Consider the following 72,089-nt stretch of genomic DNA (forward strand, 5'->3'; position numbering starts at 1 on the left):
GTGCCCCGGGAGCTGTCCCTTTCTCTGGAGATTGACACAAGTAGTTATATGCTGTACTTACCAAAGAAAACCTTCAGTCTTCTCCCTGCTCCTGTTAGGGTGCTTTGGCACCGTCACGTCATCGTACTATTAAATGTGTGATGCTAACAGGAGTCGGAGACATCTGCTGTGTGCTGATTCTGCAGAGAAGACATTAAAGTGAATTCTCCACCGGGTGTTATGGGAAGCCGTGGCGATACGCCTCTGTACAGAAACAGTATGTGGGGCAGCGGCGCTCTCTGGGATCAAATGGGAGAGGTCTCAACCAGAACGCAGCCCCCCTCCGACTGGCACCCACAGCAGGTCAGGGCCCAAGGCACATTCCCCACTCACCCATGCTACTGAATTTATGTGGATGGCATATTGGATTGGAAAACGAGCCTGGGAGATTTCTGGAAACAGCCTTATTGGGAGTGGGGTCTGTTGAGGGGGCGGAGACTGGTGAGGGGTGCGGCATACTCCCTCCACAGAAGCAAGAGATTTTTTAGATGGTACAGTGTAAATATGGATTCCCCCATGTATTTTGCATCAGTGGAGCAAACTGTAATCTTTACCGTTAGCTATTCTACTTTTTTTTTTAATAAATATCATTCCCACTAGGTTGTTCGATTTACACATGTTAATACGTGTCCTGCCTGTTTTCTGCGGGCCGGTTTGTGCCCTGCGCCTGCAGTACACTTTGCCGGAGCCATGTGACACGCAGAGATGGGAGGAGGTGCAGTGAAGGGCTGGGTGCCCTCACAGGCTGTCAGACTGAACGCAGGAAAAGACAGGGGGGCTGGGCTCCACAGACTGATGTGCGGACTAAGAGCAGATGGAGGAGGTCCCCAAGGGACAAGAAGGGAGGTTACATTGTAACAACCTAATATCTCACTGTTACCTTCTGGCACTGTGTTTTTGGGACCTTCTCATCACAAACAGCAGCTAACTAGTGTGAGTGTGAGACTTATCTGCCTAGGTGTATGCGGTACGCTATGGCTGAAGTCTTTAGTCCAGAAACGCTGGGTTTCATAAGTTAACCATCAGTAACTCTAGTTCCAGAAGATTGCCTCATTATGTCGAACACTGAACTCTCTGCTGGCTGTAACTGTTTATTTATTGGCACCAGTATAAGTTCTTAATTTTTTATATGCAGCACTTTGCATTTATTTTTTGGGTTATGTGTTAAGTTTTATTGAATTTGAACAATTGCTGGGGCATTATTGGGGCATGGGGTGGTCAAATGCTGGCCACGCCTTTAGAGTGGGCACACCCATCCACACTAGACCATGTCCTCCTAGACCATTCCCTGTTTGGCGTGTGCATACAGGTAAAGTGTATCCTTAAAAAAATAAAAGTGCCCTCCTTTGAAAAAAAGTGCCCTCCTTTGGTGATCAGCACACGCTCCTAAATAAATACAGGACAGAACACTATATAAATATTGCCCAGATGTGGACATCTGATAAAATAATTTATTTGTACAGTATGCAGGTTAAACATAATGTATATGTACAGTGTACATACCAATGGGAAATTTCTGAAAACACACTGTGCATAGTAAATAAAAAAACAAACATTTGAAAACTTCAAAACAGCCATAATATACAAACAAAACACTGCAGAAAAATGAAATCAGTGTGCATAGTAATAAAAATACCTTTTAAACTTCAAAATAGGGATATAACAAAAAAGTGCAGAGAATGGATTTAAACAGTTTATTGGTGGGATTGCATGCCTAAGATTTACTAAAGCTCAAACCGACTGAAAACTGCAGAGTCTCCGGACAATTGAATACAACTGAACAGCGACTCACCATCAATATTTCAATTTTAATTTACTAAGTGGCGGTTTTAAAATCTGATGAAAAACTGGAAACAAATCTATAAACCCCCTGGTCTCAATTAGCTTAATCCAATATTAGTTAGTTATTTTAGGAACAATAGCGAAACTGTCAGAAGACTGGCACGCTCTGTAGGTACCCCAGTAAGTATTTTAATCCAACCCTAAACCCACCTCTTTGGAAGCCTAACCCTAACCACCCACCCTCCTGCACAGTCTAACCCTAACCTCCCCCAATACAGACAACAGAATCCCAATGGATCCGGACGGTTAGTATGTAGTGTTGGGGTTAGGAACTAGGGGGAGGATTAGTCTGCGATGGTGGGGAAGGTTAGGGTTAGGTAGAAGGAGGGGATAGTTAGGGTCAGGCTGCAGGAGGGGTGGGTTAAGGGAAAGGTGAGAGGTAGGGTTTAAATACTTACTGGAATCCATCTGAGTTTTGACTGTCTGGATGCAGCTGTTGGCATCCTGACCGTCGAGATTTCGTACCCAACCCCTAGTAAGTTAACATGATGTAAAACAGAATCATCCAAAGTATACACACCTTCTGCAGTCTTACCTTGGCAGCTCAAACCTCGTTTACCTATACGCTTTATAACATTACTCACTCCTTCCACAACTTATCTGTTACCTATGACCTTTTGTCTATGTATTATTTGTGTGCAGTGTACACCAGCTGTTCAACATCTTTATGCTTTACATTATAGAAATGGGCCTCAGCACAGCGATTGTGATGCTTTGATTTTTCGTGTTCAGCAATTCTTTGATAGACATGTGACCATGACTTCATACCTCCAATGAAGACATTACTTTCGGTATCTTTGCTATATGCTAAACATACTGTACAATACAGAGCATTTGAAGCTTTGTCATAAGTAACCCAAAGTCGCTTTGAGCCATCTTTTCTCTTAAACACTTTTATAGGTGTAAATGGCAAATCATAATCATCAAATGGTTGAATAGGATGGTTCATAAAAAAGAATGGTCTCTCTCCTACCCGTGGTCTTGCGAAGAGATTATAGACAACATCATCCTCACTACACGCACATTCTACTGACCTGGCAGAACTTTCAACAATCTCCCCACTTACAGACACATCAGAGCCTACAGGTAACATTATGTCGCTATGATCTGTGGATTGGCCTGGTTTATCATGATGCACATTGATATTCAATAGAGAAGAGGAGATACTTGGCATTTCAGATTCAGAATGTCCAAACAATGAAGCAGCATCAGGACCAATTGATGGCTGTCGCTTGTCTTGCTTTACCTCTTCCACATTCTGTTCACTAAGTCCTGCCACTTCCGCTGACTGAACAGACCTCTGAGTAGTGCTAGGTTGTTTTACAAAAAAATTATCCAATTTAACACATTGATTAGCAGCTTCTAGCAACTTCCTTCGTTTCTTTTCTCTTTCCTTTTGTGCTCCCCCTTTAACTTTCTTGGATTCCTTTGAAGAAATTTTTTAAATATTTTTTTTATAAATTGAAAATGAATTCAGTGTAATAATAAAGCACTGTAGAGTGTATACTGTCCTATGCATACCTCCCCACTGTCCCTATTTCCGCGTGACACTGGCACTATACAGAAGGAGGATGCTGCTACACTAACGATCATTAAAGATTGGCCACCTTTATATAGCTCAGGGTCAGAATGATGACAAAAGAGATGTCATTTTGATACATCTATGGGCCCAATTCCGATATATATGATAATGCATTGTGTGAAATATGCTAATATTGCCGCAGCCTGTAAATGTACTGAGATGCCCACTTGCGGCTTTGCATGTCCAAACAGCTGCATACAAAGATGTAGCGTCATTCACCAGATTATGGTCGCACAACATGGCGCAGGAAGTGAGACTCCAGAAAATGGTCGAGACATCTGCGTTTTTGTTGCCACACCCCGTTACCACTCCCAAAAGCTTCCAAACTGTCAGTCACTTTGTAAATAACTCCTCTGTGCAACCGCCCTCAAAAGACCATCGCAGCACATGTGCAGTGCAACTTAGACACAGGAGCAGTCAAGTGATAATTGCTCAACTGGGAAAACATTGGGTAGTCGGACAATTCTGGATCAGGCCCTACGTCAGAGTTACGTGAACACAAAGCAATTTTTTCTGAATAAGATGAATAATCAGAAGACTCACCATTGCCAGAGAGTTGATGACACCTTGTGCTCAGTGTTGCCAACTGTATAATGGAAAAGGGCAAAAATGAATTCCAAATCAAGCCAAAGCCAATCCTAGAAAGCCCAAGAGTACCCCTCACTATCAAGCAAGTGCTGGCCCCAAGAACAGGTAATCTGTCTGACTTACCCCAGCATCTCTGCTCATATGCAATACATCTTAAACTGAAATGAAGATCTTGGAAGGCCTGAGGCACTTTAAACAGGGTGGCCCCCTTTTAGCTAAAATAGCATAGTGTCTTCATGCATGACAAAGAAAACACTAAACTTAGGTGCTAAAAATTAAATATATGTACAGTATTAAACCTGTCTTTTGATTTCTTAAAATGAACTCGTTCCAGAGGCCGCCATTCAATAAAGAGAGCATCTCAGAGACTGATACTGTATGCAACACAGAGGGCGTACCAGAGTATAATTATGTCACACTGTGCCCCCAGTTCACATTATACCACACAGTACCCTCAATTCACATTCTACAATGATGCCCCAGTTATGATGTTGTTTCAGAAATAAAATTATTTTATGATATGGCCACCATTAATAAAGCCACTTAACTGGCTAATATTTTTAGATTTTTTTTTCCCCCCAAAAAACCCCCAAAACGAAGAAATTGTTGGTTTTGTTTATGATTGAATTAGGTTAAGAACATTTATTTAAAACATATCAAATAAAAAATGTTATTTACATTTTTATTTTTATAAACATCAGTTCAAACATTGATGACCGAGAAATTGAGCCACCAAAGATCAGACCATAGTGACTCTATACCACATGGTTCACGTTTTCCATTTCACCGAGCAGCTGCACTGTGTATCACCAACTGTCACATTTTAAAATTCTACAGGTGACCTGCAAAACATGAACCGTGTGGGTTCCTGAGGACCGAGTTTGAGAACCTGTGCTCTATACTATTGCTCTTTTAATAACATTGAGCAATCATTTCCTTACTAGAATATTAATAAATATTTCTACAAAAAAGAATTATCAATGTTATCTGCCTCGTGTTCAATGCATACAGTAATAATTGCCATCAATATATGTGTACTGTGATTCCTCGTTAGATACAGTAGACGCAGTGAATTTATGGCGGTTTTGGATAAACGACACAGGAAGTAACCATTACAAAACAGATTGACATCTATGTCAGTTTACAAATCCAATAAAAATGCTGATTAATTAATAATCTGTGATTTTGTGCCTCAATGTGTAGGACATTCGAACCTCCAGCTTTATAAATTTGCCCCTTGATATCTGTCTCCATATTTAACTCATTCATACCGTAGACAATGATTGACATATATTGCCATTTAAATTTATCTACAATACCTTTACTGGTTGAGAGGTCTGGAATAATGATTAAAGTTAAAATAGGACTTTTTCTCCAGCAAGAATTGGTTTGTCCTTCTCTTGGTTCGTTGATTCTGCTCTCTGATTGCCGGTAATGGGTTGGCTCTTTGCTTGGAGTCTACACGGTTTGGAATATTTTCCTCCTGCACTCTAAAAAACATTTTGGTATATTAATTTGATGCAATATACATTGGACTCTTCTGCAATTGTGTATGTGGGAATATAAGGGTAAATTTACTAACCGTCGGATTTGGTTCTAAACCAAAACAGACTGTTACCGACTATGAACCTCATTCAGTAAGGATTGCAGTTTCTGCTAAAAAGCAGTTTCTGTGATCAAATAGTTGCTGCCCAGAAATTGAGAAAAAATGCCCACTGCAGAAATCGCAATATGCGGGCAGATCACGAAACCATACACAATTACTGGAACATCGAAGATTTTTCTTATTTGCACCAGAAAAAGTCACAATTCTTGCAACACAAGAGGCTGGAAGTGGTCATCGCTGACGTCTGAGACCCTCCTTAAAAACACCTGGGCACGCCTGCGTTTTTTCTGCCACACCCAGAAAATGGCAGATTTCTGCCAAGAAACGAAGGCTTTTTGCCAGTCAAACAGTGGCTGCATTGCGATCACGGTGTGTACACATTTCTTTCGCTATTTTTACTCACGCGTGCGCAATGCAAACGCTGCGCATGCGCAGTCGTTTGATTATCAACCAGATTGCGTTTCACAAATTTTGCAATCCTTACTGAATGAGGTCCTATGAGTTTGTGTATTTATTATCTGTAGGTCTTCAGCCTTCGTTGAAACCCAATGTCAACATCAGTCTTTTTTCAGCTCTAAATGCTGTCGTTTTAGAGCTTTGAGATCAAAACAAACGGCAATTATAGGTTAAAAAATTATGACAAATAACCCTCAAAGAGAAGTAATCTGTGCAGGTTTCATTAGGTTGAAAAGCTTAGAAACAGGGGCTTTAAATGGCCTGCTGGTACCTATAGTCCCCCTGTAAAAAAAATAAAAAAAATAAAAAACACACTACACATACATCATAGAAAGTAAGGGGGTAATTCCAAGTTGATCGCAGCAGCATTTTTGATAGCAATTGGGCAAAACCATGTGCACTGCAGGGGAGGCAGATATAACATGTGCAGAGAGAGTTAGATTTGGGTGGGGTGTGTTCAATCTGCAATCTAATTTGCAGTGTAAAAATAAAGCAGCCAGAATTTACCCTGCACAGAAATAAAATAACCCACCCAGAGCTAACTCTTTCTGCACATGTTATATCTGCCTCCCCTGCCGTGCACATGGTTTTGCCCAATTGCTATCAAAAATCCTGCTGCGATCAACTTGGAATTACCCCCTAAAAGTTAGATACATTAACACTATACTCACCTTGTTTCCGATGCTGATTGGTCCCCTTATCCAATAGAATACACTACATGGATTAAAAAACATATACATACTCACCTATCCCTGTGCGCAGGCCAGTCTTCTTCTCCAGGGGTTAAGTAGTGTTACTGACCGGAACCGGGCAGGGCAGGGTGTAGATGTGCATGGGCAGTATGTTATACACTCGTCCGAAAAGGGGGCGCAGCGCCGACAGCATCACCATTGGGTTCGGTGCGGCCTGCTCTACATCCCTAATGGGGGTGTGACCCAGCCATGCGGCATCAATAATGGAGGCGTGGCCAGCACTTACGGAGTGGTTGCCTTCCCCCAAACTCTCACTTTATTGTGAACAGAAAGCGTGCGTGTGTGCACGGTATCTATTCACAAGGTGGCAGTAAACTGTTAAGCACGGCGCCATTGAAGCGGCAGGATGCATTTTGACCTTTAAAAATTGGGTAGGGTTTAGTGCTCTGCTAAAACAGCCTATCGTGAACACTGGTTAAAAAAAGAACAAATGTACCGATCCCTCTAGACCACAGGTTCTCAAACTCGGTCCTCAGGACCCCACACAGTGCATGTTTTGCAGGTCTCCTCAGAATTACAAGTGACATAATTAGCTCCACCTGTGGACCTTTAAAAATGTGTCAGAGAGTAATTAATTCACCTGTGCACCTGCTGGGTTACCTGCAAAACATGCACTGTGTGGGGTCCTGAGGACCGAGTTTGAGAACCTGTGCTCTAGACATAGCTGTGAAAATAGGATTTTGGTTACCTACCGGTAAATCCTTTTCTCGTAGTCCGTAGAGGATGCTGGGGTCCACATTAGTACCATGGGGTATAGACGGGTCCACCAGGAGCCATTGGCACTTTAAGAGTTTAAGAGTGTGGGCTGGCTCTTCCCTCTATGCCCCTCCTACCAGACTCAGTCTAGAAACTGTGCCCGAGGAGACTGACATCTTCGAGAGAAGGATTATACACAGATAGTGGCGAGATTCACACCAGCTCACACATACAAGGCACGTCAAGCTAACTTAGCTTGAACACTCAGAAACTGCTGAAAATCACTTACCAAGTAACAATGCAGTACTCAACTAAAACGAAGTTGTACTGAACCAAATAACATTTGCAGGAAAACGAAGCGCTGGGCGGGCGCCCAGCATCCTCTACAGTCTACGAGAAAATGATTTACCGGTGGGTAACCAAAATCCTATTTTCTCCTACGTCCTAGAGGATGCTGGGGTCCACATTAGTACCATGGGGATGTACCAGAGCTTCCAGAACAGGAGGGAGAGCGTGGGTGCTCCTGCAGAACTGATTGACTGAACTTCAGATCATCAGTGGCCAAAGTATCGAACTTGTAAAACTTTGCAAATGTGTTCGACCCAGACCAAGTTGCAGCTTGGCAGAGTTGCACTGCCGAGACACCCTGGGCAGCCGCCCAGGAAGACCCCACCTTACGAGTAGAGTGGGCCTTAACAGATTTTGTACACGGCAGTCCTGCTGTAGAATAAGCGTGCTGGATAATGAACCTAATCCAGCGAGAAATAGTTTACTTAGAAGCAGGACACCAAGTTTTCTTGGGATCATATAGGACAAACAGAGAGTCCGACTTTCTGTGACGATAAGTTCTCTTCACATATATCTTCAGAGCCCTCACGACATCCAAGAACTTTGAAGTAATTGCGGAGTCAGTAGCCACAGGCACCACAATAGGTTGGTTGATATGAAATGCCGACACAACCTTTGGAAGAAACTACTGACGAGTCCGGAGCTCAGCTCTATCTTCGTGGAAGATCAAGTAAGGGCTTTAACAGGATAAAGCCCCCAGCTCGGAGACACGTCTAGCAGATGCTCAGGCCAACAAAGTGACCGCCTTCCATGTAAGAAATTTGAGCTCCACCTCCTGTAGAGGCTCAAACCAATCCGACTGGAGGAACTGTAACACCACGGTAAGGTCCCAAGGCACCGTAGGCTGTACAAAGGGAGGTTGGATGTGCAGAACTCCCTTCAAAATAGTCTGAGCCTCAGGGAGGGCAGCCAATTGTTTCTGAAAGAAAATGGATAGGGCCGAAATATGGACCTTCACAGATCCTAACCTCAGGCCCATATCCACAACTGCTTGCAGGAAGAGGAGAAAACGTCCCAGTTGAAACTCCACCGTAGGAAACTTCTTGGATCCACACCAAGAGACATATTTCTTCCAAAAACGATGGTAATGTTTAGACGTTACCCCTTTCCTAGCCTGTATGAGGGTAGGAATGACATTCTTCGGAATGCCTTTCCGAGCAAATATCAGGCGCTCAACTTCCATGACGTCAAACGTAGCAGCGATAATTCTTGATAGGCGAACGGCCCCTGTCGCCGCAGGTCCTCCCGAAGAGGAAGAGGCCTCGGATCATCTTGCAGTAGATTCAGAAGGTCCGCGTACCAAGCCCTTCTTGGCCAGTCTGGGGCAATGAGGATCGCTTGACACTTGTTCTTCTTATGAGCTTTAGGATTCTTGGGATAAGTGGGAGTGGTGGAAACACGTACACTGACTGGAACACCCAAGAAGACACCAGGGCGTCCACTGCGACTGCCTGTTGGTCCCTCAACCTGGAACAATAACGCCGAAGCTTCTTGTTGAGACGAGAGGCCATCACGTCTATTTGGGGGAATCCCCAAAGGTCTGTTATTTCCTTTAACACCTCCGGATGGAGGCACCACTCCCCTGGATGGAGATCATGTCTGCTGAGGAAGTCTGCTTCCCAGTTGTCTACTCCCTGGAATGAAGATGGCTGACAGCACTAACGCGTGTTTTTCTGTCCAGAGGAGTATTCTTGTCACCTCTGACATTGCCGCTCTGCTCCTCATTCCGCCTTGTCGGTTTATGTAAGCCACTGTTGTTACGTTGTCCGACTGCACTTGAATGGCCCGATTTCTTAGAAGAGGGGCCGCCTGAAGTAGACCGTTGTAGACGGCTCTTAGTTCCTGGATGTTGATGGGCAGGCCGGCTTCCAGGCTTGACCACCGTCCCTGGAAGGTTACTCTTTGAGTGACTGCTCCCCAGCCCCCGAAGGCTCGCATCCGTGGTTAGAAGGACCCATTCCTGAATCCCGAACCTGCGGCCCTCCAGAAGGTGAGGTAATTGTAACCACCAGAGGAGCGAAATCCTGCTGGTGCATGTGGAGATGAGATCCCGACCACTTGTCCAGGAGATTTCGTTGGAAGGTCCGAGCGTGGAACCTCCCGTACTGGAGAGCCTCGTAAGAGGCCACCATCTTTCACAATAGGCGAATGCATTGATGAACCGACACTCTGGCAGGCTTCAGGACATCCCGGACCATAGCTTGTAACACCAACTCTTTTTCCTGCAGAATAAACACCTTCTGCACTTCCGTATCCAGGATCATTACCAGAAAGGACAACCTCTGGGTTGGTTCCAAATGCGACTTTGGAAGGTTCAGAATCCAACCATGACTCTTGAGGAGGCATGTTGTGAGAACAATGGACTGCAGCAGCTTCTCCTTGGACGATGCCTTTATCAGCAGATCGTCCAGATATGGAATGATGTTCAACCCTTGCTTGCGGAAGAGAACCATCATTTCTGCCATCACCTTGGTAAACACCCTTGGTGCTGTGGAGAGGCCAAATGGCAGGGCCTGGAACTGGAAATGACAGTCCGGCAATGTGAAATGGAGATAAGCCTGATGTGGCAGCCAGATCGGAATGTGGAGGTACGCATCCTTGATATCCAGGGATACCAGGAATTCCCCATCTTCCAGACCTGATATCACTGCCCTGAGAGACTCCATCTTGAACTTGAACTCCTTTAGAAAGGGGTTCAATGACTTTAGGTTCACAATGGTCCTGACCGAAACCATCCAGTTTCGGTACCACAAAAAGGTTCGAATAGTAACCTGTGGCCTGCGCAGGGGGAGGAACTGGCACAATGACCTGTGCCTCCACCAGCCTTTGGATAGCTTCTTGTAGTACAGTGTTGTCTGCCAATTGAGTTGGTAAGCCTGATTTGAAAAAACGATGAGGAGGGAGACTTTGAAATTCCAGCCTGTATCCCTGGGATACAATATCTATCACCCAGGGATCCAGGCCGGACAATACGCAGACGTGACTGAAGTGTCTGAGTCTTGCTCCCACCGGCCCCACCTCCAGGCCGCGCGGTCCACCGTCATGCGGAGGACTTTGGCGTATCTGAAGCAGGCTTTTGTTCCTGGGAACCTGCAGCGGCAGGTTTCTTGAACTTAACTCGACCTCCCCTAAAGAAGGTACTGGACGGTCTGGCCTTTCTAGGCTTGTTAGGCCGAAAGGGCTGTGTTGCAGATGAAGAGAAGGATTTCGTCGGAGCAGGTGCTACTGAGGGAAGAAACTGAGACTTACCCACTGTAGCCGTGGATATCCACGCGCCTAGAGCTTCCCCAAAGAAAGCCTGACCTGTATAGGGTAGGAACTCCACACTTTTTCTGGATTCCGCATCGGCCGACCACTGGCGCAGCCACAGTCCCCGACGAGCTGAAATAGACATGGAAGAGATTCCCGCAGCCATGGAACCCAGGTCTTTCATGGCTTCTACCATAAAACCTGCTGAATCATGTATGTTGCGTAAATATAATGCAACATCATCCCTATCCATCGTATCCAAATCCTCAAGTAAGATAGCCGACCACTTTCCTATTGCCTTTGCAATCCTTGCAGTAGCAATAGTGGGATGTAATATGGCCTCTGAAGCAGTGTACATTGATTTAAGTGTGTTATCAATTTTTCTATCAGCTGGCTCCTTTAAGGCGGTAGATCCTGGAACAGGCAAAACCACCTTCTTTGAGAGTCTGGACACAGATGCGTCAACAATCGGCGGGTTTTCCCATTTTTTCCTATCCTCCTCAGGGAAAGGAAATGCCACCAGTACCCTTTTAGGGACCTGGAATTTTTTCTCAGGGTTTTCCCATGCTTTCTCAAATATAGCACTGAATTCCTTTGACACAGGGAAGGTTAGCGAGGCTTTTTTATTTTCAGTGAGAAAAAAGCCTCCTCAACCTGCTCAGGTGTGGTATCATTAACATTCAACACATCCTTGATAGCCTCTATCAACAATTGCACCCCCTTTGCAAGAGATGCGGACCCCCGCAACACATCCCCATCACCGTCTGTGGTGTCAGAATCGGTATCCGTGTCGTCTTGTGTGACATACACAAGCACACACTTATGGGGGTATATAGCGGAGCGTCCCGAGGTACCAGAAACCGGTCATAGTGCCATAGAGCTCTGTAATACCTGGGTTGCAGATTCATTACTTGCAACCCTGTCAGAAATCTGAGATATCCAAGATTTGATAGAGGAAAACCACTCAGGTTCCCTTGCTGGTATCTGTGCTAAACCAGTGCTATCCTGGTCACATGGAATGGGATCATCCTGGGAGGATAAATCCTCTGCAGCATATGACAGTGTCCCTGGACATAGCTAAAGGAGACCACCAAACACTCTACACACACACAGGTGGGGGCAGACAGAGTTCCCCCCCCCCCCCCCCAAGAATGGCAAGAGAGAAACAGAAATCGGAGCAAACCCACACACAGCGCCTACAGCAAAGGGCGACCCCTTGTCAGCACTGACTGTGCACCTTAATAGGACACACAGTCGTATTACAGCCTCCCCCCCCCCCCTTCTACAACCCCCTGGTACCGTGTACAGATACCTGGAGTTGCTGTGGAGGGACCTGTTCTCCTTCTCAGCCCTGTGCAGGCAGGAAAATGGTGCTAAAATGCTGCTGGGTCCGCTCTGAGGAGTAGCTCCGCCCCCTTAATGGCGCCGTCTTCCCGCTCTTCATGGATTATACTGGCCTGAGGAATTAGTGCTGGCTGAGATCCGAGGACACCGACAGGCATCTGGACCAGTGTAGGGGGTAAGCGCTGGCCCAAGGGGGTAAGCGCTGACCCAGGGCGCCCCTCACAGCGCCGCACCATGTACCGCTGAGCCTTCCCAGGAGCGCCGTTTATATTGCGCTCCCTCCCCGCTGCTGCCATCTTCACCCCCCCGCTTGCTAGGGGGGGTCGGTGTCTCAATCGCCACTTCTTCAGCTCTGTAAGGGGTTGGCGGCATGCTGCTGGGGCGAGCGATCCCCTGTGGTGGGGAGCGATCCGACCCCTCTGGTGCTCAGTGTCCAGTCAGCGGAGACAGTGGCTCAGACCCCGCAGGGCGGACACTGCTCCCCCCCCCCCCCCCCCCCCCCTTAGTCCCTTGCTGCAGGGAGGCTGTTGCCAGCAGCCTCCCTGTAAAATAAAAAAAACTCTAAAATTAAACTTTTCTAGAAAAGCTCTGTAGAGCTCCCCTAGCTATGACCGGCTCCTCCGGGCACATTTTCTACACTGAGTCTGGTAGGAGGGGCATGGAGGGATGAGCCAGCCCACACTCTTAAAGTGCCAATGGCTCCTGGTGGACCCATCTATACCCCATGGTACTAATGTGGACCCCAGCATCCTCTAGGACGTAAGAGAAATATGGACATACAGGCTGCTGTTGATTGACAGGCCACTCACAGCCAATCAGTGGCCTGTTACCATGGTAGGGGCTGCTGATTGACTGGTAGCTTTATAAGTGACAGAACTCATGTGGGTTGCACCACTTGTAGGAGCCGTACTGTAGGTTCAACATGTACATATATCACTGCTATTCCCGGAGGGATCAGGAAATTTGGTTTATTTAATTTTTTTATTCCCTGGATGCCTGCATGGAGAAGAGGACCAAGGGATAGGTGAGTATGTATATTTTTAACCATGCAGCAAATTCTACTGGATAAGTAGACAGCACCGGGGATAAGGTGAGTATAGTGTTAGTGTATTAAAATTGTATGTTCTGCAGTGTGTGTGTGTGTGTATGTGTGTACTGTTTAGTTTAATATTTTTTTTTACAGGGGGAGAATACGTACCAGTGGGCCCTGATAAAGCTAAATATTTATCTTATAACATTCACTATATATGGGTAAGAGACTCAGTACGCAATGGGCGTACGGGGTACCGTAAGGGTACGCACTTAGCGTAGCAGACGCTAGGCCGTGGTCGAGACGCACGAGCGACACGTTCGCTCACGGCTTACGCTGGGTATCGAGCACGCTATAGGCGGTCCGAGTACCGTAATGCTACGCTACGAGCGTAGCGGACGCCGTGCCCACAAGAGGAACACGAGCGGCGCAGACGCTCACAGGATGACACACAGTAAACCTTGTATGCAACACAATGAAAGGATATGCTTATGCTGTAAACCTTATTACTGTAATATTACCACAATTCAACGCTGATTAACCCTTATCATATGAAAGCTGTTGGAGCGATTAAGACGCTCAGTATACCCTCAGCAATGTAATAAACACACAATACCTTGCTAAGGTTCCAAAACCTTTACTAACGAGATTTAGTTATGTAAAAAGGGAAAATACAGTTAACATTTCATACACTACAGACTAACATCAATATCTAAACATAATAACTACACATATACAGTATACAACAGCGTAACAATAACAGAGAGAGAGAGAGTATGGCAAATACAAACAGAGAACAAGTTGGTTACAGAGAAACACTTACACACTGGGGAATGATCGCTGCGCAGTCCTGGTACCAGCTCTCAAGTTAGTCAGTGATGAAAACCTTTTGTGGAGAGTAGACTGAGCTGGCCCAAGCTGGCTGCCTTATATACACTGCATACAGTACACTACAAAGGGGCCTACAATCTCATTGTTCATTGGACACAGGAATCTGTCCTTACATTATAACAAAAGGTCATAGGTTGATTCAAACAGGTGGGCTCTGACTATTTCATACTGCTCAGGTGGGAGGGAATCTCAGGATTCCCGCCGCATGGATAATGAACTGCAAATACAGCAAATGTCCATAAACTTCTTATAGACATAACTATTCGCAGGAGCGATTGATTTCTCTCAAACCAATACCGGAATGTTTCTAATAATATACTCTACCGTTGCATACTAAACACCACTGCTCAAAACCTGTCTGACCCTTCGTATCATGCAAAGAGGGATTTCTCTGTCCATAAACCAGTTACACTAAACAAACTTACTGATATTATTAAGGAGACCATAACCTACAAAATGTACTATTTGGAATAACTATGTGACGATTGAGTCGCCCGCTAGACGCTTGCAAACTCCGCCGTAAATACACATCTCCATGCGCAGGAGACGTCGGAGCGTCCCTTACGCAACCTGAGGGGATGCGTACGCACGGGGGAGTGGGTGCACGAGCAGCGGGCAAGCGCATGGGGTTAGTACAAGGCATGAGAATAACGATATTTTTTTACTTTGACAGTCCACCCTTTGGCAGTCACCAATAACTGCCACTTCCTAAACAAAACAGAAGAATATATGTCATCATGTAAACACCTTTTTATGATTGGGTAAGGGGAGGAGAGGAGAAGGTAGGAAAAAGCATGACCTAGTGAGATAGTAAAAGCATGTGTGTATGAAATCCATGTTTGAGGGGTCATGTATCATCGTGCCGTACGTGTTTTAAATCAAGCTTCGAGGTATTGCGAAGTATACATTTGAATCCTTCTTATCCCGTATTAAGGGTCTGTGGATGGGCTGTCAAACTTTACCGAGCTCTTTTCGGCTTTTGGTTGCAACAAATGGGGGAGCACATTTAGTTGATGATACATGAATGGGGGGAATATGTGAGTGCTGATATCTGTGTCTATATTCCCTATCGACTATGTGTGTCATTACCTGGAGGTTGTGGAGATGAAGATAAGAAACAATCGTTATAAATGCAGTCGTAAACTATGTGAGTTTAAATAAACATTCGCCGATTGAGGTCTTGCCTGATGTCTTGTCTTGATGTACATGTTGTCTGATGTCTCTCGGTGCTTTTGTTGTAAATAGCGAGCAAAAGCTGTTCCATTGTCCATAAAATTACAGTCTCTAAAGTATTGGGCTTTCGTAAAAAGTTAAAGTCACTAGGGAAATTGGGGGTCTGTGGCATAGTTCATCAATGGTCTGTATAAAAGAGGTTGTCAAATTCTTCTTCCAAGCGGATGTCTTTGTACCTCGGAGGAAAACAAAGGAGAAACGGGTGAAAGAAACGGACCGTGGAATCACATTTTCATCACAACATTGTCTCTATTGTTGGGTCATAAATCAAATTAGTTGTTGTTATTACAGTGTCCTCGCTCCTCAGACTCATCACTCTGGTACTACCTTTACACTTCGTTAAAGCCCGAACGCATCTAAATATCAGGCCAACCAATATGACGACTCCCAGAATACACAAGAGAAATTTCCCTACGTCCATTATAATACCTTGGGTCCATTCTCCTAAACCAGAGAACCAATTTCGTGGGTTCAACCATGACACCCAACTGGTCAGCTCATTACCCACAGCAGCGAGTGTGAGATTGTGTTTCCTTCGAAACTCCCACTTCAATTGCAAAATGTCATCCATCTTTTGGTCTATGACCTCGGCCGGGTCCTCAGTGCTGTGTGTAATATACGTGCAGCACTTTACACCATACTGAGTTGCTAGGGTAACACAATACCCGCCTGTCACTGCTGTGAGATAATTGAGAATCATCCCATGCTGAACCAGCTCTGTTTTGTAGGCTTGTAACTCTTTCCCAGTGTACCTGAACGTGTCGTCATACATTTCGGTGATATTGTCTAACAAGTTCGCAAGCGCAGATATATATTTATAATTTATTACTCCTCTGGCGGTACGAGTGATATCTAACACGAGTAGGAATTGAATCCCAGTGGATTCATGGATCAGATCAGAGGCCGGATGCTCTGTCCTCTCTATCAGGTGCCTTTTAACGACGTGCTCGTAATGAGTGTGAGTATAAGGAGCTTGGGCACCACGGTGAATATCTTTCATTTGGTTATGGGATACAATCATTACTTCAGGCAGTACTTTTCCAATGTAACACAATCCCTCTGAGTTTGGGGCAAGCCACTTATACGCCTTTCTCCCGCATATGAAATATGCATCATCGGGGAGAACATATGGGACAGAGTATGACATTACCATGTTACAAATTTTCCATGTAAAATCTCCTAACCCTAACTCTCCCATCTGTCTAGTACACGTATCAGGTTGTACGATATGTGAACAATATCCTGGTGATACTTCTCCAACTCGCATGGTCCTACTACCTAGAGTATACCTATACCGGAAATATTTTCCACTGTTGGCGATCTGGCGTATAAGCTCTGTGTCTATGGGCATTCTATCGGCTCTATATGAAAATGTCATGGTTTGATTACTCCATGACACTTCCCAATTTCCCGGCTTTCGAGGATTGGAAATGTTAAAGCATACTAAGGACTTATCCACGTGATACTGGTGGAGCTTCAAACTAGGAGGACTAGAGATATTAAACCTCTTGTCCACCGGCCTCCCACCACTTAACTCAAGTACCTCTCCTACAGTTAAAGGGAATGGTACTAGTCCTGATTTGCTATGACCTTGAGGTACTTGAGAGCATACCCAACAGTCTGTCTGATTTAACACTTTACCCACTAAGGAGTGATAGTCACTCAATGGATGCCGGTCCATGTGGACATTAAAACTGGACTGACATTTCTTGATGCACCCATCCTCAACTATATTGTCACAATGCCTACAGATGCAGTTCTCTTCAGCTAACAATCCTTCACAATTCCTTCTACTGTCAATGCTACCAGATCGTTTTCTGATACTCGCCTTTACTCGGTGATTGTATTGGTCTTGGAAATCTACACCTCCATCCTGGTCATCAGAACCCATTCCCGATCTTCTCTCGACCTCCATGGTACTCTCACCGAAACAGACTGCTCTGGTCAACAACAGGGTCAACAGGAAAATCCGGATCACAGTCTCTTGGGGCAAGTCCATCTTAGAGGAGCAGAAAGAGAAATTTGTAATGGGGGTACAAAAAAAATAATTTAAGGGGAAAGAAAAATGTTACGATGTCTTTTGTCCTCTAATCTTGTTGTTCTTCTTGCTCTGCTGTCATCTCAAAGGTGCTGTCTCTCAGTCTTCCAAACGAACATTCTGGTGATACAATATTCCTTCCAAATCTGCGATCTTTCTGTAAGGAGCAAAAATCTTGCATTACCATTTGTCTAACTGATGTGCGACATACCATCTTTAAAGCATGGGAACATGAGAGAGAAGAGGAAAAAAAACAAACGAGAGAGAGAACAATTCATATATATATTACATAAAACAACAAACAAAAAAAAAACATTGTCAGATCTTCCGTTCACCATCAGGCTGTCACACCAACACATCCATTGGTATCTTTGCGCAGTCTCCCCCACCAGTATTTCCACACTCCACCCTTTTGTGCCTGGCCAGGACACACCGATGTCGGTAGGTCACACTGGGGTTAGGTAGACTTCTGCAAAGACCAAGTAGCTATGTGATGTTTGAGTTCTGCCGATGAACGTCAGAGATGGGGAAAAAGAAACATTTACAAATAAATTACAACGTTTACCCGGCCGTTCCTGTGTCTACAAGGAATGACCTCCCAATTACATTAACTGTAACCTCAGGCTTACTGTCAGTCCTAATGGTCACCTTTCCTGATTGCATATGACAGGTGTAGCCCAAACTTCTTCTTATACGATCCCTGATTACAATTTTGTGTGTCATAGCTCTGCTCATGTTCTTGTCTAGGGGCTCTGACTTTATGTGGGCTGTTACAGTTGCTGGCATAATGCCCTTCTCTTTTACAAAGATAACAAACCCTTGGCTTCCTCCATGTGCCAGTGGCCTGGGGTTTCGGTCGATTTAATGCCTCCTCTAGTGCTTGGATGCTCATCACCATCAACCGCTCTCCCTGTGCTTACCTGGTTCTTTGGATATTACGGTCATGCTCGATAGCGGACTCTCTTAATGCAGCCACCGAGATACCTCTCCAGTGAGGTAGAGAGGTTTGTACCCTGATTCTTAGTGTGTCTTTTAAGCCGTCCATTAATACGGACACAGCTACTTCTCTATGATTCACATTTGTTTTAATGTCTTCTATCCCTGTATACCTAGCCATGTCCTGCAATGCCCGATGGAAATAATCAGCCGCTACTTCTCCCTCCTTTTGTTTTATGGAGAAAATTTTGTACCACTTGACAACAGCAGGGAAATACACTCCTAACTGTAAATTGATTCTCTTTACATTATCTTGATTGTACACATCCGTAAGGGGTACCTCTTCGTCTAATTTACAGTCAGCGATAAATTTCACTGAGTCAACATTGGGGGGTAAACATGCCCTCAGCAATGTCCGCCAATCTTTGTTAGTGGGCTCTGCAGAGTTATCTAGCTCTCTAATGTATCTCTGGCTTGCAACTAGATCTTTCCTAGGATCAGGGAATTCAGACATCATTGATCTTAATTCTGTTCGGGAAAAGGGGCAGTGCATGGCGATGTTCCTGACGGGAGTGGCTCCCGAAGCGTCAGTTTTCCCATTTGGTACTGCAATTACCCTGACAGGATTAAGTCCAATAACGTCATTCTGAGTTGGTTCTACAATATGAGGTACAGTTGTTTGTGCGTGATATATAACACCGTACGTACCTGTGGACACGACCTCACCTGACCCTCCGTTAGGGGGTTTGATTACTGCCTTTACCGATTTGGTCGCGTCCACCTGGATGTCTTGTATGATGGCTGCTGGAAAAGGTGCCGACATCGTGCTGGGCTCACTTTCTTGCTGGTAATCCTGAGGGAAGTTTAACATGGGGTGCAACTTGCATGGGTTAACAGTTGTACATTTAACAGTTTTACTTTTATCATTGTTACATTTATTACTTTTATCATTGTTACATTTGTTACAATTATTCTTATCATCAATAATACAGTTGCTAAGTGCATGTTTATCATACCCCAGTGTGCCACTCTCTGTAACCACCTTCTCTCTTGTTGCCATATTTTTCTTACCAGAGTGAGAGTCAGCTGTGTAAGCTAATTCCCTTTGTATCTCACCTTCCTGTTGCCATATCTGTAAACAATCATAATGTCTAATTCGTTGCTTCACGGATTTTATGAGACAGATCCTTCGCCTTAAATTATGCAATACCTCTGAGTCAAAACTACCTATCCCAGGAAATGGTGCTTTATCCCCCACAGTCATTCGTGTCCATTCATCACAAAAGGTCTCAGTGTGGGGACCATACTTCCCCCGCAAGCCTCTTCAGTCTGAACCCTGACTGCTAAACGTCCCTGTGTTGTGCACTTGGCTTCCATTGTGGACCTTTTTAACACAGAAAAACTTCCTAAAATGTACCAAACACAGAAGTCTACGGTGGAAGTTTTCCAAGCTCTTCCACCAGCTTCTTCTGCTCCGAGTATCACGGTTCCGTCTCTTTTAGCAGACACGTGTAGTCGTTGCAGGCCCTAAAATTCCCTACTTTTATATTTTCACAAATCACGCTTGCATGTGCTTCACATAACGCTTATGATGACGAGATTTACGCACAAATATGCAAAACTTCGTATCACGTTGCGCCGTGTTGCCCATACAACCGTGCGGTCCAATCGTACCGCTTATAGACGCTTGTTGCCTATAAATGGTAGGAACATTTGAGTCTACCTACTGTGCTCCACAACAGCCGGCGGACGTAATACCACGAAAACTTTATCACACTCCATCGCACGTTTTCACCTAGATCGTGCTCATCACATATTCACCTAGACCGTGATTCACCAAGTTTCACCAAGACTTCACCAAGATTTCACCAAGACTTCACCAAGAGGAGTTCAATGTACTCATACCGTTTTCAACCCACACTATCATTCTATAATTTTCTGATCAAAAAAATAATTTCCTGTTAACTGATAGCTTCCCCCCAGAGGCAATACAGAAAAAAAAGTGTTGTTAAACTAAATATTGGATACTGATCAATTTGTGCTATTATCGCGTTGCTTCCGTATCGCCTACTAAAACAATACTATTGTGTGATTTGTATTACGTGGGCGTACCCATACGCTCCGTTGCGTAATATACGCTCCGTGCGTCGGCCCTTGCGTTGCGTACGCTCGTTATGCCCCTTGTTAGAGACACGTGTACGCAGGCCAGATATGTCCACAGAAATACAACTAACACGTTTATATCAATGTAAATGATCTTTAACTGTAATCATCTACCGAGCACCACACAGATCTTTCCTTGTATCTTTAGGCAAAGCCGTGTGCGTGTTTTACAATTTACTCCTTAACGTATTATTTTTACTTTTAACTACCATTAGCAACAAATCTTTCTCAGCACGTTATCAATTATAAATGGCAAACAGGAGAGTGAGATGTGAAAGTATACAAAATGACAAAGAAATGCAGGTGTGTGCGTGCGTGTGTGCGTACGCAAAACAGAAATAAACAGTTTTAAAAGACAATAGCGTACTGTTCTTACCTTCCGGTTCCGGATTCCACCAGCACTCCTACAGCGTAGCGAAACAGACGCTTATCTAGTCAGCACTACTGTATCCCTCACCACTAATACGGATACGAAGGGATACTACTTTCCCGCCCTTTGCTGACAGATAAAGTGTGTGTTCGCTAGTGCGGATATGTGGAGGACGGGCGAGCCCTCAATTGATAAAGCTAAATATTTATCTTATAACATTCACTATATATGGGTAAGGGACTCAGTACACAATGGGCGTACGGGGTACCGTAAGGGTACGCACTTCGCGTAGCAGACGCTAGGCCGTGGTCGAGACGCACGAGCGACACGTTCGCTCACGGCTTACGCTGGGTATCGAGCACGCTATAGGCGGTCCGAGTACCGTAATGCTACGCTACTAGCGTAGCGGACGCCGTGCCCACAAGAGGAACACGAGCGGCGCAGACGCTCACAGGATGACACACAGTAAACCTTGTATGCAACACAATGAAAGGATATGCTTATGCTGTAAACCTTATTACTGTAATATTACCACAATGCAACGCTGATTAACCCTTATCATATGAAAGCTGTTGGAGCGATTAAGACGCTCAGTATACCCTCAGCAATGTAATAAACACACAATACCTTGCTAAGGTTCCAAAACCTTTACTAATGAGATTTAGTTATGTAAAAAGGAAAAATACAGTTAACATTTCATACACTACAGACTAACATCAATATCTAAACATAATAACTACACATATACAGTATACAACAGCGTAACAATAACAGAGAGAGAGAGAGAGAGAGAGAGTATGGCAAATACAAACAGAGAACAAGTTGGTTACAGAGAAACACTTACACACTGGGGAATGATCGCTGCGCAGTCCTGGTACCAGCTCTCAAGTTAGTCAGTGATGAAAACCTTTTGTGGAGAGTAGACTGAGCTGGCCCAAGCTGGCTGCCTTATATACACTGCATACAGTACACTACAAAGGGGCCTACAATCTCATTGTTCATTGGACACAGGAATCTGTCCTTACATTATAACAAAAGGTCATAGGTTGATTCAAACAGGTGGGCTGTGACTATTTCATACTGCTCAGGTGGGAGGGAATCTCAGGATTCCCGCCGCATAGATAATGAACTGCAAATATAGCAAATGTCCATAAACTTCTTATAGACATAACTATTCGCAGGAGTGATTGATTTCTCTCAAACCAATACCGGAATGTTTCTAATAATATACTCTACCGTTGCATACTAAACACCACTGCTCAAAACCTGTCTGACCCTTCGTATCATGCAAAGAGGGATTTCTCTGTCCATAAACCAGTTACACTAAACAAACTTACTGATATTATTAAGGAGACCATAACCTACAAAATGCACTATTTGGAATAACTATGTGACGATTGAGTCGCCCGCTAGACGCTTGCAAACTCCGCCGTAAATACACATCTCCATGCGCAGGAGACGTCGGAGCGTCCCTTACGCAACCTGAGGGGATGCGTACGCACGGGGGAGTGGGTGCACGAGCAGCGGGCAAGCGCATGGGGTTAGTACAAGGCATGAGAATAACGATATTTTTCGACTTTGACAGCCCTTAATGCCCCGCATGCTGGTGCTTGTGGTTCACCAAGTACCGGCATGCGGGGGAGGCTTGCTGCAACCTGTTATCCTTCTATAAGACAATATCCCTTTATTCTATTTTTAACTGAAAGCTATAAAACCCCCACCCCTTGCTTCAGCCCAGGTCCGGAGTAGATGGGAAAGGGGATACCCCTTAACTGGGGTGGTCTCCACTTCCCCAGGAATCCCTAGCCTGGCCTGACGAGTTAAGGTGGAGAAATCTTTGGCTGGAGCGAACAGTGAACCCCCCTGCTAGTGGAGCCAGGTGCTGGTTCTACATATATGGGGGACCCCTACGCATTTTTCCCAGTATTTTTAGAACCAGGGCCAGCTCCAAGAGCCTGGTGCTTGTTCATTAAATATAGGGAACCCTTACGAATGTTGTCCTGTGTATTTCTTGAACCAGAGACAACGCAAAGAGACTTGGGCTGGTTATGCTTGGGAAGGGGTCAACCCACTTTTTTTTACTTTATTCATTTTTAACTCTGTACACACTGAAGCTGGTTCCGGTATGAATGGTCGACCATGTTATGGTTGACAGTCATTAGGTCGACCACTATTGGTCGACATTGACATGGTCGACACATGAAAATGGTCGACACATGAAAGGTTGACACATGAAAATGTCGACATGAGTTTAACTCTTTTTTTTTTTGTCGTTTTTTGCGTAAAGTGACTGGGAACCCCAATTAGTGCACCGCTTCGCTCGCCATGCTTCGGGTATGGTGCCTTCGCTTCGCTCGGCACAGATTACCGTTCCAATCGTAGTCCACGTGGATCGTAAAGTATGGAAAAGTTCCCCAAAAGAAAAAAAAAGTTAAAAAAAACTCATGTCGACCTTTTCATGTGTCGACCATTTTCATGTGTCGACCATGTGTCCATGTCGACCATGCCAATGTCGACCAATAGTGGTCGACCATGTGAACGGAAACCACTGAAGCTTGCATGAATCACACTGATCTGTGCAGGCTTCTGCAAACATGCTGCTCAGTGGACGTATTTAAAAGGTGTATTTTGGTGCGAGCTTGCTCCGTATTTCTAAACAGCGTTCTTAGTAAATTTCCATGTTGTGGTGTTTTCTATGCAAAGTACGTGCTAGTTGGCTCAATGGTGTATTGGATTGTATTTGCGAGTTCGTCCTTATTTTGCAACTAGAATCGTGATTTAACTCCTGTGTTTGACTTTAGTAAATCTCCAAGATTGGAAAAAAGGCTAAGCTTCCCCTGAGAATAGAAACTCGACAAAACACGACTCTTACCCTTAAGCTGGAAGGAGCGGAAGCTATATGTGCATCTGCAACTTCATGCTAATGCCGCTACAAACACCTTGCATGGTATACAGCTGTACGTCTGAATGTGCAAGGTCAGAGATACCCACTTTCAGCATCTACAGACACTTGGTACCGCTATACATGCAACCATTTGTCATATTAATCAAAATTTGCACTTGCCCTATACTAGGAGCAGATCACCTGTCTGAGTATGGCCTCCAATGAGCGATTCAGCATCTATCTACAGCTGCTTCTGATTAGCCAATCCCCTGTAACCACAGAGCAACGCCAAATGTATTTATAATACACTTCTTCGTGCAATCTGTACTGCAACTCTGTAGGAACACCATTGGGAGCTGCAAAGCGCCGGCGCGTCGCAAAACTGCACCGGGCATCGGTGCCTACCTACGGGATGGTGCGAAAATTCTGAACGCACGGCCGTTCGCTAGAAGATTGACAGGAAGAGGCCGTTTGTGGGTGGCAACTGACCATTTTACAGGAGTGTCCGGAAAAATGCAGGCGAGATCAGGCGTTTTCAGGAAGGGTGTCTGACGTCAGCTCCAGCCCCGATCAGCAGGAAGACATCACAGCATCTGAGTAAGTCCTGGGCTGCGCAGAGACTGCACACACAGATGTTTGTGCAGCTCTGCTACAAAAGCGAACACACACCTGCACAGACCTTATACCCTCCCTCTGTAGGCGGAGACTATCTGTTCGCAGAGCAGCAAAAAACGCAGCCCAGCGATCAGATCTGAATTACCCCCCATGTCTGACTCAGGCCCTTAATGTTATATACTATACTATAGAGGTGCTTGCTAAATCAATAACTTTAAAAGTAACATGCAAATGTAAACAATGTCTCTTCCCTTCCATCTGTGATCTCACTTATTACAATAACATTCAGGAGGTACAATAAACAGAAAATAGCAATTAAAAATAAATAAAATAAACAATAATAATAGCAAGCACTCTGCCTGACATTACTACCTTAGTAATTAGCAGCTGGTATGACTTTTTGGTGAACACCACACTAAACATGCTGCAGCCTACTATATATCAGTGACAGGAGCCGGGTGCTGCACTGTAACATTACAGCACAGCATTCTGGCTCCTGTCACTGTGTAGCAGCCGGCACTGCAGCAGGAGCACTCCCTGGGGTAGTCCGCTCTTCCCGGACCCCCCACATCATGAAAACGGGGGTCAGGATGGCTAGCCCCGCCCCCATCCCACAAAGCCACAGCCCCTTTTGTGCCCGCTGCAGCGGGTTTCAAAGGGGCCTAGTGACGCCTCTGCATACATGACAAATGACACAGCACTCGGATGATAATAAACCATTGGATTTGCCTATGAATTCGTCCCTGAGTGTACAGTTTTGTGCAAAAGTTTAAGGCAGGTGTGGAAAGAATGCTTTAAAAAATTGAAGTGTTAATAATAAGAATTTACTTACCGATAATTCTATTTCTCATAGTCCGTAGTGGATGCTGGGGACTCCGTAAGGACCATGGGGAATAGCGGCTCCGCAGGAGACTGGGCACATCTAAAGAAAGCTTTAGGACTATCTGGTGTGCACTGGCTCCTCCCCCTATGACCCTCCTCCAAGCATCAGTTAGGATACTGTGCCCGGACGAGCGTACACAATAAGGAAGGATTTTGAATCCCGGGTAAGACTCATACCAGCCACACCAATCACACCGTATAACTTGTGATCTGAACCCAGTTAACAGCATGATAACAGAGGAGCCTCTGAAAGATGGCTCACAACAATAATAACCCGATTTTTGTAACAATAACTATGTACAAGTATTGCAGACAATCCGCACTTGGGATGGGCGCCCAGCATCCACTACGGACTATGAGAAATAGAATTATCGGTAAGTAAATTCTTATTTTCTCTAACGTCCTAAATGGATGCTGGGAACTCCGTAAGGACCATGGGGATTATACCAAAGCTCCCAAACGGGCGGGAGAGTGCGGATGACTCTGCAGCACCAAATGAGAGAACTCCAGGTCCTCCTCAGCCAGGATATCAATTTTGTATAATTTTACAAACGCATTTGCTCCTGACCAAGTAGCTGCTCGGCAAGGTTGTAAAGCCGAGACCCCTCGGGCAGCCGCCCAAGATGAGCCCACCTTCCTTGTGGAGTGGGCATTTACAGATTTTTGGCTGTGGCAGGCCTGCCACAGAATGTGCAAGCTGAATTGTACTACAAATCCAACGAGCAATAGTCTGCTTAGAAGCAGGAGCACCCAGCTTGTTGGGTGCATACAGGATAAACAGCGAGTCAGATTTCCTGACTCCAGCCCTCCTGGAAACATATTTTCAGGGCCCTGACAACGTCTAGCAACTTGGAGTCCTCCAAGTCCCTAGTAGCCGCAGGCACCACAAATAGGTTGGTTCAGGTGAACCGCTGAAACCACCTTAGGGAGAAACTGAGGACGAGTCCTCAATTCCGCCCTGTCCGAATGGAACATCAGATAAGGGCTTTTTTAGGATAAAGCCGCCAATTCTGACACGCGCCTGGCCCAGGCCAGGGCCAACAGAATGACCACTTTCCATGTGAGATATTTTAACTCCACAGATTTAAGTGGTTCAAACCAATGTGACTTTTGGAACCCAAAACTACATTGAGATCCCAAAGTGCCACTGGAGGCACAAAAGGAGGCTGTATATGCAGTACCCCTTTTACAAACGTCTGAACTTCAGGGACTGAAGCTAGTTCTTTTTGGAAGAAAATTGACAGGGCCGAAATTTGAACCTTAATGGACCCCAATTTCAGGCCCATAGACACTCCTGTTTGCAGGAAATGTAGGAATCGACCCAGTTGAATTTCCACCGTCGGGCCTTACTGGCCTCGCACCACGCAACATATTTTCGCCAATTGCGGTGATAATGTTTTTGCGGTTACATCCTTCCTGGCTTTGATCAGGATAGGGATGACTTCATCCGGAATGCCTTTTTTCCTTCAGGATCCGGCGTTCAACCGCCATGCCGTCAAACGCAGCCGCGGTAAGTCTTGGAACAGACAGGGTCCTTGCTGGAGCAGGTCCCTTCTTAGAGGTAGAGGCCACGGATCCTCCGTGAGCATCTCTTGAAGTTCCGGTTACCAAATCCTTCTTGGCCAATCCGGAGCCACGAATATAGTGCTTACTCCTCTCCATCTTATCAATCTCAGTACCTTGGGTATGAGAGGCAGAGGAGGGAACACATACCCTGACTGGTACACCCACGGTGTTATCAGAGCGTCGACAGCTATTGCCTGAGGGTCCCTGGACCTGGCGCAATACCTGTCGAGTTTTTCCCAACGGTTTATAATCATGTGGAAGACTTCTGGGTGAAGTCCCCACTCTCCCGGGTGGAGGTCGTGCTGAGGAAGTCTGCTTCCCAGTTGTCCACTCCCGGAATGAATACTGCTGACCGTGCTATCACATGATTTTCCGCCCAGCGAAGAATCCTTGCAGCTTCTGCCATTGCCCTCCTGCTTCTTGTGCCACCCTGTCTGTTTACGTGGGTGACTGCCGTGATGTTGTCCGACTGGATCAACACCGGCTGACCTTGAAGCAGAGGTCTTGCTAAGCTTAGAGCATTGTAAATGTCCCTTAGCTTCAGAATATTTATGTGAAGTGATGTCTCCAGGCTTGACCATAAGTCCTGGATATTCCTTCCCTGTGTGACTGCTCCCCAGCCTCGCAGGCTGGCATCCGTGGTTACCAGGACCCAGTCCTGAATGCCGAATCTGCGGCCCTCTAGAAGATGAGCACTCTGCAACCACCACAGGAGGGACACCCTTGTCCTTGGTGACAGGGTTATCCGCTGATGCATCTGAAGATGCGACCCGGACCATTTGTCCAGCAGGTCCCACTGGAAAGTTCTTGCGTGGAATCTGCCGAATGGGATTGCTTCGTAGGAAGCCACCATTTTACCCAGAACCCTTGTGCATTGATGCACTGAGACTTGGCTCGGTTTTAGGAGGTTCCTGACTAGCTCGGATAACTCCCTGGCTTTCTCCTCCGGGAGAAACACCTTTTTCTGGACTGTGTCCAGGATCATCCCTAGGAACAGAAGACAAGTCGTCGGAACCATATTTGGAATATTGAGAATCCAACCGTGCTGCAGCAACACTACCTGAGATAGTGTTACACCGACCTCCAACTGTTCCCTGGATCTTACCCATATCAGGGAATCGTCCAAGTAAGGGATAACTAAAATTCCCTTCCTTTGAAGGAATATCATCATTTCGGCCATTACCTTGGTAAAGACCCGGGGTGCCGTGGACCATCCATACGGCAGCGTCTGAACTGATAGTGACAGTTCTGTACCATAAACCTGAGGTACCCTTGGTGAGAAGGGTAAATTTTGACATGAAGGTAAGCATCCTTGATGTCCCGAGACATCATGTAGTCCCCTTCTTCCAGGTTCGCAATCACTGCTCTGAGTGACTCAATCTTGAATTTGAACCTCTGTAAGTGTTCAAAGATTTTAGATTTAGAATCGGTCTCACCGAGCCGTCCGGCTTCGGTACCACAACAGTGTGGAATAATACCCCGTTCCCTGTTGCAGGAGGGGTATCTTGATTATCACCTGCTGGGAATACAGCTTGTGAATGGCTTCCAAAACTGTCTCCCTGTCAGAAGGAGACATCGGTAAAGCCGACTTTAGGAAACGGCGAGGGGGAGACGTCTCGAATTCTAATTTGTACCCCTGAGATATCACCTGAAGGATCCAGGGGTCTACTTGTGAGTGAGCCCACTGCGCGCTGAAATTCATTGAGACGGGCCCCCCACCGTGCCTGATTCTGCTTGTAAAGCCCCAGCGTATACTGAGGGCTTGGCAGAGGCGGGAGAGGGTTTCTGTTCCTGGGAACTGGCTGATTTCTGCAGCCTTTTTCCTCTCCCTCTGTCACGGGGCAGAAATGAGGAACCTTTTGCCCGCTTATCCACGAAAAGACTGCGCCTGATAATACGGCGTCTTCTCATGTTGAGAGGCGACCTGGGGTACAAACGTGGATTTCCCAGCTGTTGCCGTGGCCACCAGGTCTGAAAGACCGACCCCAAATAACTCCTCCCCTTAATAAGGCAATACTTCCAAATGCCGTTTGGAATACGCATCACCTGACCACTGACGTGTCCATAACCCTCTACTGGTAGAAATGGACAACGCACTTAGACTTGATGCCAGTCGGCAAATATTCCGCTGTGCATCACGCATATATAGAAATGCATCTTTCACATGCTCTATAGGCAAAAATATACTGTCCCTATCTAGGGTATCAATATTTTCAGTCAGGGAATCCGACCACGCCAACCCAGCACTGCACATCCAGGCTGAGGCGATTGCTGGTCGCAGTATAACACCAGTATGTGTGTAAATACATTTTAGGATACCCTCCTGCTTTCTATCAGCAGGATCCTTAAGGGCGGCCATCTCAGGAGAGGATAGAACCCTTACAAGCGTGTGAGCGCTTTATCCACCCTAGGGGGTGTTTCCCAACGCACCCTAACCTCTGGCGGGAAAGGATATAATGCCAATAACATTTTAGAAATTATCAGTTGTTATCGGGGGAAACCCACGCATCATCACACACCTCATTTAATTTCTCAGATTCAGGAAAACTACAGGTAGTTTTTCCTCACCGAACATAATACCCCTTTTTGGTGGTACTCGTATTATCAGAAATGTGTAAAACATTTTTCATTGCCTCAATCATGTAACGTGTGGCCCTACTGGAAGTCACATTTGTCTCTTCACCGTCGACACTGGAGTCAGTATCCGTGTCGGCGTCTATATCTGCCATCTGAGGTAACGGGCGCTTTAGAGCCCCTGACGGCCTATGAGATGTCTGGACAGGCACAAGCTGAGTAGCCGGCTGTCTCATGTCAACCACTGTCTTTTATACAGAGCTGACACTGTCACGTAATTTCTTCCAACAGTTCATCCACTCAGGTGTCGACCCCCTAGGGGGTGACATCACTATTACAGGCAATCTGCTCCGTCTCCACTCATTTTTCTCCTCATACATGTCGACACAAAAGTACCGACATACAGCACACACACAGGGAATGCTCTGATAGAGGACAGGACCCCACTAGCCCTTTGGGGAGACAGAGGGAGAGTTTGCCAGCACACACCAGAGCGCTATATATATACAGGGATAACCTTATATGTGTTTTTTCCCTTATAGCTGCTGCATAGTTAATACTGCGCCTAATTTGTGCCCCCCTCTCTTTTTTAACCCTTTCTGTAGTGTAGTGACTGCAGGGGAGAGCCAGGGAGCTTCCCTCCAACGGAGCTGTGAGGGAAAATGGCGCCAGTGTGCTGAGGAGATAAGGCCGCCGATAAGGGGGCGGAGCCTATCACCCATTTTTTTATGTATTTTGGCAGGGGTTAAATGCATCCATATAGCCCAGGAGCTATATGTTATGCATTTTTTGCCATCCAAGGTGTTTATTATTGCGTCTCAGGGCGCCCCCCCCAGCGCCCTGCACCCTCAGTGACCGGAGTGTGAAGTGTGCTGAGAGCAATGGCGCACAGCTGCAGTGCTGTGCGCTACCTTGTTGAAGACAGGACGTCTTCTGCCGCCAATTTTCCGGACCTCTTCTGCCTTCTGGCTCTGTAAGGGGGCCGGCGGCGCGGCTCTGGGACCCATCCAAGCTGGGCCTGTGATCGTCCCTCTGGAGCTAATGTCCAGTAGCCTAAGAAGCCCAATCCACTCTGCACGCAGGTGAGTTCGCTTCTTCTCCCCTTAGTCCCTCGATGCAGTGAGCCTTTTGCCAGCAGGTCTCACTGAAAATAAAAAACCTAAACTAAAACTTTCACTAAGAAGCTCAGGAGAGCCCCTAGTGTGCACCCTTCTCGTTCGGGCACAGAGATCTAACTGAGGCTTGGAGGAGGGTCATAGGGGGAGGAGCCAGTGCACACCAGATAGTCCTAAAGCTTTCTTTAGATGTGCCCAGTCTCCTGCGGAGCCGCTATTCCCCATGGTCCTTACGGAGTCCCCAGCATCCACTTAGGACGTTAGAGAAAGTTTATTTTTATCAGTTAACAAAATGCAATGTGAATGAACAGAAGACAAATCTGAATCAAATCAGTATTTGGTGTGACCACCCTTTCCCTTCAAAACAGCATCAATTCTTCTAGATACACTTTTACACAGTTTTTGAAGGAACTCAGCAGAGAGGTTGTTCCAAACATCTTGGAGAACTAACCACAGATCTTCTGTAGATGTAGGATCCTTCTGTCTCTTTATGTAATCCCACACAGCTTCAATGATGTTGAGAGCAGGGCTCTGTGGGGGCATATCATCACTTCCATGACTTCTTGTTCTTCTTTACGCTAAAGATAGTTCTAAATGACGCTAGCTGTAAGTTTGGGGTCATTGTCCTGCTGCAGAATAAATTTGGAGCCAATAAAACACCTCCCTGATGGTATTGCCTGACAGATAAGTACCTGTTTGTATTACTCAGCATTGGAAACAGCAACAACATCATCCGGTAGCATCTGGTGAGTCCTAGGGGTATATTTACTAAAGTGCAGGTTTTTAGAAGTGGAGATGCTGCCCATAGCAACCAGATTCCAGCTATTATCTTCTAGAAGGCGATAGATAAATTAGTAGAATCTGATTGGCTGCTATGGGTAACATCTCCACTTTTAAAAACCCGCACTTTAGTAAATATACCCACTAAGGTCTGGCGGCATTGGGCTGCACTTTGTGGACTACATATGTGGGGTAAGTTGTTTTTATTGTTTATATGTAGTTTGATGTGGTCCAGAGGAATGGGCTAAGGCTAGGGTTGCCACCTCTCCCGGATTTCTTGGATTCTCCAGGATTTGGTGGCAACCCATCCAAGGGCTTTTGCTCTCTCCTGGATTCCGGGATTCTCTCGGAATAAGAGGACCCACTCCGCCCCCTCCTGCGCCTTGCCCCCGCGATATTAACTCATTGTACAGTGGGGGTAATTCAGATCTGATCGCAGCAGCAAATTTGTTAGCTAATGTGCAAAACCATGTGCACTGCAGGGGGGGCAGATATAAATGGTTCCGGTATGAATGGTCGACCACTATTGGTTGACATTGACATGGTCGACATGGACACATGGTCGACACATGAAAATGGTCGACACAAGAAAAGGTCGACATATGAAAAGGTCGACATGAGTTTTTTTACTTTTTTTGGTGTCGTTTTTTGCGTAAAGTGACTGGGAACCCCAATTAGTGCACCGCGTCCCCTCGCATGGCTCGCCATGCTTCGGGCATGGTGCCTTCGCTTCGCTCGGCACACTTTACCGTTCCAATCGTAGTCCATGTGGATCGTAAAGTATGGAAAAGTTCCCCAAAAGAAAAAAAGTTAAAAAACTCATGTCGACCTTTTCATGTGTCGACCTTTCGTGGGTCGACCATTTTCATGTGTCGACCATGTCAATGTCGACCAATAGTGGTCGACCTAATGACTGTCGACCATAACATGGTCGACCATGTGAACGGATACCGATATAAATAACATTTGTAGAGAGAGTTAGATTTAGGTGGGTTATTTTGTTTCTGTGCAGGGTAAATACTGCCTGCTTCATTTTTACAATGCAATTTAGATTTCAGTTTGAACACACCCCACCCAAATCTAACTCTCTCTGCACGTTACACCTACCCCCCCCTCCACCCTGCAGTGCACATGGTTTTGCCCATTAGCTAACAAATTTGCTGCTGCGATCAGATCAGAATTAGGCCCAGTGTGTGGCCGTGTGGTGTGCCCTTTGCGCTGTGGCCGCCGGCCGATAGCAGGAAAGGAGGTCCCGCCCCCACCCGGCCTTCCGGAAGAGGAAGTCTGCACTGCTGCGCACCAAACTTTGTTGACATCATCGCGCGGACCTCGGAGGGATCCAGCAGGAGAGGTAAGTATGAGTGTTTTTACTGTGGGATGGACATTAGGTGGTGTGCCAACGGAGGTGGTGCTGCTGCTGTATATAAGAGAGGGGTGGGGGAAACTCCCCATATACACACACGTTAAACTTATACCAAAGTCAGCCCTGACTACAGCTGGGAATCTCTATCCAGCAAAGAGGAGGAGGGGCCTGCATCTTGTCACGCTGCCCATTCATTTCTAGGAAGCGGCGGGCACCGGTGTGCCTTGTAGCAACGGGACTGTGTCCAAGTGATCAGCAGCGCAGCCACTGGCAGTCACCCTCTGACAGACCTACGTGCACAGAGCATGGAGGCAGTGCTGGGAGAAGAGAGGGCAGCAGGAACCTGGATGAGATAGAAGATTGCACACATACAAACCCAAACTCTGCATCAAGACTGCAAACTCGGGTCACAAGCCTGCAACTGAGCAGAGCAGATTACAGGAACAGCCAGGTTTGTGTGAAAGGAGCCTATGCTGCCACTACACTAGCAGCTGTTTCCTTTGGGCTGTCTTTAGATATTTATATGTCCTTATAGGTTTTTGCTTAGAGGTTTTAATCCTGTTATTTTGAATTATTAATCCCGCCTACTTTTGTATTGGCTCCGCCCACAGTTGGTTTGGTGCCGCCGACATGAACATTTACATGAACATTGCTTGGTGGTGAGGGGGTGGATCTCCAGGAATTGATGATGCATGGGGTGGCAACCCTAGCTAAGGCCCTGAAGCGTTGATAATTATATAGCTAACTTCAGCCTCGTGCGATTATATATATATATATATATATATAATAAGAATTTACTTACCGATAATTCTATTTCTCGGAGTCCGTAGTGGATGCTGGGGTTCCTGAAAGGACCATGGGGGATAGCGGCTCCGCAGGAGACAGGGCACAAAAAAGTAAAGCTTTTACCAGATCAGGTGGTGTGCACTGGCTCCTCCCCCTATGACCCTCCTCCAGACTCCAGTTAGGTACTGTGCCCGGACGAGCGTACACAATAAGGGAGGCAATTTGAATCCCGGGTAAGACTCATACCAGCCACACCAATCACACCGTACAACTTGTGATCTAAACCCAGTTAACAGTATGATAACAGAAAGAGCCTCTTAAAGATGGCTCCTTAACAATATAACCCGAATTTGTTAACAATAACTATGTACAGTATTGCAGATAATCCGCACTTGGGATGGGCGCCCAGCATCCACTACGGACTCCGAGAAATAGAATTATCGGTAAGTAAATTCTTATTTTCTCTATCGTCCTAAGTGGATGCTGGGGTTCCTGAAAGGACCATGGGGATTATACCAAAGCTCCCAAACGGGCGGGAGAGTGCGGATGACTCTGCAGCACCGAATGAGAGAATTCCAAGTCCTCTTTTGCCAGGGTATCAAATTTGTAGAATTTTACAAACGTGTTTTCCCCCGACCACGTAGCTGCTCGGCAGAATTGTAATGCCGAGACCCCTCGGGCAGCCGCCCAAGATGAGCCCACCTTCCTTGTGGAATGGGCCTTAACAGATTTAGGCTGTGGCAGGCCTGCCACAGAATGAGCAAGTTGAATTGTGTTACAAATCCAACGAGCAATCGTCTGCTTAGAAGCAGGGGCACCCAACTTGTTGGGTGCATATAGTATCAACAGCGAGTCAGATTTTCTGACTTCAGCCGTCCTTGAAATGTATATTTTTAAGGCTCTGACAACGTCCAACAACTTGGAGTCCTCCAAGTCGCCAGTGGCCGCAGGCACCACAATAGGTTGGTTCAGGTGAAACGCTGATACCACCTTAGGGAGAAAATGCGGACGAGTCCTCAGTTCTGCCCTATCCGAATGGAAGATTAGATAAGGGCTTTTATAAGATAAAGCCGCCAATTCAGATACTCTCCTGGCGGAAGCCAGGGCCAGTAACATAGACACTTTCCATGTGAGATATTTAAATTCCACCTTTTTCAATGGTTCAAACCAATGGGATTTGAGGAAATCTAAAACTACATTTAGATCCCACGGTGCCACCGGAGGCACCACAGGAGGCTGTATATGCAGTACTCCTTTAACAAAAGTCTGTACCTCAGGAACTGAGGCCAATTCTTTTTGGAAGAATATTGACAGGGCCGAAATTTGAACCTTAATAGATCTCAATTTGAGACCCATAGACAATCCTGATTGTAGGAAATGTAGGAAACGACCCAGTTGAAATTCCTCCGTCGGAACACTCCGATCCTCGCACCACGCGACATATTTTCGCCACATGCGGTGATAATGTTTCGCGGTGACTTCCTTCCTTGCCTTAATCAAGGTAGGAATGACTTCTTCTGGAATGCCTTTCCCTTTTAGGATCTGGCGTTCAACCGCCATGCCGTCAAACGCAGCCGCGGTAAGTCTTGAAAGAGACAGGGACCCTGTTGTAGCAGGTCCCTTCTCAGAAGTAGAGGGCACGGGTCGTCCGTGACCAACTCTTGAAGTTCCGGGTACCAAGTCCTTCTTGGCCAATCCGGAGCCACTAGTATTGTTCTTACTCCTCCTCACCGTATAATCTTCAATACCTTTGGTATGAGAGGCAGAGGAGGAAACACATATACTGATTTGTACACCCAAGGTGTTACCAGTGCGTCCACAGCTATTGCCCGTGGATCTCTTGACCTGGCGCAATACTTGTCCAGTTTCTTGTTGAGGCGAGACGCCATCATGTCTACCATTGGTCTTTCCCAACAGTTTATTAGCATGTGGAAGACTTCTGGATGAAGACCCCCCTCTCCCGGGTGAATATCGTGTCTGCTGAGGAAGTCTGCTTCCCAGTTGTCCACGCCCGGGAAGAACACTGCTGACAGTGCTATTACGTGATTCTCCGCCCAGCGAAGAATCTTGGCAGCTTCTGCCATTGCACTCCTGCTTCTTGTGCCGCCCTGTCTGTTTACATGGGCGACCGCCGTGATGTTGTCCGACTGAATCAACACCGGTTTTCCTTGCAGGAGTGGTTCCGCCTGGCTTAGAGCATTTTAGATTGCTCTTAGTACCAGAATGTTTATGTGAAGAGACTTTTCCAGGTTCGTCCATACCCCCTGGAAGTTTCTTCCTTGTGTGACTGCTCCTCAACCTCTCAGGCTGGCGTCCGTGGTCACTAGGATCAAATCCTGTATGCCGAATCTGCGGCCCTCCAATAGATGAGCCTTTTGCAACCACCACAGAAGATATACCCTTGTCCTTGGCGACAGGGTTATTCGCAGGTGCATCTGAGGATGCGACCCTGACCATTTGTCCAACAGATCCCTTTGGAAAATTCTTGCATGGAATCTGCCGAATGGAATTGCTTCGTAAAAAGCCACCATTTTTCCCAGGACTCTTGTGCATTGATGTACAGACACCTTTCCTGGTTTTAGGAGGTTCCTGACAGGTCGGATAACTCCTTGGCTTTTTCCTCGGGAAGAAAAACCTTTTTCTGAACCGTGTCCAGAATCATCCCTAGGAACAGCAGACGTATCGTCGGAAAACAGCTGCGATTCTTGGAATATTTAGAATCCAGTCGTGCCGTCGAAGAACTACTTTAGATAGTGCTCTTCCGACCTCCAACTGTTCTCTGGAACTTGCCCTTTTTAGGTCGTGCAAGTAAGGGATAATTTAGATGCCTTTTTTCTTTGAAGAAACATCTTTTCGGCCATTACCTTGGTAAAAAGGTCCGGGGTGCCGTGGATAATTCAAACGGCATCGTCTGAAACTGATATTGACAGTTCTGTACCACGAACCAGAGGTACCCTTGATGAGAAGGACAAAATTTGGACATGGAGGTAATCCTTGATGTCCAGGGACACCATATAGTCCCCTTTCCGGTTCGCTATCACTGCTCTGAGTGACTTTATCTCGATTTGAACCTTTTATGTAAGTGTTCAAAACATTTTAGATTTAGACTATGTGTCACCAAGCCGTCTGGCTTCAGTACCACAATATAGTGTGGAAAAATAATACCCTTTTCCTTGTCGTAGGAGGGGTACTTTGATTATCACCTGCTGGATATACAGCTTGTGAATTGTTTCCAATGCTGCCTCCCTGTCGGAGGGAGCCGTTGGTAAAGCAGACTTCAGGAACCTGCGAGGAGAAGATGTCTCGACTCTCCAATCTTTACCCCTGGGATAATACTCGTACGATCTAGGGGTCAACTTGCGAGTGATCCCACTGCGCCCTGAGACTCTTGAGACTACCCCCCCACCTTGAGTCCGCTTGCACGGCCCCAGCGTCATGCTGAGGACTTGGCAGACGCGGTGGAGGGCTTCTTTTCCTGGGAAAGGGCTGCCTGCTGCAGTCTACTTCCCTTACCTCTATGTCTGGGCAGATATGACTGGCCTTTTGCCTGCATGCCCTCATGGGAAAGGAAAGATTGAAGCTGAAAAGACGGTGTCTTTTTTAGCTGAGATGTAACTTGGGGTAAAAAAGGTTGGATTTCCCAGCTGTTGCTGTGGTCCCCAGGTCCGATGGACCGACCCCCAAATAACTCCTTCCCTTTATACAGCAATACTTCCATCTGCCGTATGGGATCTGTATCACCTGACCACTGTCGTGTCCCTGACATCTTCTGGGAGATATGGACAACGCACTTATCTTGATGCCAGAGAGCAAATATCCCTCTGTGCATCTCACATACATATATATAGAATGCATCCTATTAAATGCTCTACATGAATAAAATATTTTCAGTCAGGGAATCCGACCAAGCCAACCCAGCACTGCATCTCCAGGCTGATGGCGATCGCTGGTCGCAGTATAACCACCGTATGTGTGTATATACTTTTTAGGATATTTTTCCAGCTTCCTATCAGCTGGCTCCTTGAGGGCGGCCGTATCTGGAGACGGTAACGCCACTTGATAAGCGTGTGAGCGCCTTATCACCCTAAGGGGTGTTTCCCAACGTACCCTAATTTCTGGCGGGAAAGGGTATAACGCCAATATTTGCTATCGGGGTAACCCTACGCATCATCACACACTTCATTTTATTTTATCTGATTCAGGAAAAACTACAGGTAGTTTTTTCACTCCCACATAATACCCTTTCTTGTGGTACTTGTAGTATCAGAAACACGTAACACCTCCTTCATTGCCCTTAACGTGTGGCCCTAATGAGAAATACGTTTTTTTTATTCACCGTCGACACTGTATTCAGTGTCCGTGTCTGTGTCTGTGTCGACCGACTGAGGTAAATGGGCGTTTTTAAAACCCCTGACGGTATTTCTGAGACGCCTGGACCGGTCCTAATAGATTGTCGGCCGTCTCATGTCGTCAACCGACCTTGCAGCGTGTTGACATTCTCACGTAATTCTCTAAATAAGCCATCCATTCCGGTGTCGACTCCCTAGAGAGTGACATCACCATTACAGGCAATTTCTCCGCCTCCTCACCAACATCGTCCTCATACATGTCGACACACACGTACCGACACACAGCACACACACCGGGAATGCTCTGACAGAGGACAGGACCCACTAGCCCTTTGGGGAGACAGAGGGAGAGTCTGCCAGCACACACCAAAAACGCTATAATTATATAGGGACAACCTTATATAAGTGTTTCTCCCTTATAGCATCTTTTATATATATACAATATCGCCAAAATCAGTGCCCCCCCTCTCTGTTTTAACCCTGTTTCTGTAGTGCAGTGCAGGGGAGAGCCTGGGAGCCTTCTCTCCAGCTTTTCTGTGAGAGAAAATGGCGCTGTGTGCTGAGGAGATAGGCCCCGCCCCTTTTCCGGCGGGCTCGTCTCCCGCTATTTTTGAAGTTAGGCAGGGGTTAAATATCTCCATATAGCCTCTGTGGGCTATATGTGAGGTATTTTTTGCCTCTAATAAGGTTTTTATTTGCCTCTCAGAGCGCCCCCCCCAGCGCTCTGCACCCTCAGTGACTGTTGTGTGAAGTGTGCTGAGAGGAAAATGGCGCACAGCTGCAGTGCTGTGCGCTACCTTTATGAAGACTCAGGAGTCTTCAGCCGCCGATTTTGGACCTCTTCTCTCTTCAGCGTCTGCAAGGGGGCCGGCGGCGCGGCTCCGGTGACCATCCAGGCTGTACCTGTGATCGTCCCTCTGGAGCTAGTGTCCAGTAGCCAAGCAGCAAATCCACTCTGCACGCAGGTGAGTTCACTACTTCTCCCCTAAGTCCCTCGTTGCAGTGATCCTGTTGCCAGCAGGACTCACTGTAAAGTAAAAAACCTAAGCTAAACTTTCTCTAAGCAGCTCTTTAAGAGAGCCACCTAGATTGCACCCTTCTCGTTCGGGCACAAAATCTAACTGGAGTCTGGAGGAGGGTCATAGGGGGAGGAGCCAGTGCACACCACCTGATCTGGTAAAAGCTTTACTTTTTTGTGCCCTGTCTCCTGCGGAGCCGCTATCCCCCATGGTCCTTTCAGGAACCCCAGCATCCACTTAGGACGATAGAGAAATATATATACACACACATACACACACATATATATATATATATATATATATATATATATATATATATTTCATCAAAGCAGCCGGCACTCCCCTTGCTTACATATCATCCGCTCCGGTACCCTCCCTAGGAAAGACTTCCAATTGCAGATAGGAGAACAGGCGGCACTCAGGAGACTATTCAAACGGATGTCACTTCAATAAAGAAATCCGTTTCAATAGTCTCCTGAGTGCCGCCTGTTCTCCTATATATATCTATCTATCTATCTATATATATATATATATATATACAGGTTGAGTATCTCATATCCAAATATTCCGAAATACGGAATATTCCGAAATACGGACTTTTTTGAGTGAGAGTGAGAGAATAAAACCTTTATTTTTTGATGGCTCAATGTACACAAACTTTGTTTAATACACAGAGTTATTAAAAATATTGTATTAAATGACCTTCAGGCTGTGTGAATAAGGTGTATATGAAACATAAATGAATTGTGTGAATGTAGATACACTTTGTTCAATGCACAAAGTTACAAAAAATATTGGCTAAAATGACCTTCAGGCTGTGTGTATAAGGTGTATATGTTACATAAATGCATTCTGTGCTTAGATTTAGGTCCCATCCCCATGATATATCATTATGGTATGCAATTATTCCAAAATACGGAAAAATCCGATATCCAAAATACCTCTGGTCCCAAGCATTTTGGATAAGGGATACTCAACCTGTATATATATATATATATATATATATATATATATATATATATATAATATGTAGGCGGCATTCGTGGACTTAATTCAAATAAGAAACCCGGACACTCCTGGGTTGAATACAACGTTTCGGATTTATTATCCTTCGTCAGGTCATACCTGACGAAGGATAATAAATCCGAAACGTTGTATTCAACCCAGGAGTGTCCGGGTTTCTTATTTGAATTAAGTCCACGAGTGCCGCCTACATATCATACTTATATCAAACTCAGAAGGAAGGCACCGGGCAAGATGTCTACATTTATTTGGCGGAGTGCCGAGTGTATCTTTACTCATATATATATATATATATATATATATATATATATATATATATATATATATATATATATATACATACACACACATATACACACACACACACACACACACACACACACACACAGCACATATACTATGTATACTATCCAGCACCAATTCACACACAATGCTCTCTTGCTTAGCCCTTCCTGAAAGCCTGTGTCTGAAATGTGGAGAAACATACAGATAAGCAAGGCACTCACAAAAATAGGATTTTGGTACCTACCGGTAAATCCTTTTCTCTTAGTCCGTAGAGGATGCTGTGGACTCCAAAAGGACCATGGGGTATAGACGGATCCGCAGGAGCCTGGGCACACTATAAAGACTTAAACTGGGTGTGAACTGGATCCTCCCTCTATGCCCCTCCTCCAGACCTCAGTTAGAAAACTGTGCCCAGGAGAGATGGACAATTTCGAGGAAAGAATTTATTGTTATAAACACGGTGAGTGTCCTACCAGCTCACACCTCAAACACACCGTAGAACGTGGCATTCAGTAGAATACCAGCCCACAGCATGAACAAAACACAGCCACATGCTGAGAGAATATGCAACACAAACCGTGTGTCCACATAAGCAAAAATAAGACCCCGCATGCCATGGCATGGCATGAAAAAAACGGTAGCAACTGCCCTGACAGAAAAGACACACCACCAGGGTGTAACCAAAAACACTAACTGCAGACACCGTACGCACTGGGACGGGCGCCCAGCATCCTCTACGGACTAAGGGAAAAGGATTTACCGGTAGGTACCAAAATCCTATTTTCTCATACATTTTCCTATGCTGGGGACTCCAAAAGGACCATGGGGTTTATACCAAAGCTCCAAAACGGGAGGGAGAGTGCGGACGACTCTGCTGCACCGAATGAGCAAACAAAAGGTCCCCAACAATCATGGTATCAAACTCGTAGAGCATAGCAAAAGCGTTTGATCCCGACCAATAATCCGCTCGGCAAAGTTGAACCGCCTAGACTCCTCGGGCATCCGCCCAAGATAAGCCCATCTTCCCAGAAGAATGGACCTCCCCCTACTTCGGTCACGGCAATCCAACCATCGAACAACATGCCAAATCGTATCACAAATTCAGCGTGTAACAGACTGCATACTGCAGTCGCCCCAAGCATGTTGGGAGCATACCGGAGAAACAAAGCCTCTATTTCTCCAAACTGACCCAAATTGGCAACCTAAATATTCAAATCCCCGGTAACACCGAAAGACTTTGAATCAGCTAATGCCGAAGGAACCACCGGCATCAAAAAAAGACTGTTTTCTGCTAAACCCAAAAACCACTCTTTGGTAGAACTACAATCTGAGTTCACAAGTCCTCTCTGTCTACCTGGAAGATCAAACAAGGCTCTTGTGAGACAAACCCACCACGTCCGACACCCACCATACGGACGCCAAAGCCAATAGCATGACCACTTTCCAAGAGAGAATTTTTTTTTTTTTTAAAGAAAATAATAAGGCCAAACTGCACCGAAATGGAGCCTAACTGTATGCCTGCATCCACAATGGCTTGTAAGTATGGATAAGAACGACCTAGCAGAAAGTCTTCCGTAGGAACCATCCTGGATTCACACCAAGACACAGAAATACGCAAACCACGGCGGAAAGGCTTTGCCGTTACTTCTGTCCTAGCCTGAAACATTGAGGAAACGGCTTCACTGAGAACATCCTTCCGGCTTAGAATATGGCATTCAACCGCCACGCCGTCAGACGCAGTCGCGGTAAGTCTTGATACACGCCCTGAGCTAGTTGTAACAGTTCCTCACGTAAAGGAAGAGGGCAGGAAACTCCCATGAGCAAATCATGAAAAACTGGATAGCAAATACTCCTTGGCTAAATCCGATCCGAGAGGATCGCCTGAACCCATGTTCTTCTTACGTTTATCACCTTCCGAAAAAATGACATAGGAGAGGCCACATAGACCGACTAAAAAACACCCACGGTGTCACGAGGGTGTCCCTTGACCTGAAACAATATCCCTGAGGCCTCTCGTTGAAGCGAGACACCAACATGACCAATTGCGACCCTCCACAAAACTTATCACGTCTGTGAAAACTTCTCGACGATGACTGAATTTTTCCCCCGGATGGAGATCGCGTCAGCAGAGGAAATCTATTTCTCCTTCGCTAACCACCGGAACGAATACTACCAAACTTTTTGCCCCACGGCAAAACTGTGCATCTTCTGCCATTGCCGCTTTGCTCCTTGTTCCGTCATAGCGGCTTACTCACGCCATTGCTGATAAGTGGTCTGGCAGAACTAACATGGGCCGAACACGAAGAATACGTTCGTCGAAAATATCTCTTAAATCAAGAAAGCTTATTGCAGACAAGCTTTCCAACTTAACCTTAACCTCTGGAAATACGTCCCTTGCAAGGCCTGCTCCCCAGCCTCGGAGATCCTTATGCACGGATACCAAGATCTAACCTTGGATCCCGAACCTTCATCCCTCTAGAAGGAGAGAACCGAGCAGACACCACAGGAGTGATGTCCTGGCCTTTAGGATTATATTCCGGTGCATGTGCAGGTGAAACACGGACCACAATTTCAACTGGCCCCTTGAAAGCCACTCTGGCAGTAGACCTGCTCACCAAAACAGGCCTCGTAGGCCGCACCCATCTGTTTTAGTAACAGAACATATTGATGAAGTGTCCCAGCAAAGCTGATCCAACTATGTATCCTCAGACCTCTTTCCACAGGAAAAAACCCCGAACATTAACCGGGCAGTATCTACTCTGAAACCCACCTCCGACAACTGTGTCGGTGGGAACAACAGCCAATCCCTGTGTCGAAGAACAGTCAGAGAGAAACAACGATTTGCACCTTTATACAGGGACAACCGGACAATGTCCTGAACCTGACGCACCTCTGTATGACGTAGCGTACTACCTCCCCAACCAGAGGGGAACGGCAAGATCCATTAGAAAAAACAGTAAGGGGAACAGCCGTAACTCAGAATGCTCCCCCTTTTGATTCTATAAATAACTCACAAGTCTTAGTCTATTCCTGGACTAACTGAAATTATTAGACGAGCGCTCACCGGAGTGGGAACTAGCCAGATAGACTCAGCGACAAGTGGTGGATGTGTTGGAACAGAAAACGACATCCACTTCTGCGAACCTACCAAGGCTGCAGAACTCTTACCTTCCAACCTTCCACTGTCTGCACAGAAAAGGAAAAAAAGAACGGTATCGAACCGGTTAAAACGACTGCATCCCACAAAAGAATGCGTCACCAACTGCTGTGAAGGAGGCTAACTCAAGAAGGTAGACTTACCAGATGTATCCGCCGAGAGTGACTGAACAGAGGGCTCACCAAACAGCTGTCTACCTCCCCCGAGTATCTCTCGTAGACAACCTCAGCATTTTCCCGGCTACACCTCCTGCTGTCACGCGGCAGCCTGCTGCAATCTTATAAGTAGAATCAACATAAGCAAGCTTACCCACTCTGGGTAGGGTAATTCTATCGGATGCCTACCCAAATTAGTGATGAGCGGGTTCGGTTCCTCGGAATCCGAACCCGCCTGAACTTCACCTTTTTTTTACACGGGTCCGAGCGACTCGGATCCTCCCGCCTTGCTCGGTTAACCCGAGCGCGCCCGAACGTCATCATCCCGCTGTCGGATTCTCGCGAGACTCGGATTCTATATAAGGAGCCGCGCGTCGCCGCCATTTTCACACGTGCATTGAGATTGATAGGGAGAGGACGTGGCTGGCGTCCTCTCCGTAATAGAAAAGACTAAGAGTGACATTGTTATAATTGTGGGGAGGATTGGGGACGGGGAGCAGCTGTTAGGGAGTACAGTGCAGGGTTTTGATTATACCACCAGTGAGTTTAATCCTTTGTTTCTGTGCCTGTAAAAAACGCTCCGACCACCATATCTGTGCTCACTCAGTGTGCTGCACTGCTGCATGATATATCTGTGCTGAGTGCACTGCTCACACTGCCTAATTGTGGGGACTGGGGAGCAGTTATAGCAGGAGTACAGTGCACAGTTTTGCTGACAGTGACCACCAGTCCAGTATACGTTTGTCTGCCTGAAAAACACTGTGGTGTTTTTTTTTTTTCTTTCTTCATGCTAGTTTGTTAATAGCAGTCTGCTGACAGTGTCCACCAGGTCCATTATACAGTATATTATATAAGCAGCAGTACGGTAGGCCACGGCTGTACCTACCTCTGTGTCGTCAGTGCACTCGTCGTCCATAAGTAATATAATACTATACTATCCATCCATCTACATTGTATACCTGTGGTGTTTTTTTTTTCTTTCTTCATACTAGTTTAGCAGTCTGCTGACAGTGTCCACCAGGTCCGTTATACAGTATATTATATATATATAATTACTTCTGACTTCCATACTTTGATAATTGATCTAATTTTATCATGAGTAATGTCACATTGACACTTCTATATATATCGTGGCGATATGACTAAGGTGGTTAATCACGATTACATGTATGTATTTTTCTGTCACAGGCATTGCGACAGTCATTTATATTGACTCTTTGTCAAAACAATTCTGGCCCAATTCTGGGAATTAATTGTCTTATAAACCTCTGAATAAGCGAAGTGGTATGTATGAACATGTCTCAATATAAATGAAAGAACAGCACATGTGAAAATATTAACATTCACCACGAGTAATTCTTTAATAGTTGAAATCAGCTGTAATTTCATATGCAGCCTATGACAACCTTATGTATTATTTACATTTATACTAAATGACTTTTCTAAATTAAAAGTCATACCTTTGAAATGATATCAAGCTCAAATGAGTCTGACCTTCTAAAAGAATTTGATTCCTATCCATGGATCACCTTCTCATCTCCTATTCCTCCTCCTTTTCAATATATTCTGGCCATATTCTATTTTATTTTATTTATTGATTGATGTTTTATATATGTATGTACTGTATACTTTATATATATTGATGTTGTATACAATGGTTTTACAGATAATCCATGAGGTGAATATTATCCAATACCGCTCTGGTAAATTGTCCACTTATAGAAGATTTATATGCTGATTATCTGTTTTGAAGTCTCTTGGTATGTATACTTGTATCTATGAGGTGATATAGTGACTCCATTTGAGAGTCGGAAGTTCACAAAATGTTCTTTAAATGCTTAGATTGCAAAGCCCCTGATGAAGTCCGAAGGACGAAACGCGTTGGGTTTCTGAGACAACTATTGCGTTCTTCAAGAGTCACCACTATATGACTAAGAATGGAATTTTAATCATCTCATGTATAAAGTGTTACTGAATGTAATTGAACAAATTTTATGTATTGTACTTCTAAAGGAAATAAAATCCTTTTTTATATATAAAAAAATAAGAATTTACTTACCGATAATTCTATTTCTCGGAGTCCGTAGTGGATGCTGGGGTTCCTGAAAGGACCATGGGGAATAGCGGCTCCGCAGGAGACAGGGCACAAAAAAGTAAAGCTTTTACCAGATCAGGTGGTGTGCACTGGCTCCTCCCCCTATGACCCTCCTCCAGACTCCAGTTAGGTACTGTGCCCGGACGAGCGTACACAATAAGGGAGGCAATTTGAATCCCGGGTAAGACTCATACCAGCCACACCAATCACACCGTACAACTTGTGATCTAAACCCAGTTAACAGTATGATAACAGAAAGAGCCTCTTAAAGATGGCTCCTTAACAATATAACCCGAATTTGTTAACAATAACTATGTACAGTATTGCAGATAATCCGCACTTGGGATGGGCGCCCAGCATCCACTACGGACTCCGAGAAATAGAATTATCGGTAAGTAAATTCTTATTTTCTCTATCGTCCTAAGTGGATGCTGGGGTTCCTGAAAGGACCATGGGGATTATACCAAAGCTCCCAAACGGGCGGGAGAGTGCGGATGACTCTGCAGCACCGAATGAGAGAATTCCAAGTCCTCTTTTGCCAGGGTATCAAATTTGTAGAATTTTACAAACGTGTTTTCCCCCGACCACGTAGCTGCTCGGCAGAATTGTAATGCCGAGACCCCTCGGGCAGCCGCCCAAGATGAGCCCACCTTCCTTGTGGAATGGGCCTTAACAGATTTAGGCTGTGGCAGGCCTGCCACAGAATGAGCAAGTTGAATTGTGTTACAAATCCAACGAGCAATCGTCTGCTTAGAAGCAGGGGCACCCAACTTGTTGGGTGCATATAGTATCAACAGCGAGTCAGATTTTCTGACTTCAGCCGTCCTTGAAATGTATATTTTTAAGGCTCTGACAACGTCCAACAACTTGGAGTCCTCCAAGTCGCCAGAGGCCGCAGGCACCACAATAGGTTGGTTCAGGTGAAACGCTGATACCACCTTAGGGAGAAAATGCGGACGAGTCCTCAGTTCTGCCCTATCCGAATGGAAGATTAGATAAGGGCTTTTATAAGATAAAGCCGCCAATTCAGATACTCTCCTGGCGGAAGCCAGGGCCAGTAACATAGTCACTTTCCATGTGAGATATTTAAAATCCACCTTTTTCAATGGTTCAAACCAATGGGATTTGAGGAAATCTAAAACTACATTTAGATCCCACGGTGCCACCGGAGGCACCACAGGAGGCTGTATATGCAGTACTCCTTTAACAAAAGTCTGTACCTCAGGAACTGAGGCCAATTCTTTTTGGAAGAATATTGACAGGGCCGAAATTTGAACCTTAATAGATCTCAATTTGAGACCCCTAGACAATCCTGATTGTAGGAAATGTAGGAAACGACCCAGTTGAAATTCCTCCGTCGGAACACTCCGATCCTCGCACCACGCGACATATTTTCGCCAAATGCGGTGATAATGTTTCGCGGTGACTTCCTTCCTTGCCTTAATCAAGGTAGGAATGACTTCTTCTGGAATGCCTTTCCCTTTTAGGATCTGGCGTTCAACCGCCATGCCGTCAAACGCAGCCGCGGTAAGTCTTGAAAGAGACAGGGACCCTGTTGTAGCAGGTCCCTTCTCAGAAGTAGAGGGCACGGGTCGTCCGTGACCAACTCTTGAAGTTCCGGGTACCAAGTCCTTCTTGGCCAATCCGGAGCCACTAGTATTTCTTACTCCTCCTCACCGTATAATCTTCAATACCTTTGGTATGAGAGGCAGAGGAGGAAACACATATACTGATTTGTACACCCAAGGTGTTACCAGTGCGTCCACAGCTATTGCCTGTGGATCTCTTGACCTGGCGCAATACTTGTCCAGTTTCTTGTTGAGGCGAGACGCCATCATGTCTACCATTGGTCTTTCCCAACAGTTTATTAGCATGTGGAAGACTTCTGGATGAAGACCCCCCTCTCTCGGGTGTATATCGTGTCTGCTGAGGAAGTCTGCTTCCCAGTTGTCCACGCCCGGGAAGAACACTGCTGACAGTGCTATTACGTGATTCTCCGCCCAGCGAAGAATCTTGGCAGCTTCTGCCATTGCACTCCTGCTTCTTGTGCCGCCCTGTCTGTTTACATGGGCGACCGCCGTGATGTTGTCCGACTGAATCAACACCGGTTTTCCTTGCAGGAGTGGTTCCGCCTGGCTTAGAGCATTTTAGATTGCTCTTAGTACCAGAATGTTTATGTGAATAGACTTTTCCAGGTTCGTCCATACCCCCTGGAAGTTTCTTCCTTGTGTGACTGCTCCCCAACCTCTCAGGCTGGCGTCCGTGGTCACCAGGATCAAATCCTGTATGCCGAATCTGCGGCCCTCCAATAGATGAGCCTTTTGCAACCACCACAGAAGATATACCCTTGTCCTTGGCGACAGGGTTATTCGCAGGTGCATCTGAGGATGCGACCCTGACCATTTGTCCAACAGATCCCTTTGGAAAATTCTTGCATGGAATCTGCCGAATGGAATTGCTTCGTAAAAAGCCACCATTTTTCCCAGGACTCTTGTGCATTGATGTACAGACACCTTTCCTGGTTTTAGGAGGTTCCTGACAGGTCGGATAACTCCTTGGCTTTTTCCTCGGGAAGAAAAACCTTTTTCTGAACCGTGTCCAGAATCATCCCTAGGAACAGCAGACGTATCGTCGGAAAACAGCTGCGATTCTTGGAATATTTAGAATCCAGTCGTGCCGTCGAAGAACTACTTTAGATAGTGCTCTTCCGACCTCCAACTGTTCTCTGGAACTTGCCCTTTTTAGGTCGTGCAAGTAAGGGATAATTTAGATGCCTTTTTTCTTTGAAGAAACATCTTGTCGGCCATTACCTTGGTAAAAAGGCCCGGGGTGCCGTGGATAATTCAAACGGCATCGTCTGAAACTGATATTGACAGTTCTGTACCACGAACCAGAGGTACCCTTGATGAGAAGGACAAATTTTGGACATGGAGGTAATCCTTGATGTCCAGGGACACCATATAGTCCCCTTTTTTCCGGTTCGCTATCACTGCTCTGAGTGACTTTATCTCGATTTGAACCTTTTATGTAAGTGTTCAAAACATTTTAGATTTAGACTATGTGTCACCAAGCCGTCTGGCTTCAGTACCACAATATAGTGTGGAAAAATAATACCCTTTTCCTTGTCGTAGGAGGGGTACTTTGATTATCACCTGCTGGATATACAGCTTGTGAATTGTTTCCAATGCTGCCTCCCTGTCGGAGGGAGCCGTTGGTAAAGCAGACTTCAGGAAGCTGCGAGGAGAAGATGTCTCGACTCTCCAATCTTTACCCCTGGGATAATACTCGTACGATCTAGGGGTCAACTTGCGAGTGATCCCACTGCGCCCTGAGACTCTTGAGACTACCCCCCCACCTTGAGTCCGCTTGCACGGCCCCAGCGTCATGCTGAGGACTTGGCAGACGCGGTGGAGGGCTTCTTTTCCTGGGAAAGGGCTGCCTGCTGCAGTCTACTTCCCTTACCTCTATGTCTGGGCAGATATGACTGGCCTTTTGCCTGCATGCCCTCATGGGAAAGGAAAGATTGAGGCTGAAAAGACGGTGTCTTTTTTAGCTGAGATGTAACTTGGGGTAAAAAAGGTTGGATTTCCCAGCTGTTGCTGTGGTCCCCAGGTCCGATGGACCGACCCCCAAATAACTCCTTCCCTTTATACAGCAATACTTCCATCTGCCGTATGGGATCTGTATCACCTGACCACTGTCGTGTCCCTGACATCTTCTGGGAGATATGGACAACGCACTTATCTTGATGCCAGAGAGCAAATATCCCTCTGTGCATCTCACATACATATATATAGAATGCATCCTATTAAATGCTCTACATGAATAAAATATTTTCAGTCAGGGAATCCGACCAAGCCAACCCAGCACTGCATCTCCAGGCTGATGGCGATCGCTGGTCGCAGTATAACCACCGTATGTGTGTATATACTTTTTAGGATATTTTTCCAGCTTCCTATCAGCTGGCTCCTTGAGGGCGGCCGTATCTGGAGACGGTAACGCCACTTGATAAGCGTGTGAGCGCCTTATCACCCTAAGGGGTGTTTCCCAACGTACCCTAATTTCTGGCGGGAAAGGGTATAACGCCAATATTTGCTATCGGGGTAACCCTACGCATCATCACACACTTCATTTTATTTTATCTGATTCAGGAAAAACTACAGGTAGTTTTTTCACTCCCACATAATACCCTTTCTTGTGGTACTTGTAGTATCAGAAACACGTAACACCTCCTTCATTGCCCTTAACGTGTGGCCCTAATGAGAAATACGTTTGTTTATTCACCGTCGACACTGTATTCAGTGTCCGTGTCTGTGTCTGTGTCGACCGACTGAGGTAAATGGGCGTTTTTAAAACCCCTGACGGTGTTTCTGAGACGCCTGGACCGGTCCTAATAGATTGTCGGCCGTCTCATGTCGTCAACCGACCTTGCAGCGTGTTGACATTCTCACGTAATTCTCTAAATAAGCCATCCATTCCGGTGTCGACTCCCTAGAGAGTGACATCACCATTACAGGCAATTTCTCCGCCTCCTCACCAACATCGTCCTCATACATGTCGACACACACGTACCGACACACAGCACACACACCGGGAATGCTCTGACAGAGGACAGGACCCACTAGCCCTTTGGGGAGACAGAGGGAGAGTCTGCCAGCACACACCAAAAACGCTATAATTATATAGGGACAACCTTATATAAGTGTTTCTCCCTTATAGCATCTTTTATATATATACAATATCGCCAAAATCAGTGCCCCCCCTCTCTGTTTTAACCCTGTTTCTGTAGTGCAGTGCAGGGGAGAGCCTGGGAGCCTTCTCTCCAGCTTTTCTGTGAGAGAAAATGGCGCTGTGTGCTGAGGAGATAGGCCCCGCCCCTTTTTCGGCGGCCTCGTCTCCCGCTATTTTTGAAGTTAGGCAGGGGTTAAATATCTCCATATAGCCTCTGTGGGCTATATGTGAGGTATTTTTTGCCTCTAATAAGGTTTTTATTTGCCTCTCAGAGCGCCCCCCCCAGCGCTCTGCACCCTCAGTGACTGTTGTGTGAAGTGTGCTGAGAGGAAAATGGCGCACAGCTGCAGTGCTGTGCGCTACCTTTATGAAGACTCAGGAGTCTTCAGCCGCCGATTTTGGACCTCTTCTCTCTTCAGCGTCTGCAAGGGGGCCGGCGGCGCGGCTCCGGTAACCATCCAGGCTGTACCTGTGATCGTCCCTCTGGAGCTAGTGTCCAGTAGCCAAGCAGCAAATCCACTCTGCACGCAGGTGAGTTCACTACTTCTCCCCTAAGTCCCTCGTTGCAGTGATCCTGTTGCCAGCAGGACTCACTGTAAAGTAAAAAACCTAAGCTAAACTTTCTCTAAGCAGCTCTTTAGGAGAGCCACCTAGATTGCACCCTTCTCGTTCGGGCACAAAATCTAACTGGAGTCTGGAGGAGGGTCATAGGGGGAGGAGCCAGTGCACACCACCTGATCTGGTAAAAGCTTTACTTTTTTGTGCCCTGTCTCCTGCGGAGCCGCTATTCCCCATGGTCCTTTCAGGAACCCCAGCATCCACTTAGGACGATAGAGAAATTAAGGACACTATTTATATTGATACATACCAAAGCATTACTACAAGCTCCTTTGGGAAACTGTCTTTTTTCTATTTCTATACTGTACCCCACCTAACAGGGGGTAATCCCAAAGTTGTAGCTTATCCCTACAGCGCGTTAACTGGGTCTTAACCCCATACTATATATATATATATATATATAAGCAGCAGTACGGTAGGCCACGGCTGTACCTACCTCTGTGTCGTCACTCGTCGTCCATAAGTATAAGTAATACTATACTATCCATCCATCTACATTGTATACCTGTGGTGTTTTTTCTTTCTTCATACTAGTTTAGCAGTCTGCTGACAGTGTCCACCAGGTCCGTTATACAGTATATTATATAAGCAGCAGTACGGTAGGCCACGGCTGTACCTACCTCTGTGTCGTCAGTGCACTCGTTGTCCATAAGTAATATAATACTATACTATCCATCCATCTACATTGTATACCTGTGGTGTTTTTTTTTTTTTTTTTCTTCATACTAGTTTAGCAGTCTGCTGACAGTGTCCACCAGGTCCGTTATACAGTATATTATATATATATAAGCAGCAGTACGGTAGGCCACGGCTGTACCTACCTCTGTGTCGTCACTCGTCGTCCATAAGTATAAGTAATACTATACTATCCATCCATCTACATTGTATACCTGTGGTGTTTTTTCTTTCTTCATACTAGTTTAGCAGTCTGCTGACAGTGTCCACCAGGTCCGTTATACAGTATATTATATATATATATATATATATAAGCAGCAGTACGGTAGGCCACGGCTGTACCTACCTCTGTGTCGTCACTTGTCGTCCATAAGTATAAGTAATAATAGTATACTATCCACCCATCTACATTGTATACCTGTGGTGTTTTTTTTTTTATTTCTTCATACTAGTTTAGCAGTCTGCTGACAGTGTCCACCAGGTCCGTTATACAGTATATTATATAAGCAGCAGTACGGTAGGCCACGGCTGTACCTACCTGTGTCGTCACTCGTCGTCCATAAGTATAAGTAATAATAGTATACTATCCACCCATCTACATTGTATACCTGTGGTGTTTTTTTTTTTTCTTTCTTCATACTAGATTAGCAGTCTGCTGACAGAGTTCACCAGGTCCGTTATACAGTATAATATATATATATATATATATATATATATATATATATATATATATATATATATATATATATATGCAGCAGTACGGTAGGCCACGGCTGTACCTACCTCTGTGTCGTCACTCGTCGTCCATAAGTATAAGTAATAATAGTATACTATCCACCCATCTACATTGTATACCTGTGGTGGCTTTTAGTTGTGCGCAAAATATGGAGAACAAAAATGTGGAGGTTAAAAAAATAGGGAAAGATCAAGATCCACTTCCACCTCGTGCTGAAGCTGCTGCCACTAGTCATGGCCGAGACGATGAAATGCCATTAACGTCGTCTGCCAAGGCCGATGCCCAATGTCATAGTACAGAGCATGTAAAATCCAAAACACAAAAGATCAGTATAAAAATGACCCAAAAATCAAAATTAAAAGCATCTGAGGAGAAGCGTAAACTTGCCAATATGCCATTTACCACACGGAGTGGCAAGGAACGGCTGAGGCCCTGGCCTATGTTCATGGCTAGTGGTTCAGCTTCACATGAGGATGGAAGCACTAATCCTCTCGCTAGAAAAAAGAAAAGACTTGCGGCAAAAGCACAGCAAAGAACTGTGCGTTCTTCGAAATCACAAATCCCAAAGGAGAGTCCAATTGTGTCGGTTGCGATGCCTGACCTTCCCAACACTGGACGGGAAGAGCTTGCGCCTTCCACCATTTGCACGCCCCCTGCAAGTGTTGAAAGGAGCACCCGCAGTCCAGTTCCTGATAGTGAAATTGAAGATGTCAGTGTTGAAGTACACCAGGATGAGGATATGGGTGTTGCTTGGGCTGGGGAGGAAATTGACAAGGAGGATTCTGATGGTGAGGTGGTTTGTTTAAGTCAGGCACCCGGGGAGACACCTGTTGTCCGTGGGAGGAATATGGCCATTGACATGCCTGGTGAAAATACCAAAAAAATCAGCTCTTCAGTGTGGAAGTATTTCAACAGAAATGCGGACAACAGGTGTCAAGCCGTGTGTTGCCTTTGTCAAGCTGTAATAAGTAGGGGTAAGGACGTTAACCACCTCGGAACATCCTCCCTTATACGTCACCTGCAGCGCATTCATAATAAGTCAGTGACAAGTTCAAAAACTTTGGGCGACAGCGGAAGCAGTCCACTGACCAGTAAATCCCTTCCTCTTGTAACCAAGCTCGCGCAAACCACACCACCAACTCCCTCAGTGTCAATTTCCTCCTTACCCAGGAAAGCCAATAGTCCTGCAGGCCATGTCACTGGCAAGTCTGACGAGTCCTCTCCTGCCTGGGATTCCTCCGATGCATCCTTGAGTGTAACGCCTACTGCTGCTGGCGCTGCTGTTGTTGCTGCTGGGAGTCGATCGTCATCCCAGAGGGGAAGTCGGAAGACCACTTGTACTACTTCCAGTAAGCAATTGACTGTCCAACAGTCCTTTGCGAGGAAGATGAAATATCACAGCAGTCATCCTGTTGCAAAGCGGATAACTGAGGCCTTGACAACTATGTTGGTGTTAGACGTGCGTCCGGTATCCGCCGTTAGTTCACAGGGAACTAGACAATTTCTTGAGGTAGTGTGCCCCCGTTACCAAATACCATCTAGGTTCCACTTCTCTAGGCAGGCGATACCGAGAATGTACACGGACGTCAGAAAAAGACTCACCAGTGTCCTAAAAAATGCAGTTGTACCCAATGTCCACTTAACCACGGACATGTGGACAAGTGGAGCAGGGCAGACTCAGGACTACATGACTGTGACAGCCCACTGGGTAGATGTATTGCCTCCCGCTGCAAGAACAGCAGCGGCGGCACCAGTAGCAGCATCTCGCAAACGCCAACTCGTTCCTAGGCAGGCTACACTTTGTATCGCCGCTTTCCAGAATACGCACACAGCTGACAACCTCTTACGGCAACTGAGGAAGATCATCGCAGAATGGCTTACCCCAATTGGACTCTCCTGGGGATTTGTGGCATCGGACAACGCCAGTAATATTGTGTGTGCATTACATCTGGGCAAATTCCAGCACGTCCCATGTTTTGCACATACCTTGAATTTGGTGGTGCAGAATTATTTAAAAAACGACAGGGGCGTGCAAGAGATGCTGTCGGTGGCAAGAAGAATTGCGGGCCACTTTCGGCGTACAGGCACCGCGTACAGAAGACTGGAGCACCACCAAAAAAACCTGAACCTGCCCCGCCATCATCTGAAGCAAGAGGTGGTAACGAGGTGGAATTCAACCCTCTATATGCTTCAGAGGATGGAGGAGCAGCAGCAAAAGGCCATTCAAGCCTATACATCTGCCCACGATATAGGCAAAGGAGGTGGAATGCACCTGTCTCAAGCGCAGTGGAGAATGATTTCAACGTTGTGCAAGGTTCTGCTGCCCTTTGAACTTGCCACACGTGAAGTCAGTTCAGACACTGCCAGCCTGAGTCAGGTCATTCCCCTCATCAGGCTTTTGCAGAAGAAGCTGGAGGCATTGAAGGAGGAGCTAAAACAGAGCGATTCCGCTAGGCATGTGGGACTTGTGGATGGAGCCCTTCATTCGCTTAACCAGGATTCACGTGTGGTCAATCTGTTGAAATCAGAGCACTACATTTTGGCCACCGTGCTCGATCCTAGATTTAAAACCTACGTTGGATCTCTCTTTCCGGCAGACACAAGTCTGCAGGGGTTCAAAGAACTGCTGGTGAGAAAATTGTCAAGTCAAGCGGAACGCGACCTGTCAACATCTCCTCCTTCACATTCTCCCGCAACTGGGGGTGCAAGGAAAAGGCTACGAATTCCGAGCCCACCCGCTGGCAGTGATGCAGGGCAGTCTGGAGCGACTGCTGATGCTGACATCTGGTCCGGACTGAAGGACCTGCCAACGATTACTGACATGTCGTCTACTGTCACTGCATATGATTCTCTCACCATTGAAAGAATGGTGGAGGATTATATGAGTGACCGCATCCAAGCAGGCACGTCAGACAGTCCGTACGTATACTGGCAGGAAAAAGAGGCAATTTGGAGGCCCTTGCACAAACTGGCTTTATTCTACCTAAGTTGCCCTCCCTCCAGTGTGTACTCCGAAAGAGTGTTTAGTGCCGCCGCTCACCTTGTCAGCAATCGGCGTACGAGGTTACTTCCAGAAAATGTGGAGAAGATGATGTTCATTAAAATGAATTATAATCAATTCCTCCATGGAGACATTCACCAGCAGCAATTGCCTCCAGAAAGTACACGGGGATCTGAGATGGTGGATTCCAGTGGGGACGAATTAATAATCTGTGAGGAGGGGGATGTACACAGTGAAAGGGGTGATGAATCGGACGATGATGATGAGGTGGACATCTTGCCTCCGTAGAGCCAGTTTGTGCAAGGAGAGATTGATTGCTTCTTTTTTGGTGGGGGCCCAAACCAACCAGTAATTTCAGTCACAGTCGTGTGGCAGACCCTGTCACTGAAATGATGGGTTCGCTAAAGTGTGCATGTCCTGTTTATACAACATAAGGGTGGGTGGGAGGGCCCAAGGACAATTCCATCTTGCACCTCTTTTTTCTTTCATTTTTATTTGCGTCATGTGCTGTTTGGGGAGTATTTTTTGGAAGGGCCATCCTGCGTGACACTGCAGTGCCACTCATAGATGGGCCAGGTGTTTGTGTCGGCCACTAGGGTCGCTTAGCTTACTCACACAGCTACCTCATTGCGCCTCTTTTTTTCTTTGCGTCATGTGCTGTTTGGGGAGGGGAGTATTTTTTGGAAGGGCCATCCTGCGTGACACTGCAGTGCCACTCCTAGATGGGCCAGGTGTTTGTGTCGGCCACTTGGGTCACTTAGCTTAGCCATCCAGCAACCTCGGTGCAAATTTTAGGACTAAAAATAATATTGTGAGGTGTTCAGAATAGATGTAAAATGAGTGTAAATTATGGTTATTGGGGTTAATAATACTATGGGATCAAAATGACCCCCAAATTCAATGATTTAAGCTGTTTTTTAGGTTTTTTTGAAAAAAAACACCCGAATCCAAAACACACCCGAATCCGACAAAAAAAAATCGGTGAGGTTTTGCCAAAACGCGTTCGAACCCAAAGCACGGCGGCGGAACCGAACCCAAAACCCGAAAAATGTCCGGTGCACATCACTAACCCAAATACAACCCTCCCTCATGTGCATGCAATGCAAATAAGGCCAAAGTATAGAAATAAAATATCACTTAGCTTCCTGTGTATGATCCTTTGCGACCGGGCTCTGCGTCGACCAGGAGTTGACTGCCTTTATGTTCTCTCGCCGTCGGGATGAGAATAATATTCGGACTCCTTGAGAGGATCGAAAACCAACTGGTCACGGCCAATCTAGAGCTTAATCAACAGCGCGATCAGCACATGAGAAGAATACCATTATCTTAGCATTGATGGATATACATAATGTAATACACAATAAAACGCACATATCCTAACCATGCATATATAACTATATATCTACATATATATACATATAGATATAACCTATACGCAAGTGGATTGTCCAGACCCGTCAGGTCCCAGCAATGTGTTGTGAATGTGTATGACCATGTACTGACGTGCCCCCGATGTGGATCTACCAGGAACGTTATTGTCGACAGAAACTGAGTAAATGTCGACAGCAATGAGTAGTAAGCGGGCAAAAAATAATAATCTTAGAACCCCGAGGGGTCTGAGGGAAGTATACATATACAATATCAATAACACTCCCCCTACATTATATATATATATATATATATATATATATATATATATATATATATATATATATATACCAATACAGGTACAAGGCAATAACAGCCTGTTAATTTTTCTACCCCGGAAATACCGTTGATGCAGACAGGGCATCCACCAACAACTGTGTCTCCCCTAGCGCGTTGACTTGTTTTCAAGCACACAAAACCAACCTGCTAATACTTAATTTTTTTTAATCAAGTACCGCCAAGCGTTGGCGAAGCCGACAGTTATCCCCACAGCAGCTTGTGACAAAGCCCTAACACCTGTCGACATATGTCGACTAACCGATAGTGGGTAAAAAACAGGGAAACAGTGAGTTTATGTATTACAACAAGGATTATGCCTTCATTATTAAACATAATGCTATATGACACCCATATAGCATTAAACACTCTGTGCCCCCCCCCTCCTTCTTACTATACAATAAATCCTGGTGGGGCCTGAGGAAAATGGCGCTGACTCCTCTGTGAGGGCTAAGCTCCGCCCCCTCCCGGCGCGCTTAAGCCCGCTCAATTAAATAAATATATAAATATATAACCCCCTAAAAACTAGCTGGGGACCCTATATACAGGGGGTAACCCCCTGTATAACTTACTTTTTTGTCCCAACGCAGCCCAGGGCGCCCCTCCTGCGCCCTGCACCCACGGAAGCCGTTGGTGTGTGGGAGCTATGCGCACGCTGTAGTCTCCCGGCGGGGCGAAGACACCCGGTGCCCGGGTATGTTCCCCCGCCCGGGATCCTTTTATCAATGCCGCCCAGGGCGCTCCCCCCCAGCGCCCTGCACCCTGGAGGCCGACGGGGAGCTGGAGCAGAGAGCGCAGCGCTACCGCTGCCTCTCCCGTTCGCGGCGCACTGGCGGGGCGGGCGCCGAAGCATGTCCCCCCCCCCCCCCGTCAGTGATCACATTTTTTTAAATGTTGCCCAGGGCGCTCCCCCCCAGCGCCCTGCACCCTGCAGGCCCGGTGAAGTGCGGGAGCCGGGAGCGCAGCGCTACCGCTGCTGTTCCCTCCCGTTCACGGCGCACTGGCGGGGTGGGCACCGAAGTATGTCCCCCCGCCAGTGATATTACAGATTTTGTTATATGCTGCCCAGGGCGCCCCCTTCCCCAGCGCCCTGCACCCTGCAGGTGATGGAAAGCGCGGGAGCCGGGAGCGCAGCGCTACCGCTGTCTCTCCCCCCTGCGACACGCTGGCGGGGTGAACATACGCTGTGCCCAGGCACCCTAATATGTCCCCCGCCAGCATTATAGACTGTCAGCAACATGCCCCCAGGGCGCTCTCCCCCAGCGCCCTGCACCCTGCCAGAGACGTTGGTGTGTGGGAGCCTGGAGCGCAGCCCTACTGCTGCTGTTACCTCCGTAACTGAAGTCTTCTGCCGTCACTGAAGTCTTCTTTTCTTCCAATACTCACCCGGCTTCTTTCTTCAGGCTTCTGTGAGGGGATTGACGGCGCGGCTCTGGGAACAAGCAGCTAGGCGCAGCAAGTGATCGAACCCTCTGGAACTAATGGTGTCCAGTAGCCGAGAAGCAGAGCCTTTAAACTAAGAAGAAGTAGGTCCTGCTTCTCTCCCCTCACTCCCACAATGCAGGGAGCCTGTAGCCAGCAGGTCTGCCTGAAAATAAAAAACCTAACAAAGTCTTTAGAGCAGTGATTTTCAACCTTTTTCAACTTGCGGCACACCAAACAATATTTTTAAATTGCTGAGGCACACCACCAGTCCTCCACAGGGAAAAACGCACATAGTGGCCCCCACGGTAATAAAAGAAACACACGGGCACTCACAGTAATAAAATAAATACATTTGCCACCAGAGAAAACCCCCACACACATTTGGCCCTCACAGTAATAAAACAAACATTTGCCCCCTCAGAATAAAAAAAACAAACATTTCTCCCCTCACAAATAAAAGCAAACATTTGCCCCCTCAGCAATAGAAACAAACATTTGCCTCCTCAAGAACAAAAAACACACACACTATCCCCCATAGTATTAAAACACACATTTGCTCCCAAAATAAAAATAAATAAAATACAGTACATTGGTCGCTACCTGCTGGTAGAAGAGAGAGGAGCTCAGGTCCCTCATCGGCTGGAGTGAAACTCACAGTGCAGATCTGTGAGCGGTAGACAGGCATGCAGGCAGACTAGCTGCCTGGCTGTCTGGCTGGTTAGCTGGCGAGTGGGGCCGGTATGCAGGCTGGATGGCAGACAGTCGTATGGGCTGGCTGGTGGGCGGGCATGCTGCCAGCCATGGTATGTAGCGCGTGTGACCTGTGATGCCATGCCGCCGCGTCACTATAGGTCACGGCTCAGGCACTCCCAGAAGAGCCCAGCGCTGCCGCGTGTCCGCTGCCCAGGTCCACAGTTAGTGAAGGGGACTCTGACTCTGCGGCACACTTGTCAGTGTGCCGCGGCACATGGGTTGAAAAACGCTGCTTTAGAGAAACTCAGGAGAGCTCCCCTAGTGTGTGACCCATCACTCCTGGGCACAAAGTCTAACTAACTGAGGTCTGGAGGAGAGGCATAGAGGGAGGAGCCAGTTCACACCCAGTTTAAGTCTTTATAGTGTGCCCAGGCTCCTGCGGATCCGTCTATACCCCATGGTCCTTTTGGAGTCCCCAGCATCCTCTAGGACGTGCGAGAAACTTTTATTAATAAAAAAATTAAATTCTTTATTGCATAAATACCATCTCACAAATGTATGCAGGAAGCAGCCCACGTTGCAGTTCTATTGAAGACCTTATTCATTGCAGATTACATCCCAGAGTGAAAAGAATACCACGTGCTTGCCCTAAACAGCTCCCCCTTTAAATAGTGTGGCTATGATAACTACTTATACCCCCATCCAATATAGCATCGGTCGTGGGGTATTATTAAACAATATATCACAAAAACAAGCCTTAATTAAAACCACACAGCGTGGTTAAAGCACTAGTGTATGTAGAAACACATTACCTGTGTGTTATACAGTGCAGCAGGGGAGTCAGAGAATACAGAATCTACATCGCATCTCTCCTAACTGTATGGAACAGCAGTCACATGATCTATGCGTTCCAACACCAGGATTTTCGTTCCACTGACAGGAAATTAGTCTAAAAAGGCGGAACTAATTCTCGCTCAGGGCACAAGGAGCATAAGTCGGTTGTCTAGGCAACTTAAGGAAATAAATGCTAACCCAGTACTGCAAGCTGGTGTTACTGTTAATAGCATAAAATGTCCTATTCTCGCCGTATATGTGTGTGTTTATATACAGTAGCTAATAAAGGTATAGCAACATGGGATGGAAAAACATATATTAAAAGACACACATTAAATAAATAATTGCAAATAGTATTATAATATTTTAATACTACAATATATTAATGTTAGTTCATAAATTACAAATTAAATATATGAAACTACTTGCCAAAGCAAGATCTGTAGAAAAAAATATTGACAAAAGCATTGGAATAAATAATAATGCAGAAAAAAACTTTATACAGAGAAATAATGATAAGATATTTAAAAAGTGACTTTTCAACAGATACTGAATCCCAAGCATGAAAAAAAAATTCTAAATATAAAAATAAATAAAACATTTTTTGACATAAATATCAAAAACAGGTGGCAGAATATTGGTTGAATGTCTCAACTCCACAAGTATAGGCTCACAGAAAACATCTAATTTGGGGGGTCATTTCGACCCGATCGCTCGCTGCAGTTTATCGCAACGATCAGGTCGGAATTGCACATGCGCCGGTGCCGCAGTGCGCCAGTGCATGCCGGACGGCTGAAGGTCGTCGTTCAGTAGTGATCGCAGGCGTGGCCGGACCATTGGGGAGACGGGTCGTGGCGGAAGCGTGACGTCTCACAAAGACGCTGAGGCAAGTGGCAGCGACGATCAACTCCCAGCCAGCCGCAGGAGCTGCGCTGGCCGAGAGTTACTCCACAAATACAAAAGAATCGCTGCTGTGCGATGCTTTCGTAATTGTGCGGGGTGGCCGGCACTGAATATGCGGGGCGTACTAGCCCTGTGCTGGACGTCCCCCCGCACAGCTACGATCAACTCGGAATGACCCCTGTGGTTATGTTCATTGAGACCTTTAGGAGTGACAGTGTCAAAGACAAATATCCATTTGAGCGTTGCTATGGGGTGTTTAGTGCCTGTAAAATGTCTGGCTACAAGTTTATCTGATTATCAAGAATTTATTGCAACCTTGATTGATGAACAATCGATGTGTTTATTTAAACATATTGGGTGGAATTCAATTGTTTGAAAAGTCAGTTGGGTGTCTGTTTTTTCCTATCTAATAGACAGGGGAAAAAAGACACCCAACCGACTTTTCAAAATTTGTATTCCCCCCATTGTCTGTTTTGCCTATGTAGGTTAGTCCGTATTGGCAATAAAATCATGAAAATTACATAGTGAGTGGTGCAAGTCAATCTGTGTTTGATATTATTTTTTTCCTCCTATATGAGTTTGTTGAAATGTAGGCACTATTTGCATGGACCAATGGGGGGGTCATTCCGAGCTGATCACTAACTGCATTCGTTCTCTGTGCAGCGATGAGGCAAAAAAAGGCACTTCTGCGCATGCGGCGCAATGCGCTCGTGCGACGTACTATTACAATGAACAATGTAGCTTCACACAGGGTCTAGCAAAGCTTTTCAGTCGCACTGCTGGCCGCAGAGTGATTGACGGAGTGTTCGAAAAAAACGCAGGCGTGCCAGGAAAAATGCAGGCGTGGCTGGGAGAACGCAGGGCGTGTTTGTGACGTCAAAACAGGAACTGAACAGTCTGAAGTCTTCGCAAGCACTGAGTAGGTATTGAGCTACTCTAAAACTGCACAAAAAAACTTTGCCGCCGCTCTGCGATCCTTTCATTCGCACTTCTGCTAAGCTAAAATACACTCCCAGTGGGAGGCGGCATAGCGTTTGCATGGCTGCTAAAAACTGCTAGCGAGCTAACAACTCGGAATGACCACCAATATGTGATAACCCATTGCACCTGAAGCATACTGCTTGCTGCAATCTCAACCAAGTGCTCTTGGGATCCCTTCTGCATGAAAGTAACAATTTTTTATGACTTCATTTTCATTTAGGATCTGTGGCTACAAAGTTCAGTGCTTGCGCATGCTGGATTGAAAAACTGAATAATTTGTGTCATAAGTTGTAGTCACAACCATCTGGTAATTAGTTGTCTTCTTTCTATTTGATCTGCAAGAATAGTGTTTAGTCATTTTTTGATGACTGCTGGTAAGTACCTGCATTTAGCGATCATCTCCACCAATTGGATCTTACTTAGGGGGTCATTCCGAACCATTCGCACGCTGCTGTTTTTTGGAAGCGGTGCAAATGGGTCGGTTCTGCGCATGCGCGGCGGCCGCAATGTGCAGATGCGTCGTTGCCACTGGGCAACGACAAGAAGACGGAAGAAAGCGATCGCTTCCGCGATTGCAAGAAGATTGACAGGAGGAAGGCGTTCCGGGGCGTCAACTGACCGTTTTCTGGGAGTGGCGTGACGAACGCAGGTGTGTCCAGGCGTTTGGAGGGCAGATGTCTGACGTCAATTCCGGGACCTGCAACGCTGGATTCATCTGGTCTTGTTCTACACAAAACGTTTTTTGCATAGCAGGGCTGCACAAGCATTCGCAGCCTTGCTATGCAAAAAACCCTCCCCCATAGGCGGCATCTAATTGATCGCATGGGCAGCAAAAAGTTGCTACGTGCGATCAACTCGGAATGACCTCCCTAATTTGCAACATTTATAGAAATAGGTAGACCATTTTTTAGTGCAGATGGATGGTGGCTGGAGAAGTGTAGTTTTGTATTTTGGACCTGATTCATAGTACAGGTTGAGTATCCCATATCCAAATATTCCGAAATACGGAATATTCTGAAATACGGAATTTTTTGAGTGAGAGTGAGATAGTGAAACCTTTGTTTTCTGGTGGCTCAATGTACACAAACTTTGTTTAATACACAAAGTTATTAAAAATATTGTATTCTAAGACCCTCAGGCTGTGTGTGTAAGGTGTATATGAAACATAAATGAATTGTGTGAATGTACACACACTTTGTTTAATGCACAAAGTTATTAAAAATATTCGCTAAAATGACCTTCAGGCTGTATGTATTAGATGTATATGAAACATAAATGCATTCTGTGCTTAGACTTAGGTCCCATCTCCATGATATCTCATTATGGTATGCAATTATTCCAAAATACGGAAAAATCCCATATCCAAAATACCTCTGGTCCCATGCATTTTGGATAAGGGATAATCAACCTGTAGTATGCAAACCCAATGGTTTAAAGTTAGTTTAAAGATAGAGCAACATGTTAAATTGAACAAAACGCCCACCAAATCTTTCCATATGCGCAGGGCCACCATCAAGGGGGTACTGTGGGGACAACTGTCCCGGGCTCGGACATGCTACTTTGAGAGGGGAGGGCCCGGGCTGCTCATACCGCCCGCCCACTGCTACTGCTGCATTGTTAAATGGGCTCCTTGTACTCCCGCTGCCAGCCATCCATGCAGCATTTTAGAGGAAGGGCCCCATGCACCCAGTATGTCCCCTTAGTGGTTGCTGCCCTTCACTCATCTGGGCTGTCATCCCTCAGCCGGCCGGCTTCCACGATACAGTCGGGGACAGACAGCTGAGCTCCGTCCTCCCTGCACTCTGTGCTGCTGCTGCCGATGCCAGGATCACAGCGCTGCGTCCTCCCTGCACCCGGTGCTACTGCCGCCAGAATCATGCTGACGCTCTCCGAGTTGGCTGCTCCTGCGGCTGGGCTGGCGGACCTCCCATGATAAAGTTCTGGTCTCTGCTGCTGCTGTACCTGGCATGGGGAGGTGAGCACTGTGCACAGGGTTGATTCTATTTCGGAGTGGGAGAAGGGACCTTCTGACATATCTAGGGGAGGAGACACGTCACCAGGGGGAGGAGCTACGGGCGAACAGGGTACCCGAAAAGTACCCTCGCGGGCTCGCTTCGCTCGCCACGCTTTGGGCTCGGTGGCTCGCTTCGCTTACCACCTGATTACTAAAGGTAATAGTTGGTGGCGTGGATAGTAGAGGAACTATCCCGCTGGCCTAGCTCCTCCCCCTTGTGTTGTGACTCCTCCCCCAGACGGAAAAGGTCCCTTAGCCCACTTGATTCTAGCATCTACCCTGTGCACAGGGGCCTGCAAATGCACACATGTACAGATGTCTACATAGTGTTATGCAGTAGCATATCAAACTATACCCCCCCCCCCCAGTGTGATGCATACTGTAGTGCCATTCTTCCCTGTACTCTGCTGCCAGTCTGCCCTGCTGCTACTATGCCCAGTACCCTGCTCCCCCTACTGTCACTCTGCCCTGTACACTGATGCCACCGCTCTGCCCAGTACCCTGCTCCCCCTACTACCACTCTGCCCTGTACCCTAATGCCACCACTCTGCCCAGTACCCTGCTCCCCCTACTATCACTCTGCCCTGTACAGTGATGCTACCACACTGCCCAGTACCCTGCTCCCCCTACTGCCACTTTGCCCTGTACCCTAATACCACCACTCTGCCCAATACTCTGCTCCCCCTACTGCCACTCTGCCCTGTACACTAATGCCACCACTCTGCCCAGTACCCTGCTCCCCCTACTGTCACTCTGCCCTGTACACTGATGCTACCACTGCCATTCTGCCCTGTACCCTGCTCCCCCTACTGCCACTCTGCCCTGTACCCTGCTACTTTTGCTGCCACTCTGCCTAGTTCCCTGCTCCCCCTACTGCCACTCTGCCCTGTACCCTGCTTCCCCTACTGCCACTCAGCCCTGTACCCTGCTGTCACCGCTGCCACTCTGCCCTGTACCCTGCTGTCACCACTGCCACTCTGCCCTGAACCCTGCTGACACCGCTGCCACTCTGCCCTGTACCCTGCTCCCCTACTGCCACTCTGCCCTGTACCCTGCTACTCTGTCCTGTACCCTGCTGTCACCGCTGCCACTCTGCCCTGTACCCTGCTCCCCATGCTACTCTGCCCTGTACCCTGCTCCCGCTGCCCTGTACCCTGCTCCCCCTGCCACTCTGCCCTGTACCCTGCTCCCCCTGCCTCTCTGCCCTGTACCCCCTCCCCATTTTATAGCATGGTGCAAAGACCAAATTTTGACTTTTTTTTTTTTTTTTTTTTACACTAGTCTACACACCAATTGATGCCCCACCCACCTTATCCACAGCTCCAGCCCCAGGGGGGCCCTGCCTATATTGTCAGTCCAGGGCCCCACAATGTCTGACGGCAGCCCTGTGTATGCTACTGCAGCCCTGCGTATGCTAACCGAGGTTTACAGGGCAGATTGTATGTCACGTGTAAGTGTGTTTGACTGGCACAAAAGAGTTAGTGATGCTGTGAGGATGTCGAAGATGATGAACATCCTGGAAAGCTTTGCACACCAAAAACAAATGAAAATTAGACTTCCAGTGGGCGTGCCAAGGTAATGGCTGCTTTCTAAATGAGCTCCTCCTTGGCTCTAGGAGAATCCCCTGTCATCGGGCTACTACACCCTCCCATCAAGCCAGCCCTAGTCTTCTGAGCATTGAGGATAGTAGCAGGTAAGTGACTCACCATCCACCTGCATCCACCTGCTCCGCAGCTCACCAGCCACTGGAACAAAGGGAAGTCAGGTTCCCACCTCCTGTCAGGCCACCATCTTTCATTCCCACACGCAGGCCTGTGTGCTGTCTCTGGTGCAGGACCACCTCCACTCCCCAACACCTGGCCGGGACACCACACCGCAGCTGCTTCTCCACCCAGGTGAACAGATATAACTCTTCTCCATGTGTCAGGGGAGCTGTGCTGCCTTTAACTCTTCTCCCTGTGATGGAGCTGTGTTGCCGCTGCCTTCAGCCCCAAAGGGGCACTGGTGTGGGAAAATAAGACGAGGTCTAAGAGTGCAGCTCAAAACTGTCCTCTTTTCCCTCTAACTCAGAAGGTCACCTCTCTGCATCTGTATAAAGCCCCCAGCCAGCCGTGGGGTGCTGATCCTATTACCCCCACACCCTGCTAATAAGGCCACCCATGAAGTGGCTGCTCCGCTTTCTGAAAGCAGAGTAGAGGCACCTATACAGGTGGGCTGGCCGACAGCTGCAATATTAAAGCTGCCACAATATTATTTTGCCTGGAGAGATCTAATATGTGCCTGCTACAACATTTACACCACAGGTGGCATCAGATTGCAGTTGGTCTTATTGTCTGGCTTTGATATAAATATGCCAGCTGGTCTGGTAAACATTGTGGGTTCCCCGTGACACCAGTCAATACATTGTGATCTCAAGACACAGCCGGGGACGCGGGTCACCCCCATCCATCAACTTAGTGACATGGAGAAATATGTGGGCAAACAGCCCAGAAGTCCTTAAGGTGGTGCTGCAGCTAAAACTAAAAACCATTCTACTGACACCCCACCTTCGTCTCCAAGCAGGGAGGATATACAGGTGCAAGAAAAAGTATGTGAACCCTTTGGAATTTCCTGGATTTGTGCATAAATTGGTCATAAAATGTGTTCTGATCTTCATCTAAGTCACAACAATAGACAAACACAGTCTGCTGAAACTAATACCACACAAACAATTATATGTACTCATGTTTTTATTGAACACACCAAGTAAACATTCACAGTGCAGGGTGGACAAAGTATGTGAACCCTTGGATTTAATAACTGGTTGGTATACAGATGTGGATAAATCCACAGGGAACCAGCGCTCAAACCCTATTTGTAGTGGTGAATGTACGGTTATAAAGTGAAACTAAAATCAATAATGAAAAAGCAGGTAATATACTTAAGGTTGTTTATTCTAAGATGCTGAGATACTTTCTTTCCCAACAGGTATAAATTCGGTTTAAAAGTCAATCAGTGATTGGGGCACGCTCCTGGTTTGAGCTTAAATTCTGAAGTGCAAGGTTCAATTGAAAGAACAAATGCTGTAATCTTTGTAAAGTCGAAAAAAAAGAAAAAGAAAAATGCCACAAAAAAATATTAATGATAATATGTACTAAAGTCCAAACGGTTTACAAGTCTATACAGACAGCGGCGTCCCGCTAATCTGTGCTCTGAAGTGAAGGATTCTCTTGTGAAGTGATGAACAGTTGACAGCGGTAGTGTATGCTTTGGTTAGAGTGGAGAATAAGGACCCTGGACTGGCGCTATTCCTCCTGCAGCACGTCCCACAGTAGAGTGCCCGAATCAGGCCCGCTCTGTGGGGCCGCTGACCTGGGGTGTGCGCCTGTCACAGAGGCGAAGTGGACCCGGCCGGAGCTCTCCGAGCGGCTGGCTGCGCCTCTCCTCCTCCTACAGGGACTTACCTTCTCCCTTCCCCTCCGCCTTCCACTCTCCGCTGTCTCGGGCTTCTTCCGTCGCCTGGCAACCGGTTGCTTCCGGAACTCCGGATCACGTGACCGGATGGTTTGCGGAAAGGATTAGCAGTACTGTCCTTCTTTGTAGTGAATATTCGTCCTCAGTCCAATGTAGTATAGATGGGTAGCTCCAACGCGTTTCGACCTGTTAGGGTCTTCCTCTGGTTGACCCTCCTCTGGCAGCAATAACCTCCAGCAAACATTTCCTATAGTTGCATATCAGATCTGCACAACGGTCAGGGGGAATTTTGGACCATTCCTCTTTACAAAACTGTTTCAGTTCAGCAATATTCTTGGGTTATCTGGTGTGAATCGCTCTCTTGAGGTCATGCCACAGCATCTCAATCGGGTTGAGGTCAGGACTCTGACTGGGCCACTCCAGAAGGCGTATTTTCTTCTGTTGAAGCCATTCTGTTGTTGATCTACTTCTGTGCTTTGGGTTGTTGTCCTGTTGCATCAACCATATTCTGTTGAGCTTCAATTGGTGGACAGATGCCTTAAGTTCTCTTGCAAAATGTCTTGATAAACCTGGGATTTCATTTTTCCATCGATGAAAGCAATCTGTCCTGGCCCTGAGGCAGCAAAGCAGCCCCAAACGATGATGCCCCCTCCACCATACTTCACAGTTGGGATGAGGTTTTGATGTTGGTGTGCTGTGCCTTTTTTTCTCCACACATAGTGTTGTGTGTTTCTTCCAAACAACTCAACTTTGGTTTAATCTGTCCATAGAATATATCACCAGTAGTGCTGTGGAACATTTGGTGCTTTTTTGCAAACTTCAAACGTGCAGCAATTTTTTTTTTTGGACAGCAGTGGCTTCCTCCGTGGTATCCTCCCATGAACTCCATTCTTGTGCAGTGTTTTACGTATGGTAGATTCGTCAACAGAGATGTTAGCATGTGCCAGAGATATCTGTAAGTCTTTAGCTGACACTCTAGGATTCTTTTTCACCTCATTGAGCATTCTGCACTGTGCTCTTGCAGTCATCTTTACAGGACGCCCACTCCTAGGGAGAGTAGCAACAGTGCTGAACTTTCTCCATTTATAGACAGTTTGTCTTACCGTTGACTGATGAACATCAAAGCTTTTAGAGATACTTTTGTAACCCTTTCCAGCTTTATGCAAGTCAACAATTCTTAAACGTAGGTCTTCTGAGAGCTATTTTCTGCGAGGCATGGTTCACATGAGGCAATGCTTCTTGAGAATTGCAAACTCAAAACTGGTGTGTGTTTTTTATAGTGCAGGGTAGCTTTAACCAAAACCTCCAATCTCATCTCATTGATTGGACTCCAGGTTGGCTGATTCTTGACTCAAATTAGCTCTTGGAGAAGTCATTAGCCTAGGGGTTCACATACTGTGAATATGGTGTGTTCAATAAAAACATGAGAACATATAAATTGTTTGTGTGGTATTAGTTTCAGCAGACTGTGTTTGTCTATTGTTGTGACTTAGATGAAGATCAGAACACATTTTATGACCAATTTATGCACAAATCCAGGAAATTCCAAAGGGTTCACATACTTTTTCTTGCAACTGTATCTACTGTAGTAGCTGACCCTACTCGCTTTAGCTCTCAATCATTATTGCGAGCTCAAGAAATCTTAGATCTCATATGCCTGCTTTTAGGCAAAACGTTAAGTGGTCTTGCTGAATGAAATACTTCAGAAGACACAGCTTTCACACAGCTATTGCAGAACTCGTCTCAATGAAGCAGGGCAAAGGATTTCATTGTTGGAAGATGAGCTTGCGGCTGCAAAAACGATGGGCCAAAAAAAAAAAGAAACTACAATCTCCACCTGTCCATAGGATAGGTCCAGATAGTCAAGCTAACCAGAAATGACCAAGACCAGTCATTATGCAAATCCTCAACTACGCTGATAAAGTAAAGTTAATGGATATACATTGTAAACACTCTGACCTCATGTATAAAGGTTCCAAGATTTTTCTATTTCAAGACTTTTCCTACAACGTGGCCATGAGACGTTGAGAATTCTCGGCCATTTGTAAGGAATTATTTGACAGTGGCTATCGTTTTGCTCTCTTGTACCGTGCTAAACTGCGAGACTTTCATAGTGGCAAAGCTCACTTCTTTGAAACTCCCAAATCAGCTTCTAATTTCCTGAAATCAGCTCAACCTCCGTCTCCACATTATTCAGATTCTGGTGACTGATTTTCATTACACAATGCTTTTCGAGTGAGAATCTGTTGTATATCTTTCTCTCTTAACAGGTCATATGAATACACTAAATGTATTGTTTTCTTCAGACTTGCATATTTCATTTTGAACAGTTTGTTGGCAAGTGCCGCATTTGTTTCACATTGTGATGCTTCTATTGTCCAAATGTATTTTCTTATCTTCCTTGCAGGAATTTCCCCATCCCTCTTTGGCCCTGTTGGCTGCATCCTCGGTTAATTTTAAAGTTTAAAAATGATTCTGCTTATATTATATCTGTATACATATGCGCATATTGTAAATGTATCTACTCAAGTTTCTTTGGATCTTCTTGTGACACTCCTACTGCTCACTGGGACAGGATGGTGTGCACATTTATATATGGTGCCGTACATTGGTCAAGAACAAGGTATAGGTTAATGTCCCAAGACACACCTACTACTTCAGAAACACTTAAGAGTGACAGACTCATTGAAATTCATATCTTGGAATGTAGAAGGTTTAAATACCCCCATTAAGAGAAAAAAAAATTATGCAACAATTGAAAAAAAAATATCACCCTGATGTTGTATTTCTCCAGTAAACCCACTGGAAAATCTCTGATAAAAACACTCAGACAGGGAATTCGGTGGGTGCCTTTAGGGCGGCCTTCTATCATAATAAGCTCAGAGGGGTATTCATACTTTTCAGATGATCTCTTAATTATGAGATCCAAGACTCATTTATAGATACGCAAGGCCATTATATTTTTCTTAAAGTGATGATTAATAATGAGAAATTTACAGTGATCAATGTATATGCCCCAAATTGCCCTAATGCATCTTTTTTTTTTTTTCAGATTTATGTGCAAAAATACAAGGATGGATTGAAGGTCACCTAACTTTAGGTGGCAATTTCAATGCAGTGTTGTCCTCTTCTATTGACAGGTTGAGAGGCTCTGGTAGGTCTAGTGGTTGTGGTCGCCATCTTCTCTCCTCCTTTTGATTGAGTTTCCTACTGCTAAGGAGTACACCTTTTACTCACATCCACAGGACACCTTCGCCAGATTTGATTTCTGGCTGATAGCCCTTCAACTTCTACACAGAGGTGGTCATTCCGAGTTGATCGCTAGCTGAATTCGTTCGCTGTGCAGCGATGAGGCAAAAAAATGGCACTTCTGCGCATGCGTATGCGGCGCAATGCGCACGCGCAACGTATTATTACAACGAACTATGTAGTTTCACACAGGGTCTAGCGAAGCATTTCAGTCGCACTGTTGACCGCAGAGTGATTGACATGTAGTGGGCGTTTCTGGGTGTCAACTGACCGTTTTCAGGGAGTGTTCGGAAAAACGCAGGCGTGGCTGGGCGAACGCAGGGCGTGTTTGTGACGTCAAAACAGGAACTAAACAGTCTGAAGTGAATGCAAGCACTGAGTAGGTTTAGAGCTACTCAGAAACTGCACACAAAAAAAATTGTAGCCGCTCTTCGATCCTTTCGTTCGCACTTCTGCTAAGCTAAAATACACTCCCAGTGGGCGGCAGCATAGTGTTTGCACGGCTTCTAAAAACTGCTAGCGAGCGAACTCAGAATGACCACCAGAGTCTCTGGCTCTGGCATTTATAATATTGTAATCTCAGATCATGCACCTATATGGTTCACACTCCAACTACAATCACCTAGTCACAGCTCACAAAATTGGCAATTCCCTTCCTATCTGAGTGGCTCTGACGACTTTAAAAAGCTATTGTCACTTCCTTATACTATTTATAGTAATGATAACTCTCAACATGTCCAATACATTAACCTTTTCTGGGCTGCATCTAAACCTACAGTATAATGAGGGGTCATATTATTACTCATGTAGAATATAAACGCAAACAATTACTAACGAAATTTAAGGAGCGGAGTCTGGCCCTTTCTAACGCTTATTCTACCTATTTATCAACCCCTTCTGATGAGGCAAAAACTCTGTATAAAGATGCAAAAAATTTGTATGAATCCCTATGTTCGGAACAGGTCATTTTAGATATTACTTTCCAGAGACAGATTTTTGAAGTGGGGAAACAAATCTGGGAAATTACTTGCCTCTTTGTTGAGACCATAAACTAATATCAAATTTATTTCTAAATTATCTTCCGATAATTCTAGGATATTATTATACCCTGATCAGATTGCAGATCTATTTCTTCGTTATTATGAAGATTTATACTCTTCGACTATAGACGACCCCAATTTAGGCATGGGCTTTCTTCAACAGGCAGGACTACAGCATCTTACTGGGGAGAACTTAGCCATCTTCTTAAACCAATAACAGA

General features: G+C 46.1%; 1 long non-coding RNA gene across 1 annotated transcript; it reads right to left on the bottom strand.

Moving 5' to 3' along the window:
* Positions 1-2,135: 2,135 nt before the first annotated feature.
* LOC135051141 (uncharacterized) lies at positions 2,136-60,300 on the bottom strand. Its single transcript, XR_010242064.1, has 4 exons — positions 60,207-60,300; positions 5,371-5,541; positions 4,007-4,049; positions 2,136-3,307 (listed from the first exon to the last, which is right to left on the bottom strand). It is a non-coding gene; the product is annotated as an uncharacterized LOC135051141 (long non-coding RNA).
* Between the last annotated feature and the right edge of the window lie 11,789 nt (positions 60,301-72,089).

Source organism: Pseudophryne corroboree, chromosome 2 (assembly GCF_028390025.1).
Source record: "Pseudophryne corroboree isolate aPseCor3 chromosome 2, aPseCor3.hap2, whole genome shotgun sequence".
NCBI lineage: Eukaryota > Metazoa > Chordata > Amphibia > Anura > Myobatrachidae > Pseudophryne > Pseudophryne corroboree.